Below are 72,089 nucleotides of genomic sequence, written 5' to 3'. Positions count from 1 at the left end.
CCTTTCATGTAATATTTACCCCAGTAATATCCCCGAGATGACTTTAGATTTTACTGAGTTCAGATGGCTACTTTTTCCCCTTTCTATGAAGTCCTCTTTGAAATGCTTATAAATACAACTGATTGATAATAAAGACGGAAGTTCAGAGCAGTAGGTAACAGACAGTCAGTCAGGCAATCATATTTACTGAGCGCTTACTTTGAGCAGAGCACTCTACTAACTACTTCTTAGAGCTCGGTGTAACAATAAACACATATTCCCCACCCACAGTGAGTTTACAGTCTTGAAGGGGATGCAGACATCAGTATAAATAAATAAAATGACAGATCTGTACATAAGTGCTGTGGGACCGGGAGCGGGGATGAATAAAGGGAGCAAATCGGGGTGCCACAGAAGGGAGTGGGAGAAGAAAGGAGGGCTTCATCGGGGAAGGCCTCTTGGAGGAGGCGTCCCTTCAATCAGCCTTCAGAAAGGAAAGTGAAACAGGATGGCCTACTGGCAAGAGCAAAGGTCTGGGAGTCAGAAGGACCTGGGTTCTAATCCCAGCTCCACCACTAATCAGCTGTGCGACCTCGGGTAAGTCACTTCACGTCTTTGTGCCTCATTGCCTCATCTGTAAAATGGGGATTAAGACTATGAGATTACACATATAAAAATAATTATGTTATTTATTAAGTGCTTACTCTTTGCCAGGCGCCGTTCTATATGTACCTAAGTGTCGTAGGGCTGGGATGGGGGGTGAAAAAAGGGAACAAATCGGGGGGTGCAGAAGGGAGTAGGAGAAGAGGAAATCGGGGAAGGGCTCTGGTAGGAGATGTGCCTTCAATGGGGCTTTGAAGCGGGGGAGAGCGACCGCCCGTAGGATTTGAGGAAGGAGGGCGTTCCAGGCCTCACCTAGGATGTGGGTGAGGGGTCGGCGGCAAGACAGACGCGTTTGAATGGCAGAAGAATGGCACTAGAGGAGTGAAGTTGTGCGGCCTGGGTTGTAATAGGAGAATAGCAAGTAGCGAATCAGCCACTCAACCACTGACTCTGGCTAAGCCGTGAACTACTCCGAACAAGAGAAAAAGACATGGCTCTCGGGGAGAGTGTCTGTACCCCTTCGGTGTTCCGAGAGAAGGTTGATGATGTTAATTCTGTACAGTGTCATCCATCGATCCCTTCAATCTCCCCGCCCCCTACCCGGATCTCCCAAACACAGGAGCTGATTCTGCTTGTTCCAGATGGGGAGCTATGGTCCGACAGCACCCAGAAGTGTGGAATCCTACAAAGGGTGATGACAAGGCCACCTCCCTAGTCGTGCTATCTCAGCAGTTCCTCTTAGTCCACCTGTGAATATCAGTTTAGTTATAATAATGTTGGTATTTGTTAAGCGCATACTATGTGCAGAGCACTGTTCTAACCGCTGGGGAAGATACAGGGGAATCAGGTTGTCCCACGTGAGGCCCACAGTTAATCCCCATTTTACAGATGAGGTAACTGAGGCACAGAGAAGTGAAGTGACCTGCTCACAGTCACACAGCTGACAAGTGGCAGAGCCGGGATTCGAACCCATGACCTCTGACTCCCAAGCCCCGGCTGCTTCTACTTTTACCATTACCATGAGCATCTTCCCTTTCATTCCCACCACTTGCGTACGATCTGTGTCTGCCTACCTCTCGCATTAAATCGTATTTATATTTTCTGCTTTGTTCCTACTGTAGGTAAGCCATGTATCTGCCTACCTCCCACATGACAGCCCTCTGGACTCGAAGCTCATCCTCTAGACTGTAAACTTGTTATGGGCGGGAAACGTGACCGCTAATTCTGCTGTATCGTAGTCTCCCAAGCACTGATTACAGTAGTCTGCATATAGTAAGTGCTCAGAAAATACCACTGACTGATTGATTAAACTGTATCCATGATTTCCTTTTTGTTCCCATCATATGTATGCCATCTCCATCGGCTTATCTCCCCCTTGCGATTTTAAGTTTCTTGAGGGCAGAGACTACATCTTTCATCTTTCATTGTCTTCTTCCCGGGACCCAGTACAGTCCTCTTGCACACAGAAGATGCACAATAAAGACCGACAAAGATGATGATGCTAACGATGACGATGTTCTAGCCCCGCAAGCTCCCTCTAGATGGTAAGCTCCTTGTGGTCCGGGAAAGCGTCTGCCAACTCCGTTATATTTTTCTCTTCCAAGCGCTTAATACAGTTCTCTGCACAAATTCAGCAATCAGTAAATACCATTGATTGCTGACAATCAATGATGTCCTCAATCGATCAGTTGATGACAATCCCGGCTCCGCCACTTAGCTGTGTGACTTTGGGCAAGTCACTTCACTTCTCTGTGCCTCAGTTCCCTCATCTGGAAAATGGGGATGAGGACCGTGAGCCTCACGTGGGACAACCTGATTACCCTGCATCTCCCCCAGCGCTTAGAACGGTGCTCGGCACATAGTAAGCGCTTAACAAATACCAACTTTATTATTATTATTATTATTAATGATGATAATGATAACACTTAGGCCATTTTCATGCAGGACAATATTACCTCACACAAGCTCACTGTGGGCAGGGAACGTGTCTACCAACTTGGTTAAACTGCACTCCCCCAAGCCCTTAGTTCACTGCTCTGCCCACGGTAAACGTCAGCATACGTGATTGATTGACAAATACTCTCAAACCATTGCCTAGTCTTTGGGGAGAGGATCCGATTTCAAGCAGAAACCAGTTGGGCCAGGCTGTTATCAATCCAGTGGAGATGGAAAGAATCAACGTCGCTTCGGTCCTCGATTCCCACAGAGAAAATTCTCCCGCTCTTGATCCTCAAGGGTCTAGGATGCCAAAAAGGGGTAAACCATTCCTAGCGTAATTTCTTGGAGCTGAATGCCAAATGGATTATTAGCAACCCAGGCCTGTTGTGTTGGAGGGAATTAACTAAGGGTGACGCCTTTCACTAAGAAGATTAAACTGGGAAGAAAGAAAAATAATTTGGTCCCCCATGTGCTGTTCCGCCGTCTTCTTTGAAAAGGAAAAGAAGATCTCACTAAACAGGGTAACACTTGGCATCTGTTTAATGGAGAGATTACTTATAGGTTTTCGACCTCACGGGCTTTATGCACATCACATAATTTCGTCTCATTGGCAACCAACCCTGGCTTGCCTAATGTGTCACAAATAATAGGCAGATAAGGTTCTCTCTCTCTCCCATGAACCGACGCCTTATCGAGGCAGGAGACCTCGCATACCCTGATGAAATTTGGAGCTATGCCGTATCTGGCTCCCGTCCCCTCCACTCCACCGAAACTGCCCTCTCAAAGGTCACCCGTGACCTCCTTCTTGCCGAATCCAACGGCTCCTACTCTATCCTAATCCTCCTCGACCTCTCCGCTGCCTTTGACACTGTGGACAACCCCCTTCTCCTCAACACTCTATCTAACCTTGGCTTCACGGACTCCGTCCTCTCCTGGTTCTCCTCTTATCTCTCCGGCCGTTCATTCTCGGACTCCTTCCCGGGCTCCTCCTCCCCCTCCCATCCACTAACTCTAGGGGTTCCTTAAGGGACAGTTCTTGGCCCTCTTCTGTTCTCCATCTATACTCACTCCCATAGTGAATTCATTTGCTCCCACGGCTTCAACTATCACCTCTACTCAGATGACACCCAGATCTACATCTCCTCCCCTGTTCTCTCCCCACCCCTCCAGTCTCGTATCTCCTCTTGTCTTCAGGACGTCTCCACCTGGATGTCTGCCCGCCACCTAAAACTCAACATGTCCAAGACTGAGCTCCTTATCTTCCCTCCCAAACCATGTCCTCTCCCTGACTTCCCCGTCACTGTGGACGGCACTACCAACCTTCCCGACTCACAGGCCTACAACCTTGGTGTCATCCTTGACTCTGCTCTCTTATTCACCCCACACATCCAATCCGTCACCAACACCTGCCGGTCTCACCTTCACAATGTCGCCCAGATCCACCGTTTCCTCTCCATCCAAACGGCTATCGTGCTGGTACAAGCGCTCATACTATCCCCACTGGATTACTGTGTCAGTCTCTTCTCGGATCTCCCATCCTCCCGTCTCTCACCACTCCAGTCTATTCTTCATCCCACTGCCAGGATCATCTTTCTACAGAAAGGTTCTGGGCACATCACTCCCCTCCTCAAAAACCTCCAGGGGTTGCCTATCAACCTTCAACCTTCTCATGAAACAAAAACTCCTCATTCTTGGCTTCAAAGCTCTCCATCCCCTTGCCCCCTCCTACCTCACCTCCCTTCTCTCCATCTACAGCTCACCCCGTACACTCCGCTCTTCTGACGTTAACCTCCTCGTGGTCCTTCGTTCGCACCTGTCCCGCCGTCGACCCCTGGCCCACGTCCTCCCGCTGTCCTGGAATGCCCTCCTTCCCCTCATCCACCAAACTAGCTCTCTTCTCCTGTTTAAAGCCCTACTGAGAGCTCACCTCCCCCAGGAGGCCTTCCCAGACTGAGCACTCCCTTTCATTCATTCCTTCATTCAATAGTATTTATTGAGCGCTTACTATGTGCAGAGCACTGTACTAAACACTTGGAATGTATAATTCAGCAACAGATGGAGACAATCCCTGCCCAGTGATGGGCTCACGGTCTAAAGGGGGTGAACCTTTCCCTCTGCTCCTCCTCTCCTCCTCATTCCCCCTTCTCCTGCCCTCTGATCTTCCCCCTTCCCCTTCCCATAGCACTTGTGCATATTTGTATATATTATTTATTACTCTATTTATTTTGTTAGTGATGTGTATATCTCTATGATACTATTTATCTCGATGATATTGACGCCGGACTACTTGTTTAGTTTTGTTCTGTTTTGTTTTGTTTCTGTCTCCCCCGTTGAGACTGTGTGCCCATTGTTGGGTAGGGACTGTCTCTATCTGTTGCCAAATTGTACACTCCAAGCGCTTAGTACAGTGCTCTGCACAGTCACTTAACTTCTCTGTGCCTCAGTTACCTCATCTGGAAAATGGGATTGAGACTGGGAGCCCCAAGTGGGACTAGGGACTATGTCCGATCTGATTTGCTTGTATCCATCCTACTGCTTAGTACAGTGCCTGGCATAACAAATACCATTATTATTCTTCTTATTATCCCTAATTGCTACAATTCTGTCCTCCTGAACGGCCACCTTACTCGATCGATCGATCGATCAATGGTATTTATTGGGTCCTTACTGTGTTTATAGCACTATACTAAGCATTCTGGAGAATACAATGCAAGAGGTTTGGTAGAAACATCGAGGCTTATAGTCTACAGATATTTTTTTTTAAATTGCATTTAAATGCTTATATCTGAATCCGATAATTCTTCTGTATTGTACTTTCCCAAGTGTTTTATAGAGAGTTCTGACCAAAATATGTGCTCAGTAAGTACCACTGATTGATGGAAAGCAGGGATTTCGGGTAGATTTTCATTATGAGCCCCTCGAGTGCCAGAGACCATATCTAATTCCTACCTGAGTATTATTTCCCAGTGCCGAGTACAGTGCTCTGCACACGGTAAGCACTTAATGACTACGAAGATGGATTAATTGTTTGATAGCTCTATTTTGAACTGGAATTTCTGGCGGTTTTACATTATGAGGGGTTCCCTTAGGGTCAGGACCATGTCTACTTCCCACCTATTATTTCCCAGTGCTTAGTACAGTGCTCTGCACACAGTAAGCACTTAAATACTACCAAGAGCCTTACAGGCACTGTTGAGCACAGCTCCGGAGACAGCAAAACACAGCCGAGCCTGCTACCTTACATCAAGAGAGCAGAGAGGAAGAGGCTGTCGATCTTATATTGATCTTTTCAGTCACACCCACCGACGCACTGAACTACTGTCATAACGATCATCTCCCATTGTGGATTCTATAGAGATGTATTTTGAATGAATGCATTGATACCCCAGGTTTTTGACACGTCAGAGGAATCTATTATCGTGTCGGGGATTTTCCTAGTGACTGAAATTGCAGGGGAGATGGCTTTATTTCTCATTTATGAAGTACCTTTATATATCAATAAATGGCATTTATTGAGTGATTACTGTAAGCGGGACACTACTAGGAGCTTGGGAGACGCAACGCAACAATATCGCAGATCCATTCCCTGCCCTCAGTGAGTTTATAGAGAGGTCTTTGGAGAGATCTCTATTTTGCCTGGACAGAGCTCTGCGTTTTCCCATTTGAGTGGGAGGGAAGTTTCTAGAGACCTCGGATCTCTGTCATTCCCCAACACATTGCGTCCTTTCCTCCGACGAATCCACATTTGACATCTTTGTCATCTCCAGACGATGCTCATCATCCCCATCAGCAACATCACCGACAGCTTTGAAACAGGGCAGACACCTGTACTATTCGTTCACTCAATCATATTTATTGAGTGCTCACTGTCAGCAGAACACTGTACTAAGCACTTGGGAGCGTTGGATACGACAGTAAACAGACACGTTCCCTGCCACCAAGAGTTTTCAGTCTGTGGGGGAGGGGGGGGAGATAGACATTAACAGAAAGAAATAAATTAGTATTCTCATCTAGTGGAAAGAGCTTGGGCTTGGGAGGACCTGGGTTCTAATCCTGATCCTGGCACTTGCCAGCTGTGTGACTTTAGGCAAGTCACTTCACTTCCCTATGAGCCCCATGAGGTACAACCTGATCCTTGTATCTACCCCAGAACTTAGAACAGAGCTGGACACACAGTAAGCGTTTAACAAATACCATCATTATTACTATTATTCCCCTCACCCTGAACATTAAGCGCTTGGGAAGGTATAATAGAGTTGATAGACACAATCCCTGCCCTCAAGGAGTTTACAATCTAGTGGATCTTACAGTCTAGTGGCCCCTTAGTGGTCCACTCCAGGCTCCCAAAGACCGCCCCCCACAAAAACACTCATCTATATGGAGAAATAGGGGTTCAAAGACTCGAGAAACCCAACCTTCTTGATTCCCCTTCTTAGGCCTACGTTCTAAAGGAGCTGAGGACCCTACCACAGCAAATCCAGCACTTGGAAGATCATTTTCTTTGAATAAGCATCTTAGTTCAAGCTGCGCCGCTGATTCTGTGTCCAGAAAACACAAGTTCTCCTTTTGGCTCACTTTCAAGCCCATTGGATCTTCCTGGGCAAAGAGAAGAACCATCCTGGATGCTCTCAAGCTATTCCACCCAGGCATGATGGGAGATTCCCTCCAGGGCCCACTATAAATAACTAGGCATTATTATATGTTAAATGCACGTGTAATCTTTCCTCATTAGTGGACTCCTCAAAACAAGCCAAAACCTTCAGTGCCTCCAAAACACCCAGGAGAAAAATCAATTAAAACTGATAAGTATATCTGAACAGCAGATGTCTTGGGCATCTTGCATAGAGTTACTGCACTAATTAGGACACGCGCACACACACTCACACACACAAAACCACTACACAATTCACTGCAGCTAGGAGATCCTTCCCCAGCATAAGCAAAAATTTCTAATGTGGGTCAGCAATAAAAACATATTAGGTTTTTAAAAGAAGAATATTTTTAGGATAAATTTGTTGAAGAAAGGTGAACATCTCTTTGCCAACACAGCAGATTCTCTCCCTACCAGCTGCACCGTCCAAATATATCTTTCATACTTTAAAGGATTTCTCCCCCCCAGTCTAATGAAATTCGGCTAATAACACGTCTGCCCTGAGCTCCATGGCGTAATTATGGATTTGGGAAAACAGGGAAGCTGGGGATTCTGTGGTGGGAAGATTAATGTTGGTTTATCCTTGAAGGACTGGAGTCTGGTTTGATTCAGACTCATAACTACCTTCTAACCAGGATTCTCTCAGGGGGTTTAATCAATCAATCAATCAATCAATCAATCATATTTATCGGAATGCTTACTGTGTGCTCACCACCTTAATAAGAATTTGGGGAATACAATCTAACGGGGTCGGTAGACGGGTTCCCAGCCCACAACGAGCTTACAGTTTAGAATCAATGACCTGTCCCCCCAAGACTCCCATTTTGCTTTCTCGTGAGAAGGTGGCTGTTTGCTGATGTCTGAGATTATTAATACCTGGGGAAGGAGCATGCCTAATGGGTAGAGCAAGGGCCTGGGAGTCAGAAGGACCTGGATTCTAATCCCAGCTTTGCCACTTATCTGCTATGTGACCTTGGGAAAGTCACTTCACTTTTCTCTGGGCCTCAGTTACCTCCTACGAGCCCCATGTGGGACAGGGACTCGGTCCAACCCGATTTGCTTATATCCACCCAAGCACTTAGAAGAGTGCTCAGCACATAGTAAGCACTTAACAGATACCATCATGATCAGATCCAGATGGCCCATGCATCATTTCCATGTCCTTTAGGGACCCCTGAGGGAGATTTTTGAAAAGTCTTTCAGGTCTACCCTTTCTGTCAGAATAGGATGCTGCTCCTTTCCTCTTGGAGTTGGGATTCCTGTAACGTTTTTCATCTAGACCTAGCAACACCCACCCACCGTGCCTTCTGGGTCCTGGAACTCAAGTCTGTTTTCTTTATCCACCCGGGAAAGTTATTTCCCTCTCTTTGCCTCACACTGCAAATCAATCAATCGACCAACCATATTTAGTGAGCCTTTACTATGTACAGAGCACTGGGAGAGCACAATGCATCAGAATTAGCAGACGCTTTCTCTGCCCACAGTGATACAGAATGTGATATAGATATATCACATATATCTGTGATATAGAACCATGTGCTGAAGATGACATGCAGTCACAAAACGCTTCCCACAATCAACAAAACTCCAAGGACAGATATTTAGCTTCACTGTGGTTTAGTGAATCGAACACGGGCCTTGGAATCAGAAGGACCTGTGTTCTAACCCCAGCTCTGCTCCTTGTCTGCTGTGTGACCTCTGGCAAAGCGCTTCCCTTCTCTGGGGCTTATTTACCTCATCTGTAAAACAGAGATGAAGACTGTGAGCCTCATGTGGGACATGGACTGTATCCAACCAGATTAGCTTGTACTTACCCCAGAGCTTAGAACAGCGACTGGCACATAGTAAGTGCTTAACAAACACCAAAAAAAAAAAAAGAAAAAGGAAAACTGAATTTACACTAAACAATCCCCGAAGACTTTTCTTGACCCCCCATCTCCCTCCCCTCATCCCTGTTCAAATTTTCTGACCTGAGCCTCCATCCCCCACCTTCACTTCCTCCCCACTAACTCTCTCCTTTGGTCCTCTACAATCTGTTTCTTTTTGACTTTTGTCTTCTGCGAACACACTTAACCAAGATTTCCAATATCCTCGCATGTACGTATGCGGTATGTTCTTGTCCATTAATATGAAGGTTCACCTAGGAGAGGGAGAATGTGGCCAATTTTATCATAGTCATTCAAGAAAGCCATCAGTGGCATTTACTGATGGTACTTTCCCAAGTGATGAGTACAGTGCCCTGCACACAGTAAGAGCTCAATAAATCCCATCGTTGATGATGTACTATGTGCAGAGAATTACACTAATCACTTGGGGGAGTACAAACCAACAGAATTGGTAGACCTGATTCCTTATGGAGCTTGCAATTTACCATTCGCTTCCAAACATCTAGCTTCATTCCACCAAGGACACCCTTAAAAGTCTAAAGGCATGGGGATGTAAAGCAAACAGAGTCCAGCCAGAAGCAAAATTATATCTAACAGGAGAGAAAAAGAAACTCAGAGATGGAGAAATATATATCCGCCACCGATAGAACCCTCTAAACCGTAAGCTTGCTGTTGGGCAGGGCACGTGTCTACCAACTTCATCCTATTGTACTCCCCCCAAGCACCGGATACAGTAGGCACTCGATACGTAACACTGGAAGATTGCTAGAACAGATTCTCACGGGATTAAATTAGTAGTGAATTTGTGCGCTGCCTAAGCCTGGAGATGCAGTATTGACCATGGGGCAGGAGGTAGAGGTCTGGATCGTGGCTACTGTTTTAAGGGCAAGTGGGAGCGGTAACAAGAAGCCCAGAAATTCACTCATTCAATTCTATTTATTGAGCACTTAGTGTGTGCAGAGCGCTCTACTAAGGGCTTGGGAGACTAAGACATGACAATATAACTGTTACATTCCCTGCCCACTCTCTGGCATTAGAATTGACTCTACTCCGAGTCAGTCAGGTTTAATGAATTTAATGAGGGCTTATTGCGTGCAGAGCACTGCGCTGAGCACTTGGGAGAATACACTCTAACAATAAACAGATACGTTCCCTTCCCATAAGCAGGCGATGCCATCCACCCTTGCTAAGAATGAGCTTCTTACCATCTCTGCCCATAGGGGGAATTATCATTATCAATATGCAGTCAAAAATGATTCTTTCAGGAGCGATGTTTTCGGTGTAGATGCTCCAATGAATAGACGTGTCTGCTGCTCTGTTGTGTTTTTTTTTTTTTTTTTGGTTCATTCTGTTCAGGGAAAATGTCCAGACTGAATCAGAGACAGAAACCTACTGAAATGAGGTAATGCAGCCTTGGTTGGTTACGTAAGGTCAGCCATCTTCCCTCTGCTGGAGTAGTGACTGCAGCCAGCTCCAAACCTAGCGGTGAAATCAATCATTCCGATCTGTTCGGCAGGAACAACGGAGCCCCGAAGAAGCTACGTGCCTCCCCTAGAATGCGTTTTTAGACTCTGGTTGAGGCAAATTAAAAGAAAAAGTACCTCAAACAAATATTCAAGTTGGAGAATTAATAGTGAGACTATGTAGTAAAACATGGAACATATCTGAAATGATTAGCTCACATCAGCTAATAAACAGCATACCTTTTCCCTTTGAAGAGTGATTTTCACTCTGGGACAGATCTGAAAATGATATTATTTACACCAATAACCATTTACTTGGCTTTACCTGCCGTTCTTAGAGATATTCTGTTTGAACAGTAAATTTTCCCTCGGCTTACACTTCCTGAGCCTGGAGTAAGGTCTGATGCTTTAATCTGTATTTTGTGGGGACAGCGGTGTACAGATAATAGAGAAGCAGCGTGGTCTAGTGGATAGAGCAGGTACCAGGGAGTCGGAAGGACCTCGGTTCTAATCCCGTCTCTGCCGGTTGTCGGCTGTGTGACCTTGGGCTAGTCACTTTACTTCGCCGTACCTCAGCTCCTTCAACTGTGAAATGGGGGTTACGACTCTGAACCCACTATGGGAAAGGGATTAGGTCCAACCTGGCAAATTTGTAGCTACCCTAGTGCTTAGTAGAGTGTCTGGCGCACAGCAGGTGCTCAACGGATATTATTATACAAGAGTCCTGTAGTTTCTGTCTCTTTCTTGCCAGGGACAGATCGGCTTCTCGGTATCAGTGAGTGCATGTCATCCCTCCTCCTTCGGAGAGCTTGCCTAATTGACCAGAAATGTCACAGCTATTTGTGTTATCTGAAAGCAAGGTCAGGGAGTGAAACAGGAGAAGCAAATAAGGAGAGAGCCTCACCTTCAATGAAACCGGTTTTGTTCCCCAAATCTGATGATGATGACTGTATTTGTTACGTGTCATGCACTGCTATAGTGAACTCTCCCAAGAGCTCAGTACAGTGCTCTGAACACAGTAAGCACTCAATAAATACTACCGATTGATTCATCATCATGCCAGACACGGTCCCTGGCCCACGTGGGTCTTACAGTCTAAGGGAACGGAAGAACGGGTATTTCGATCTCATTTTACAGATAAGGACCCAAAGGAACGGAGTATTTTAGCGACTTGCCCATTATCGCACGGCAGGCCAGTGGCCGAGTCAAGATTAACATTATGGTGTTTGTAAAGAGTTAACTATGCGCCAAGCACCGTTCTAGGCATTAAGGTAGTTAATCGGGTCGGACACAGTCCGACAGCCCCACATGGGGCTCGCAGCCTAAGTAGGAGGAAGAACGGGTATTGCATCCCCATTTTACAGATGAGGAAACAGAAGCACGGTGACGTTAAGTGACTTGCCGAAGGTCACACGGCAGGAAACCGGCAGAGCCGGAATTAGAACTCAGGCCTCCTGACTCTCTGTGCTCTTTCCGTTAGTCCACCCTACCTCACCCCAGGTCTCTCGAGAAGGGATCGATGGTACTGATTTAGTCCTGACTTCGTGCAGAGTACGGCTGGCTCAGTGGCTGACCAGACGAGGGAATGTTCAGGTGGCCAGATCCAGGCCCTGATGGGAAGAAGGAGACTCGGTGCTGACCAGAAGAGCTTGCCACCTGTTGCTTCTCCCGAAGAAACCGTCCTTGAAGCCAGAAAAAAGCTGTCCAGTAAGAGGATGGCTCCTATGGTCTCCGATTACATCGTGATTGGTGTTTTTCTCTTTTTCAGTGTTCAGCAGTAGGCTGGCAGACCTTTCCTAACTTTTTCTCTGCACTGGGACATGTGTCTGTCAGGAAGTAAGACTCGGAGTCTGTGTCATGAGAAAACCTCCCACACAGCAGGAAACTCACTGGAGAAGGAGCAGGAAAGCAGCTTTCTCTACTCTCTATCTCCTTTTTTTTTTTGGCTCTCCCTTCTCTTTCGGCTTCTCTGTCTCTTTGCCTCTATCTCCTCTTTCCTCTGGCTCTCCCCTCTTCCTCGACTCCCCTCTCTCTCTCTCCTTGCCCCATCTCTCTATTTCTGTCTCAGTCTTTCCCTCCTCTCTCTTACTTTCTCCCCTCTCTCACTCTCTCTCCTCTGATTTTATACCCTTTAAAACTATGCCAAGGGGCCAGGTGGCATAAAGGAAGAGGGAAATGGCGGGAGGGAGGGGGGAGGAAGGGATCGTTCTTTGATTGACAGCAGCTTTGATGAGATTATTCACAATTCATGAATATGCTTGAGGAAGAGGCCGGGGAAAGCAGGCTGGGAGAGTTCACGGGTCGGGGAGGAGGGAGAGGAGGGTGTTCACAGCCCAAGCGCCCCAAAAAGCAAATCTTCAATCACGAGGTCAGGGGTCCCCTCCTGCAGCTAAAGGGGATGACACTCCATCCTTGAATACCTCAGGAAGAAATGCAAATCCATTACTGGCTTCCAAAGAGCAGTGGGAGTTAGAACTCTGTGAAATTGCCAGACTCCACTCAGGAGGGGACTGTTTGCGTGAGGATAAAAAGAGAAGGTTTACATCTAGCCAGAGGAAAAAAAAACAAAAAGAAGTGACTCTTCATTCCCCATCTCCCCCTCAACCCTGTAGGTGAACGAATAAAGACGCCCACCTCCTCGACCCACTTCCAACGGGAGGGTCATTCGTCGGTATTTATTGTGTGCGGAGCACTGTATTAAGTCATCGGGAAAGTACAATGCAACTATGAACAGTCACATCCCCTCCCCACATGGAGCTTACGGTCTAAGGTGTGACTCCTGCCCTAAAGTTGAATTTCAGGGAGGCAGACTCGGGCCTTCCGGCAGAATACGGATCGGTGGGAAGGTGTCTCTGGAAGAACTCCCGGAATTTCGTGGAGTCGCTAAACTAGCATCGACCACCTGATTGCAGAGATCGGGGGGAACTGGGGAGAATGCAAAGACGGGAAAGAGTTGGCTTATATACTGATAGCTGGGGCTTTTTTTCCACTGGGATGCACCAGATCAGAGTCCCGGTACCACTTGTAAGAGTAGTAATAGAAGAAATAGTAGGAAGAGTCACCTCTCCGGGTCGCTCCCGGAGAGTTTCCAGGAGTCTACCGGTCTCGACAACCGGGGGGAGAGAAGCGGAGGCCTACCCGTTCCATTCCTAGCTTGGCCAGTGGCTAGCGAGCGGAAAGCCATCTGCTACGAGTCAAAACTCACCCGTGGTGGGCAAGAGCGGCACGGGAGAGAGTCGAGGGCGGAGCCTCAGGTTTACTGCGCGGAAGGCGGCCGTGGCAAACCGCTTCTGGATTTTGAGCAAGACGACTCTCTGGATCCACCTCTAGGACGGCCGCGGAGGCCGGGGGGACCTCCCGGGACAGGCCCGTCCGAGGCGTCGCTACGGGTCGGACACGACCCGACAATCACAGCAGCGGGAATAGTAGAAATAATAGTAATGGACGCGGTATTAATATTAGTAACGGTTGTAGCAGCAGTAATAATAAAAATTGTAGTAGCGCTCAGCGCATAGTGAGCGCTTTACAAATACCATCATTATTAGTAGGAACAGGCCTAGCCCCCCTTTCTCTCTGCTCTCCCTCCCACCCACCCCCTGCTCTCTCCCCTTCCCCTCAGCACTGTGCTCGTTTGCATATATTATCCATTACCCTATTTATTTTGTTAACGAGGAGTACAACTCCTCGATTCTATTCGTCTCGATGATGTCGTCTTGTTTTCGTTCCGCTTTGCTCCGCCGTCCGTCTCCCCCGTTTAGACCGTGAGCCCGTCGTCGGGCAGGGACGGTCCCCATCTGCGGCCGAAACGTCCGTTCCAAGCGCAGAGTTCTGCGCTCCGCACAGAGGAAGCGCTCATTAAAGACGACTGAATAAAAGAATGAATGATAGCATCGGAAGCAGCGGTAGAATCGATAGAGCTAGTAGTAGTGGAATCGTCATAGAGGTAATAATATTAGTAGTGGAAGTTCTGGTAATAGTAGAAATAATCGCATTACTGATCGCAGAAGTATGATTTGCATTGCGCGTCGGCACGCTCACTTCTCTTCCCTAAAACCAGCCTCCTCACTGTATCTCCATCTCGTCTAGCTCCCTGCTGACCCTTTACCCCCTCACAGTCTAAGTGGGAGAAAGACCAGGTATTGAATCCCCATTTTACAGATGAGGAAACCGAAGCACGGTGACCTTCAGTGACTTGCCGAAGGTCGCACGGCGGGAAACCGGCAGAGCGGGAATTAGAGCTCAGGCCTCCTGACTCTCTGTGCTCTTTCCGTTAGTCCACCCTACCTCACCCCAGGTCTCTCGAGAAGGGATCGATGGAATTGATTTAGTGCTGACTTCGTGCAGAGTACGGCTGGCTCAGTGGCTGACCAGACGAGGGAATGTTCAGGTGGCCAGATCCAGGCCCTGATGGTTCTCTCCCCTGAAAGCAGCCTGCTCGCCTTATCTCCATCTCGTCTATCTCCGTGCTGAGCCCTTCCCCACATCCTGTCTCCGGCCTGGATCCCGTTCCCGCTTCGAATCCCGGCTCTGCCACTTGTCGGCCGTGGGACTGCGGGCAAGTCACGTCACTTCTCTGGGCCTCAGTTGTCTCATCTGTAAAATGGGGATTAACTGCGAGCCTCATGTGGGTCAACCCGATTACCCTGTATCTCCCCCAGCGCTTAGAATAGTGCTCTGCACGTAGTAGGCGCTTAACAAATACCAACATTATTATTATAATTATTATTCATATACAGCAAACCGTCGCTCTCCCCGTCTTCAAAGCCTTATGGAAATCCTATCTCCTCCCAGAGGCCTTCCCTGAGTAAACCGTCATTTTTCCCATTCCCTCTCCTTTCTTCAGCACCCCCGCTCTGGGATTTGTATCCTTTATTCATCCCACCGTCGGCCCCACAGCACACCCAAAATTTATTTGAATGTCTACCCCCCCCCCATGCTGTAATAATAATAATGATAACGTTGGCATTTGTTAAGCGCTTACTATGTGCCGAGCACTGTTCTAAGCGCTGGGGAAGACACAGCGTAATCGGGCTGTCCCACGTGAGGCTCACAGTCTTCATGCCCATTTTACAGATGAGGTAACTGAGGCACCGAGAAGTTACGTGACTTGTCCAGAGTCACACAGCTGACAAGTGGCGGAGCTGGGATTAGAACCCATGACCTCTGACTCCTAAGCCTGTGCTCTTTCCACTGAGCCATGCTGCTTCTCAATGATAATGGCATTTGTTAAGCAGTTACTATGTGCCAAGCACTGTTCTAAGCGCTGGGGCAGACACGAGGTAGCCGGGTTGTCCCACGTGGGGCTCACAGTCTTAATCTCCATTTTACAGATGAGGGAACTGAGGGCTCAGAGAAGTTTAGTGATTTGCCCGAGGTCACACAGCTGACAAGTGGTGGAGGCCGGATTAGAACCCACCACCTCTGACTCCCAAACCCGGGCTCTTTCCACTGAGCCACGATGTGGGGGTGTAAGCTCCTTTTGGGCAGGGGACACGTCTACCAACTCTGCGGTGTTGTACTCTTCCATGTACTTAGTACAGTCCTCTGCACATAGTAAGCACTCCCTAAATATAATTAATTGTAGTAGTGATAATAATAGCAATAGAAGAGTAATAGTGGTAGAAATAGCAGCACTTGGGAGTAAGAGGTCGTGGGTTCCAAACCTGGTTCTGCCACTTATCAGCTGTGTGACTTTGGGCAAGTCACTTCACTTCTCCTCAGTTACCTCATCTGGAAAAGGGGGACGAAGACTGAGCCCCACGTGGGACCACCTGATTCCCTTGCATCTACCCAGCGCTTAGAACAGTGCTTGGCACGTAGTAAGCACTTAACAAATCCCAAATTATTGCCATTAGCAGCAGCAGCAGCAATAGGAGTCACAGTAGTAGTAATAGAGAAGCAGCCTGGCGTAGCGGAAAGAGCCCAGGCTCGGGAGTCAGAGGATGTGGGTTCTAATCTCGGCTCCGCCACCTGTCCGCCACCTTGGGCGAGCCACTTCACTTCTCTGTGCCTCAGTTACCTCATCTGTAAAATGGGGATTAAGACTGTGAGCCCCACGTGGGACAACCTGATTCCCTTGTTTCTACTCAAGTGCTTAGAACGGTGCTTGGCACATAATAAGCGCTTACCAAATACCGTAATTATTATTAGTAGTAATATTCTGTGAGTGCTCACTAGATCAGCTCCTTCAGGGCAGGGATTGTATCCACCAAATCTGTTCTACTGTACTTTCCCAAGCACTCAGTGCAATGTTCTGAACCCGGTAAGTGCTCAGTAAATACCACTGACTTATTGATCAGTGCAGTGCACTGTACTAAGAGCTTGGGGAGCGCAAAACCAGTCATGAATCACTCCCTGTCCCTAGGTAGCCTACTCTCTACTGGGGGTGATAGATTTCACAAATATATCGCTAATGTTCTTGTCTGTCCGTCTCCCCCGATTAGACCGTCAGCCCGTCAGAGGGCAGAGACTGTCTCTATCTGTTATTACATTCCAAGCGCTTAGTACAGTGGTCTGCACATAGTAAGCGCTCAATAAATACTATTGAATGAATGGATGAATAATGGAATGTACGATTGACTGAAGATATAAGATTGAGCTCTGAGGATGAATATAAATGAGATCGACGAGAAGCTTACGGAGGGTGCTCAATAAATGTCAGCAGCGGGATAGCAAACGGCTGGAGAAGCAGCGTGGCTCAGTGGAAGGAGCACGGGCTTGGGAGTCGGAGGTCATGAGTTCGAATCCCGGCTCTGCCACCTGTCAGCTGGGTGACTGTGGGCGAGTCGCTTCACTTCTCTGTGCCTCAGTTACCTCATCTGGAAAAGGGGGATTAACTGTGAGCCTCACGTGGGACATCCTGATGACCCTGTATCTACCCCAGCGCTTAGAACAGTGCTTGGCACGTAGTAAGCGCTTAACGAGTACCAACATTATTACTAAGGAACGAGAAGTGGAGGAAGGGAGCCCTCCCCTCCTCCCACTTCAATTGTTTGCTTTCCCATTTTAGACTCTCACCCCCTCACTCCGCCTCCTCACTCCATGACTGACAGCTGGAAACAGATAATTTTGGAGCCGCCTGTGTAGAGGACCACGAGAAGCTGGGCAGAAGACAAAGGAAAGGATTTGGAAAGATGGGGTAAAATTATCACTAGTAAAAATATAGCGTGAAGGAGAGAGTAAAATAGAAAAACCTTAGTAAGAATTGGGAGCAGGGGTTTCAAACGTTACTTTCCCTACCTTATTCATTTTTATTTTATTTTATGGAATTCATTCCATGCCTACTGTGTGCCGAGCAGCTTACTAAGGGAAAGTACATCACGACAGAAACGATAGATGCGGTCCCTGCTCACAAGAAGCTTGCAATCTACAAGGAGAAACGGACCGTAAAACCGCTAAGGGTAAAGATACCTGTGATATATTTTCATTCAATCATCCGTTCATTCAACCGTATTTATTGAGAGCTTATTTTAATATCCATCTGTCCCAGCTATGAGTCTGTCTCCCCTTTGCAGACTGGGATCATGTCTACCGGCTATATTGTACACTCAGCGTGGCTCAGTGGAAAGAGCCGGGCTTGGGAGTCAGAGGTCATGGGTTCGAATCCCAGCTCTGCCACTTGGCAGCTGTGTGACCGTGGGCAAGTCACTTCACTTCTCTGTGCCTCAGTCCCCTCATCTGGAAAATGGGGATTAACTGTGACCCTCCCATGGGACAACCTGATGACCCCGTATCTCCCCCAGCGCTTAGAACAGTGGTCTGCACATAGCTTACCAAATACCAAACAAACAAATACCAAACAAATCGAAACATTATTATTATTATTACACTCCTGAAGGTTTAATCCAGTGTTCTGCACAAAGTAAACAAAAATCAATCAAATGTACTTATTGAGAGCTGAGTTTGCTCCATGTTTTACTAGATGTTACATATTTTTCTAGTTGATGGGTCACATTATACCAGGACCAGAGGCTGCCAATCAAGTTTCCTATTTTCCCCGATGATCCATCCGCACTGACGTCACGTGTCTCAAGCCACGTATGTCTCATATCTTCCCCTCTATCCCTCGACTTCCCCGGTTCTCTTCCCTTTTTTGTCCTAACTCCTCCCCAATAAGCAACTTGACCCTAATAATGACAGTAACAATAACTGGTATTTGTTATGTGCTTACCGTATATCCGACGCTATACTAAACTCAGGGGTGGATACAAGGAAATCGATATGGAAGCAGTCCCTCTCCCGCATGGGATTTACAGTCTTAATCCTCACTTTACAGACGAGGGAAGTGAGGCCCAGAGAAGTGCAGTGACTTGCCCAAGGCCACCCAGCCGACGAGAAGGCGGAGCCGGAATTAGAACCCGTGACCTTCTGACTCGCAGGCCCGTGCTCCATCCGCTACACCATGCTGCTTCTTTCCATCTAACCCCTATTTGCCAGACAAAATGCAAATATGCAGGGACTGCACAGTTGCAGAAATAATGCATGATAACTAGTGGTTAGGGCAGGGCAGCTGCAGTGCATGATGTTTCACTTCTTTTCCTTCTTGACCTTCTTAATTTATTTTTTCTTTTAATATGGGATTTGTTAAGCACATATCATGTACCAGGCACTTTTCTGAGCGCTGGGGCAGATACAAGATAATCAGGTTGGACACAGTCCTCGTCCGACGTGGAGCTCAGAGTCTTAATCCCCATTCTGCGGATGAGGTGACCGAGGCCCAGAGAAGCAAAGTGGTTTGCCCAAGGACCCACAGTGGACAAGTGGCAGAGCCACGATTAGAATCCAGTTCCCCATGACTTCCAGGCCCGAGTTCCATCCACTAGGCCACACCGCTTCTTCTCGGTGAAAAAATAGGTCACGGGGAAACCTTTATCAGCAGGAGGTGGTCTTGGTCTGGGTAGGGGAGACAGGCTTGGTTTGTAGGCCTTCTGTTTAGTTTCCACTAGCTCTCCTCTCTCGCGACCCCTGCCCAAACTACTGTCGTTTTCAGAGGCGGCGATTTTCCTCCGAAGACCCCAAAGCATTTGAAAAGAGGAGCGAACCGACCGAGGCTTGGCCCCAGGAGCATGCGAGTTCCATATGACTTATGTAAGCATGTCTGAGGTAAATACATCCTTCAACAAGCAGGAGCTATTAAAATTCTTCAGGCATACACCTTGATAAATTGAAATGTATCCAGAAGGGAGTAATCAAGGGCTTTGTTTGTGGACAGGAGACACCTTCGGTAGGGCCTCAGAGAGGAAGGGAGGGGAAAAGGAATTCATGCCTTAAATTAGCTTGGAGGACTGGATGGAGGGGAATCAATTTTCCCAGGCACCATCACCTCAGGCATGGAACGGGACTGAATCTCATCAGAGATCAATATTGGCTTCTCCAAGTCCCCGTGCCTCAGCTGGACCCAGAGAGATTGGTGGAACCAGAGAAGCGGGGTTGGGGAGTGAATGAACATCTTAGGTCAAATGGAAAAGGTGTCCAATTCAGACCAAAACGACGGGGTTTTTCCACTATGAAGGAAAGTTTGCTTTTCCTTGAGATGCTCTACTTTCAAAAAGGGCCTTTTTTCTACTGAGGGAAGTTCCTAGGAGAGATTTCTGCTCCCTCTGGGGTTGTGGGAGGGGAAGAAAATGCAACAAACGTCAAAAATCAACTGGTCGACAGTCTGCTGTGTGACCTCGGGCAAGTCGCTTCATTTCTCTGTGCCTCCGTTACCTCAGCTGTAAAATGGGGATTGAGACTGTGAGCCCTATGTGGGACAGGGACCGTGTCCAACTCGATCTGCTTGTCTCTTCCCCAACGTTTAGTTCAGTGCCTGTCACATAGTAAGCGCTTAACGCATACCACAATTATCATTAACTAGGGTACAAACTCTCGGAGTGGGAAAAGCAAAGTGAAAGGGAGAAAAGGAGAGAATCGCAGTGCCCCGGAAAGAAAGAACCCTGGACTGAGAATCAGGAAACCTGAGTTCTAATCCCAGTTCCGTTACTTTCTTGCAATGTAACATTGAGCAAGTCACTTGGTCAATCGATTTATAGAGCACCTACTGTGTGCAGAAAACTGTACTAAACTCTTAAGATAAAACAGTATATCAGATTTGGTGGACACGTTTCTTGCCCCCAGTGAGCTTACAGCCTAGGGGAGAGAACTTCTCTGGACCTCAGTTTCCTCATCTGAAAATGGAAGCATCATGGCATAACGGATTGAGCACGGGCCTGAGAGTCAGAGCTCATGGGTTCTAATTCCGCCTCGGCCACTTGTCTGCTCTGTGACCTTGGGGAAGTCACTTCTCTGTGACTCCTCTCCCTCATCTGTAAACGGGGATTGAGAGTGTGAGCCCTAACTGGTACAGGGACTGGGTCCAACCCTATTTGCTTGTATCCACCTGGCGCTTAGTACAGCGCCTGCCGCCTCTTGTCTTAAGCTTTCGAGTCGACGCCCACCCAGAGCGACACCACGGACACATCTCTCCCAGAACACCCCACCTCCATCTGCAATTGTTCTGGGGGAGGATCCAGAGAGTTTTGTTGGTAAAAATGCAGAAGCGGTTTACCATTGCCACCTTCCGCGATGTAAACTTGAGTCTCCGCCCTCTACTCTCTCCCAAGCCGCTGCTGCCCAGCACAGGCGAGTTTTGCTTGTAGCAGATTGCCTTCCACACTCTAGCCACTGCCCAAGCTCGGAATGGAATGGATAGGCCTCTGCTTGACTCTCCCTCCCGTAGTCAAGACTGGTAGGGTACTGGAAACTCTCCAGGTGCGACCCCCGAGAGGGGGGGCCTGACACAGAGTAAGTGCTTTGCAAACACCATCATCATTATGATTATTATTATTATCAGATTGCAAGCCCCAGGTGGGACATGAACCGTATTTGACCTGATCGTCTTATTTGCTATTGTTCTTGTCCGTCCGTCTCCTCCGATTAGACCGTGAGCCCGTCAAAGGGCAGGGACTGTCTCTATCTGGTACCGATTTGTCCATCCCAAGCGCTTAGTACAGTGCTCCGCACATAGTAAGCGCTCCATACATACTTTTGAATGAATGAAATCGGCTTCTATCTAGAACCCCAGCACTCAGTACAGTGGTTGGTCATGGAGTAATTGCTTAAAAAAAATTACAGTTATTCTTGTTAATGAGTCTCTATGCCCCTGCCTTCAGCAAGTAACTTTTTAGAGCGTGGATCTCGGGTTTCCGGTGACATTAAAGAAAACCCTCATCCTGGTCTTCCAGTCCGGCTCGGATCCAGAGCACAACTTTCGGACGGACAAAATGCTCTTTAGTAATCCAGTGTGACAGTAATGCCATTCCATGTTGGGAGAAAGAATTTATAGAGCCTTAATGCCCCGTGCCTCAGCTGGAAGTTACGCTAGCAATCTCCCCACCACTTTCAGGAAAGGTGATCATTTGCACAATCTCAGCAACTCTGTTTGACAAGGGCCACTCAGATCAGAAGTATCAGGGATCCTCACTCTTCCTCTGGGTCATAAAGAGGTTTAGAGTAATTCCCGGGAGTGGGCGCTTCAGGTTTGGAAATCAGATGTCGTAGGATTTGAGGAGATAGATCTACTAAGGAAATGCAGCAAGCTTCTCCCTCACTCAACCCTCCTCCCTCTCCCTCTTCCCCTTAGCTTTCTTCCTCCGTGCCTTCGGCTACGAGAAGCGAGGCTGACAAAATGGCCTCCCCTTTCTTCCACTGGCCCCTGGAGGATGGTTTGCAGGGGTAATGATGATAACTGTAGTATTTAATAATTATGTTATTTGTTAAGCACTTATATGCCCAGCACTGTTCTAAGCGCTGCGGTAGATATGAGGCGATCAGATTGTCCCACATGAGGCTCGCAGTCTTAATCCACGTTTTAGAGAGGAGGTAACTGAGGCAACAGAGAAATTAAGTGGCTTGCCCGAGGCCACGGAGCCAACGAGTGGCGGAGCTGGGATTAGAACCCATGTCCTCTGACTCCCAAGCGCGGGCTCTTTCCATTAAGCCACGCTTCTTCTCATGAAGCTCGTCGCTTTCTACTAGCCGATCGCTGCATTGAGCTCTGAGGTAGATATTGAGATCCGACACAGTTTCTGTTCCACATGAACTCACAGTCTAAGTAAAAGGGAGGTAAGGTATTAAATCCCCATTTTGCAGATGAGTCAACTGCGGTACAGGGAAGTCGACTGTTGTCATTCAGGAGGCAAGTGGTACAGGCTGGATTAGAACCCAGGTCCTCTGACTCCTGGGCCCATGCTTTTTCCACTAGTCCACACTGCTGTTAGACAACAGGAAGGGTCAGACGTGATGTTCCTGGAACGCGTTTTACTATCAAGACCGGGGTGAGGCATGAAAAAAAACTCCTCAGCATCTTGGCCCACTGGAAAGAGCACGGGCCTGGGAGTTAAAGGAGCTGAGTTCTAATCCCCGCTCTGCTACAAACCTGCTAAGTGACTTTGGGCAAGTCCTCTAACTGTTCTGTGCCTCAGTTTCCTCATCCGTAAAATGGGGACTAAATTCCTGTTCTTCCTTTTACTTAGGCTCCGAGCACCATTTGGGACAGGGATGTGACCAACATGTTTATCTTGTAGCCATCCCAGCGCTTCGTACGGTGCATTCTTCAAACGACACTGAGCTGTTTCCCATCCATAGAGACTCCTTGGACACACCCTCTGCAGAAAATCCCATCTTCTGTCACAGAGTCATTCTGGTATGTGTTTCCGTAGCGTTTTCTTGGTATAGTTATGGAGGTGGTTCACCACTGCCTTCTTCCAAGCAGTAAGTCCTTGAGTCTCCACCTTTGTCTTCGATTAGTGTTTCTATCACTTGATCATCCACCTTTGACTCTTTTCCATGCTGCTGTTTTGTCTGTCGCTTGGGCTTAGACCTCTTCATTATGGGTAGCCCTATATCGCATAGCTCTACGCTGCGTCAGAGTCCTCAAACTCCCCTGCCACCATAAAGCATCGACTCACAGGAGAGACAACGCATAGTAAATGCTTAGCAAATGCTACAGTTATCACTAAATCCACTTCTCTGTGTTTCAACCCCTTTTCTTCTAATTTCCCTACTCTTCCTGAATCCGCCTTCCACAGCCTCTCTCCACACTCTTTACCCAGAACCAGTCTGTCTCTAGAGAAGGACCACGGCCCAGTGGAGAGACCAGAAGCCCGGGAGTCAGAAGGACCTGTGTTCTAATCCTGACTCTGCCACTTGTCTGCTGCGTGACCTTGGGCAGGTCACTTAACTTCTCTGTAAAAGAGAAAATCGGGATTAAGACTGTGAGCCCCGTGTAGGACAACTGATTACCTTGTATCTACCTCAGCGCTTAGAAAAGTGTTTGGCACATAGTAAGCGCACAACAAATAGCATAATTATTATTATTAGCTTGCATCAACCGGCGCTTATTTCAGTGCTGGCATAGAGTAAGCTCTTGACAAATGCCATACAAAAAAAAATCACACTGGCCCTGTTTCCCAGAGTCCAGAAATAATAATAATAATAATGTTAGAATTTGTTAAGCGCTTACTATGTGCAGAGCACTGTTCTAAGCGCTGGGGTAGATACAGGGGAATCAGGTTGTCCCACGTGGGGCTCACACTCTTAATCCCCATTTTACAGATGAGGTAACTGAGGCACAGAGAAGGTAAGTGACTCGCCCACAGTCACACAGCTGACAAGTGGCAGAGCCGGGATTCGAACCCATGACCTCTGACTCCAAAGCCCGTGCTCTTTCCACTGAGCCACGCTGCTTCTCCAGTACCTCGTTCCTCAGCAGTCTGAGGTTGGAGAAATTGGCCCAGGAAGGTCAGACAGGAGTCGGAACCTCTGAAGGAGGCTCTGACAGTACAGCCAGGCCAGGAAAACATCTCAGCGGCCTGAAGGAAAACTGAACCCTGCCCCTCTCTGGGGTACAGGTAAGAAAGTCCTCTAACGTTACACTTCGCTCCTCTAATGTCAATCTTCTCACTGTACCTCCATCTCGTCTATTTGACCGCCGACCTCTCACCCGTTGTTCAAGATCCTCCCTCCTTAAATCTTAGACAATCACCCTTCCCTGTTTCAAAGCTTTAGTGAAGGCCCATCTCCTCCAAGAGGCCTACCCTGACTAAGCCCTCCTTTCCTCTACTTCCATTCCCTTCCGCATCACCCTGACTCGCTCCCTTTATTCATCCCCCCCCCCCCGCCCCACAGCACTTACATACACATCCGTACTTTATTTATATTATATTAATGTCTGCTTCCCCCTCCAGACTCTAAGCTCACTGTGGGTGGGGAATGTGATTGTTTCTTGTTATATTGTACTCTCCCAAGCACTAAATGCAGTGTTCTGCACAGCGTGAGTGCTCAGTAAATTCGATTTGAATGAAATAAAGAACGAAAATGGGAAGGACCTCGACCCATTTCTCGAACTCCATGACTTTGCACTCCACAAAGGCCTTGTGGCTTCACCTCCCCGCCACGGGATGGAAATATACCTGTGTCCAGCACTCAGAGAGAGGAGGGGTGGGGGGTCTGATGAGATTATTCTTCCTCCGTCGTTTGTCAGACAATATCCAGGTTCCACATGCTTATTCGCGAACTGGCAATCAGTCAGGATCCCCGTGCTTTATTCCCACTGCCAAGGCGCAGCCGGCTGTAACCTGGAAAATATTTTCCCTCTCTCTCCAAATCATTTCTCCCAAAGCCTTTCTCTTCTGATCTGTTTCATCGCTTTCCTGGCCCAAATGAAAGCCGACAGCTGGCTCAGGCAGAACCTCTCTCCCACCACCTTTGAGCAGGGGTTTCAGGGTTGAGGCAGAGACGCGGAAAGAGGAGACTCTGGAAGACCCGTTCCTGCCACCTGCGAACTGTTGGATCACTTTGCCCCCTGGATTAATTACTCATTCATTCAATAGCATTTATTGAGCACTTACTATGTGCAGAGCACTGTACTAAGCGCTTGGTATGAACAAGTCGGCAACAGATAGAGACAGTCCCTGCCGTTTGACGGGCTTACAGTCTAATCGGGGGAGACGGACAGACGAGAACAATGGCAATAAATAGAGTCAAGATAATTACTCGGCCCCTTCTGGCCTCGGTTTCTCCATCTGAGAAAAGGAGCAGATAGATTCCAGCCTCCGCCCCCAGCTCTTCTGTCCCAATTGCCTTTCCTGTCCTCATGAGAAGAATGGAACCAAAGGGTTCTATCTCACCTTGGACAACCCCAAAGGGGATCCAGACGCACAATCTGTTGTGGAGCCTTATTGGCAAGCAGGAGCCACATTCGTTCTTGTCTCTAATCCATCAACCTCTTGCTCACTGGAAACTCCCTCCCTGTTCCAATCCACTAGACCTCCCCATCGGTAAGCCTCTCCTAAAATTGCATCTCCTCCAGGAGGCCTTCCCTTCTTAATCTCACATCCTCCCACTCTATTTCTCTGCCTACTGATTTTCAATCAATCCTATTCATCAATTGCCTGCTGTTTGCAAAGCATCGTACTAAGCACTTGGGAGAGTATAGTATAACAGAGTAGGTAGACAGATTTCCTATCCACAGCGAGCTTACTGTAAAATCTAGAGGGGGAGATGGACATTCATATAAATAAATGAATTGCAGATTGTACATAAGTGCTGTGGGGCGGAGGGAAGGGTGAATAAAGGGCGCAAATCCAGATGCAAGGAAGGGAGTGAGGGAAGAGGAAATGAGGGCTTAGTCGGGGAAGGTTTCTCGGAGGAGATGTTCCTTCAGTAAGGCTTTGAAGGTAGGGAGAAAGATCATCTGTCGATTATGAAGAGGGAGGGCATTCCTGGCCATAGACAGGATGTGGGTGAGAGGTTGCCCGAGAGATAGATGAGATCGAGGTACAGTGAGTAGGTGGGCATTAGAGGAGTGAAATATGCAGACTCATCTTTGTGTGTGTTGTTTAAATGATATTCATTACGTGATTATTATGTGCCATGCAGTGTTCTAAGCACTGGAGTGAATCAAGGTAATCAGGTTGGACACAGTCCCTGTCCCACAAGGGGCTCACGGTCCTAATCCCCACTTTACAATCACTGAGGCACAGAAAAGATAAGTGACTTGCCTAAGATTACGCAGCAGACTAGGGGTGGAGATGGGCTTAGAACCCATGTCCTTCTGACTCCCTGGCCTGTGCTCTGTCCACTTGGCTACGCTGCTTCTTGGGTTGCAGGTGGAAATCAGAGAAGCAAAAGAGGAGGGGAAATGATGATTGAGCCCTTTTTGGCCTATGGTAAGAAATTTCAGCTTGATGAGAGATGGATGAGCAACCCCTGGAGATTTCTGAGGAGTGGAGAAACATGGATTGAATGGTTTTCTAGAAAAAGGTTCCGGGAAGCAGAGAGAGCTCCGGACTGGAGTGGGGAAAGACAGGAGGCAGAGAGATCAGCAAGAAGGCTGATGCAGTAATCAAGCTGGGATAGGATAAGTGCTCGGATAGGCCCGTCACTGGGCAGGGATTGTCTCTATCTGTTGCCAAATTGTACATACCAAGCGCTTAGTACAGTGCTCTGCACATAGTAAGCACTCAATACATACTATTGAATGAAGACACATAGTAGCAGTTTGGAGGGAGAGGTTTCTAGCAGTGATGTGAAGGTTGACCTGATGGGATCTGGTGATCTATTGAATATGTGTGTTCAATGAGAGAGATGATTCGAGAATAACACCAAGGTTATGGACTTGTGAGTCGGGGAGGATGGGGGTGCTGTTCACAGTGATAGAAAAATGTGCTGTTCACAGTGATAGGAAAATCAGGGGGTGGACAGGGTTGGGGGGAGAAGATAAGGAGGTCTGTTTGGGCAGAGGTGTTGAGGCGTCGGCGAGACACCCAAGTAGAGGTGCCCCGGAGGCAGGAGGAAATGAGAGGCTACAGAGAAGGAGAAATCAGGGCTGGAGACAAAGATTGGAGAATCATCCACATAGAAATAGTAGTTGAAGCCATGGGAGCGAATGAGTTCTCCAAGGGAGTGGGTGTAGATGGAGAATAGAAGGGGGCCAAGAACTAAACCTTGAGAGACTCCTACAATTAGGGTGATTGTAAGTCCCCATTAGATTGCAAGGTCTACAGGGGAAAGGATTATGTCTACCAACTCTACTGTACTCTTCCACATGCTTAGTACAGTGCTCTGCACACCTTCAGCAATCACTAAATGTCACTGACTACCACTGCAGTACTTCCATGTCCTCTAAGCATCTGTAAACTCACTCCTGTCCCTATAGTAGAAGTTGCGAATATACATATATATAATCTCCGTTGAGGCGATTCTCCTTACTTGTAATTCAGTTTATTGCTCATTATCCTCCACTATATTGTAAGCTCCTCGAGGGCAGGCTTCAGGTCTTCCAAATCTCTTGCATTCTACCAAGCGCTTAGTTCAATGTTCCATTCAGAATAAATGACCGTTCAATAAATATGATGGATCGATCGACTGATGGATTTACTGAACTCCTTCACCGTATGGAGCAGGAAATCAACCTTGTGGGAAATGGAGGAGCAAAGAAAAACGCCTGGTTTTAGGAGCTTACCTCCAGCTTATGAGGGAGCCAGGACAGATTCGAAACACAGCCTACCATTAGAGGAAAAAGACAAATGACAGAGTCACAAAACGAGAGCCCAAACCACAGACATATGTACACATGAGGTAGCCAGAAAGCATGGCGAGACCAGGTTCTGGATGGACGGAGGAATAGTTAATCTAGGAAGGGTTCCTGGAGGAGGTGGAGCTTTAGCAGAACTGAAAGAAGAGGGAGGGGATTTGGCCGAAGGGAAGGGAAAGAGGCAGTTCTGATGGGAGATGGATGCAGGGGACAGGTTTTTTCGCCTCTCTTGTACAGCTTAGTCCACTGAGGAGACGTTAGCTTTTGCAGAAAGGAAAACATTGGAAGTCGGAAAAGGTGGATGGAGCCTTGACCTCTGCGCCGCGCAGAGTAGAAAGCAATATTGGAAAGAGCACAGCCCTTGGAATGAGACGACCTAGATTCTAATCCCAGCTCCACCTCATCCTATTGTGTAACCTTGGTCAAGTCACATAACTTCTTTATGCCTCAGTCTCCCCCTCTGCAAAATGGGGCTTCAATACCACTTCTCCCTCCTACTTAGGCTGTGAGCCCCATGCGGAACTTGGTTATCTTATATCTACTTCAGTGCTCAGAACAGTGATTGGCACATAGTAAGAGCATAACAAATATCATAATTATTATTACTGTCGGGCAATTGAACCGTATGATTGGCAACTGAAGGCCCTAAAGAAACGGGGAAAGGGCGGAAACAGAATCCATCCTGCTGGGTACAGAAAGCGAGGCTGGAGGCTGGAAGCTGGAGGCTGGTGGGGTTGTTGGAGTCAATCAGTCAGTCGGTCAATTGTATTTATAGAGCGATAACCTTGTGCAGAGCAGAATAAAATGGAACGATAGACATTTCCTGCCCACGGGGAGCTTACAATCTAGAAAGGGAGACCAGATACTAATATGAATAAATCAATTATGAACACGTACATAAGTGCTGTGGGCCTCAGAGGGGGAATGAATAAAAGGAGCAAGTCAGGATGATGTAGAACGGAGTGGGAGAAGAGGAAAGAGGTCAAAGGCTGTGGCAGCATAAGAGACACAGAAAAGCAGGAAAATCCAGGAAATGGTCTTGAGAAAGACCCGTCGGGTCTTAGGCATTAGATGACCCTGGACTGGGAAAAGGAGAGTGGAATCGAAGATGACCAACGTGGTTTTGACCAGGTAAGGGAGACTGGATATCGTCTCGATGATGGGGGGTTGGGGATTGGGTGGAGAATACTATAGAACCGTTTGGGAAGCTGAAGATATTGTACTCCCTACCCACCCAGACCACCTCCAACTTGATCTTTGGTCCAAATAATCCCCGTCTCCTTAGCGCGAGAGCTATTTAATAATAGTAATTGCAATCTTTATTAAGTGCTGTACTAAACGCTGGGATAGACACAAAGAATTTCGCACCGTCTCTGCCCCACAGGGAGGGCAAACAGGTATTTAAACCCCATTTTATAGAAGAGGAAACTGAGGCACAGAGAAGCGAAGTCACCTAGCAGGCAAGTGGCACAATCCTGACTCCGCCACTGTGTCTGCTGTGTGGCCTTGGGCAAGTCACTTTACTTTTCTATGCTTCGGTTACCTCATTTGTAAAATGGGGATTAAGACTGTGAATCCCACATGGGGCATGGACTGTGTAAGCTTACATCTACCCCAGAGCTTAGTACAGTGCCTGGCACGTATAAGCGCTTAACAGATACCATTAAAAAAGGGGGGAAGGAGCTGTGCTGAGAACCCAGGTCCTGTAACACCAAGCTTTTTCCACTGGGACACACTGCTTCTCTTTCCCCTTTTTCTTGAGGAGAGTGGCAGATTTAAGCAATAAGGCTTTATTACCACATGACTGGACTGGGATCTTGCCCAACATAGACAGATGGCAACAAGGTCCAGACCAGTGGATGCCACCGATGCCCAAAGCAGCAGGGATAATCCTTCCATTAAACTGACTGTTCTTAGAGCTGGCGGAGCGAGAGAACACGCAGGAGAGAAAAGGGAAACTAGAGAACAGGGCATTCCAAAGAGGGAGAGCTGTTGGAGAAGGGGAGGGCGACCAGGAAGAAGAATTTATTCAGATTAATATCTGTCTCCCTCTTTGGACTGTAAGTTCCTTGTGGGCAGGGAATGTGTCGGTTTATTTTTCCATTTGTAGCCTCCCAAGCACTTATTACAGTGCTCTGCACACAGTAAGCCCTCATTAAATAAGATTGACGGATTGAATGAGGGAACAACCTGGAAGATGGGAGATGAGGGACAGAGAGAGTGAGGGGGACAAAGAAGAGACGAGGGAGAGGAAATTTCCACTTCAGAGATCGTGATCCCTTTGAAGGTCAGAGACGTTATCTAATTCTCCACCCTTGTGTACCATCCCAGTCCACGGTAAGGTGCTCGGCACAAAGTAGGCACTTAAAAAATAGCATTACTCTTACTAGACGTCTCATGCTGTCGAGCGAGTCGTCTCCGACCCATAGCGACGCCATGGACACATCTCTCCGGGAACACCCCATCTCCAGTTGCAATCGTTCTGGTAGCGGATCCGTAGAGTTTCCTTGGTAAAAAGTACAGAAATGGTTTCCCGTTGCCTCACTCCATGAAATAAACTTGAATCTCTGCCCTCAACTCTCCCCACGTCGCTGCTGCCCAGCACTGGTTTTGACTTGTAGCCGATTGCCTTCCACTGGTTAGCCACTGGCCAAGCTAAGAATAAAGGGGTAGGCCTCTGCTTGACTCTCCCTCTCACAGTCGAGACTGGTGGAGTACTGGAAACTCCTCAAGTGAGACTCTGAGAAGGGTCTTACTAGAGGATGGATCATGAAAGATGGTGGGGTGGTGAGGAAGAGACTGACAGAAAAGTCGATGAAGGGCGAACCATGGTACGATAGACTCATGTAATGATTGCGGAATTTGTTAAGCGCTTATTATGTTCCAGGAACTGTATTAAGCACTAAGGAGGATGCAAGCTATTCAAGTTAGACACAGTCCTTGCCAATCAATCAATAAATGCTATATATTAAGGTCTGGGATGGGTATGAGAAAAGCAAGTCCCACATGGAGCTTAGAATCTAAGTAGGAAGGTGAACAGGTATTTTATCCCCATGCTGCAGATGAGGGAACTGAGGCACGGAGACGTTAAGTGACTTGCCCGAGGTCACACAGCATACGTAGAGAGGAGGAAGGGAGAGAAAGACAGGCAGAATTCAGAGGGACTGGGCAAGAGTGAGAAATAAAGAAAAAAGGAGTCAATCAATCCATCATATTTTTTGAATGCTTACTGTGTGGGGGTCACAGGACAGAGCACTTGGGAGAGTACAATAGAACAGAGCTGGAGAGACGAGGAACGTGTCAGTGAGAGTGAGAGAGGAAGAGAATCCAACGGACGGCAACAAATAGGGAAGGCAAGAGATGTTGGGCGGGGAGGGGAGAGAACTCAAACGTTAGGGAGGCTTCCCGGGGATCAGCCAGATTGTCCGGACGTCTCCAGGCCCCCTGCGAGGCTCTGCACAAAATGGCCTCCGTCGATGGGGTCGAGGGTGGGGCGGGAGGGATGATGCGGATGGAAAATGCTCGCTAAGCGGGAATGCGGAAGAAGAGGGCAGACTGAGTCAGAGCCTTAGATACGTCGAAGGCCCAGTTATCGTTTCCCGTGATCGGTGTAAGGCGTCACTTTGGTGAGCGACAAGAAGCCTGTTCCAGTGAAATTATGAAATCCGCTAGAACAACTCTCCCCTCTCTCGCCCCATCCGCAAACATCATCCCTCCTCTGAATACGTACCGCCTGCTTCTTAAAGCGGATGGTTTGAAATATGGAAAGGATAATGAACTTTTAATACTCCACTGAATCGAAACATAGATACCGTTCAGCCGGGTGTGGATGTCCGTGGGAGCCGTGAAGTACACCGTCAGTGTATCTTCACCGGGTATTTTTGGCATATTGTACTTGGGAATTCGTTATTGAGGGGAATATTATCTCCAATGATTCCGGAATGGGTGAGCGGCACGTTTGGAAATTTCAGCCTGTCAGGTTGTTGTGTTCGTCAAAAGAAGGCAGCAGTGAGGAATTTCCCCACGGTCTCCCGCCGCAGGGATAACTGAAGGTATGTAAAGGAGGTCAGTTCGGCTGCACTGCTGGAGTCCGATCAGTCATATTTTTTGAACACTTACTTTGTGCAGAGCACTGTTCTATACGCCTAAGTGAGTACAATATAAGAGAGTTGGTAGACATGTTCCCTGTCCACAGTGAGCTTGCAGTCTAGATGGGGAGACAGACATTAATATAGACAAATAAATTATGGATACGTACATAAGTGCCCGGGGGGCCGAGGGAAGGATGAATAAAGGGAGCAAAACTATGTGTAAGGGTGATTCGGGGAGTGGGATAAGAGGAAATGAGCCCTTAGTCGGGGAAGGCCTCTTGGAGGAGATGCACTTTTAAAAAGGCTTCGAAGATGGGGAGAATGATCCTCCGTCAGATATGAAGAGGCAGGACCAGACACAGGATGTGGGCGAGAGGTCAAGAGATCGACCAGAGTTTCTGAACTCGGCCCAGCAGGGTGGAAAAAGGAGTCTTAATACTTAACGCTCTCCCTGAGCACTGATTTGATTAACCAATACCGTCAGGGTCTATTTTTCACCAACCCGTAATTTTTTTTTCCCTCGGGTTTTATAAATTCCGTGGATGGTAGGATTTATCTTCAAAATTATTTCAGGTCATTAGAAAAAATTCTAGAAGAATCCAAGTCCCTGGCCTGGGGATTTCTCCCAAAATAGCGATTTGTCATCCTTTTTGTGATTTTGCAAAGTTCACTTAGTACAGTGCCCGGAACACTCGATCAATACTACTGACTGTTTGATTGATTGAAAGTTTATATTCCAGAGGCAAAAAGAGTACGAGGAGAACCATAGAACTTCCTCTTGGTATTGTAGTTTGACTTTCAGCGGATTTCTTTCCGCTACGCTTCATCGAATCGGTAGAATTAGTGATAGTATTTACTCTGCGCTAAGCACTGTATTAAGCGCTGAGAAAGCAATACGTGGGTGGAATATAGACAGTGAGAGAAAGGATGGAGGATGGGGGTCTCTGTGGGGAAAGAACTGGAATAGGTTAGCCAGTTGTCCAGTTTTAAACTGGACAGTCTGTTTCTCAGATGGCCCGTCCCCCATCCTGTTTGGATGTGGAGTCGGATGCTATTGAGTCAAAACCATATGATAAATTACTTATTCATTCATATTCATTTATTTATTCCTACTGTATTTATTTATTCATTTCCAAATATAATTTATTCATTCATTGTATTCATTATTCATATTCACGTTGATTTATTCACATCGATGTCTGTCTCCCTCGTAGACTGCAAACTCGCTATGGGCAGGGAACGTGCCTGCTAGTTCTGTTGTAGTGTACTCTCCCAAGCGCTTAGCACAGTGCTCTGCACATAATAAGCGCTCGATAATAAAAGTAATAACCGTACTATTTGTTAATCGCTTACTATGTGCCGGGCACTGTACTAAATGCTGGGGCCGAAACAGGCCAACTGGGTGGGACAGAGTCCCTATCCCACGTGGGGTTCACAATCTCAATTCCCATTTTCCAGATGAGGGAAATGAGGCACAGAGAAGTTATTGGCCCAAGGTCACACAGCAGGCAAGCGTCAGAGCCGGGATTAGAACCCCTGACCTTCCGACCCCCCAGGCCCAATCACTACCATCGATGGATCAATTCTAATTTTCAGTGTCCCATCTCCCTCCACCACAGTTCCCGTGGTTGAGTTCCACAGCTCAAAATGGCACCCACGTCTTCGTGTCGCTCTGGGAAGGGAAGCTCAATGGCTCTGGAGCAGCTGGGGGGATTCGGGGGGGGGGGGTCTCCCTGGAGGAATGCTTTGAGATCTCGCAAAACTTGCAGACTTCCGGGGAATGGTCCCTATGACATCATCACACTACACTGTGTGCCCGGGGCAATGTAAAGGATGCCACACGTAACTCCTTTTATGAGATACAGGAGGGACGACAATGGCCATTTTAGTCAGAAGATGAGTGTAGGTCATGGGCCTCCTTGCTCAACTCGTCGGCAAATCTCTTACTATTATTATTACTACATATCATTATAGTAGAAGCAGCGTTGCTCAGTGGAAAGGGTCCGAGCTTGGGAGTCAGAAGTCGTGGGTTCTAATCCCAGCTCCGCCCCTTGTCTGCTTTGTGACTTCGGGCAAATCATTTAACTTCTCCGTGCCTCAGTTACCTTCCTCTGTAAAATGGGGATGAAGACTGGGAGCCCCACGTGGGACAACCTCATTACCCTGTATCTACCCCAGCGCTTGGAACAGTACTTGGCACATAGTAAGCGCTTAACAAATACCATCATTATTATTATCACTACTACTACTAATAAAGACAGTGATGTTCATTCCTTAAGTGCTGTGAGCCTCATGTAGGGCAGGGACTGTCTCCGGCCTGTTTTTCTTCCCCTCCTTCAAAGCTTTACTGAAGGCACCTCTCCTCCAAGAGGCCTTCCCTGACTGAGTCCTCCTTTCCTCTTCTCCCAATCCCTTCTGCGTCACCCTGACTTGCTCTCTTTATTCATCCCCCTTCCCAGCCCCACAGGACTTACATACATATCTGTCATTTCTTTACTTATTTATATTAATAGCTGTTTACGTATATATATTAATAACAGTCTCCCCGCCTGAACCGTAAGCTTGTTGTGGGGAGGGAATGCATACGCTTCTTGTCGTACTGTACTCTCCCCAGCGCTCGGTACAGTGCTCGGCACGCAGTACGTGCTCAGTAGATACAATTGAATGAATCAATGAATGAATGACTATCTTCTATCTACTCCAGCACTTAATAGAAACTCTGGGGTCCACCCGATTTTCATTTGTTCATCTTTAAAACCGGCCATTGATCTGACACTTCATTCTTTCCAGTGTCATGATTATTGAATTTTTTATTAAGTCTGTAGTGTGGAACCTTGTCAGAGACCTTGGAAAATCTAACATGGCCTAGTGGATAAAGCAAAAGCCTGGGAATCAGAGGACCTGGGCTCTAATTCCACCCACCACTTGCCTGCCGTATGACCTTGGGCATGTCACTTCACTTCTCGATGCCTCATTTTCCTCAACCGCAAAATGGGAATTCAATATATCTGTTCTCCCTCCAACTTAACAGATATTAAAGTCACCACTCCTCCAAGAGGCTTTTCCTGATTTAGCCCTCAGGCTTGCTTTCCCTTCTGCCTCATCTATGCACTTGGATCTGTGACCTTTAGACATTTTATATTAAAAGAATACAATAGAACAGAATTAGAGGACACACTCCCTGCCTATAAGGAGTTTGCAGTCCAGACGGGTAGACGTATTAAAATAATAAAACAGGAATTTATAATATATAATGTAATGATATGTACATAAGAGCTTTGGAGTTGGGGGTGGGTGGAGAGAATATCAAATGTCCAAAGGACAGCATCGTTTCTTTTGAGTTAAGTAGCTGAAATGGTTCATTCATTCAGTTGTGTTTATCGAGCGCTAACTGTGTGCGGAGCACTGAACCAAATGCTTGGAAAGTACAATTCGGCAGCAAATAGAGACAAACCCTACCCAACAACCGGCTCACAGTCTAGAAGATTTCAAACACTCAGCACAATTCACAGCGCTGCCTGGGAAAATACGACAGCTCATTCGTTCGCTCATTCGGTCCTATTAATTGAGAGCTTACCGTGTACTGAGCACTGTACTAAGCACTCGGGAGAGTACAAGACAACAATAAACAGACACATTCCCTGCCCACGACGAGCTTATAGTCTAGAGGGGGTAACAGTTGAAACCCTGTTCCCCAGCTCAGTTCCCGCTAGACCGAAAGCTCCCTGAAGGCAGGAATTGTGTCTACCACTATATTGTTACATTAGTGTACTCTCCCAAGTACTTAGTACAGTGCTCTGCACACGATAAGTGCTCAATATAGACCACTGTTCAATTGATTGATTAATTTGCCTGCTCTATGGCCGACACCCCGGGCATCCTCAGTCCAAACCGATTGATGGGGTAGAGAGACACAAATTCACCCAACCTGCTCTTCAGGCCTCCGGTAGCGGAGGGAGTTGGGGGAGGAGGGAGGAGGAACTCCACCTCGGAAGCATTTTTAAATGGTTCAAAAGGTTTACGGCATTTGTCGTTCAGCTCAGGAAGACGAGTAAGTTGCAGAACTTAAGGGATCATATCATAAATCAGAAGCTCTCAGATGAAATTTCTGATGAATTTTATATTGGCTCGGGGAAAAAAAAACGAAGGCGAAAACTGCCTGGCAGACTGTTTTACCAGACTGAAAATGATCATAAAATATCTTGAGATGATCCTTGGATTCCCCCAAGGTCTGGGCTGACACATTCTTAGACAAAATAGATAAGATGGGAGCAGAAGGATAAATTATCCAGTAGCGTGAACCTGATCTCGTCTGTATACACTGGATCACCTGGGACGCCAGTTCTTCCTAATACATTAACTGCTATTCAGCTGGTGTCGAATTCTGATACGGCAGTGGACGCTTTCGTGAGCCTCGCTTTTATTTTAAACGACCAGCCTCCGTCTCAACTCCTACACCTGAGTTCCGGGACCCAGAAGGGATCCAGGTGTCCAGGCGTCCAGAGACCGGGGAGGGAAACGCGATGGCTCTTGAGTATAGGGTTTGATCTCCTGGAGAAGGAGAGGGGGTCACATTCTAGGTTCATGCTGTGCCAGTGGCGAGACGCGTGTAATGTAAAGAATGTCTGCTATTTCCAGGTAAGCAGAGCCGTGACTGGGATTGGGCAACGGCCCACTGTTTGGAAAAGCCATAATGATAATAATAATAATAATAATTGTGGTATCTGTTAAGTGCTTACTATGTGTCAAGCACCGTACTAAGCGCTGGGGTGGATACAAGCAAATGGGGTGGACAGAGTCCCTGTCCCAGGTGGGGCTCACCGTCTCAACCCCCGTTTTACAGATGAGGTGACTGAGGCCCAGAGACGTGAAGTGACTCACCCAAGACCACACAGCAGACAAGTGACATAGGTGGGATTAGAACACATGATCTTTGGACCCCCAGGTCCGTGCTCTATCCCCTAGACCGCGCTATTCTCCACCATCCAGGGTTCCACGAGTGAGCTGGATCTCGGTGGCCCTAGATCTTTATTAAAGTTCTGGACCTCTCATTATTACTTGTTCTAGAGAAGCAGCGTGGCTCAGTGGAAAGAGCAAGGGCTTAGGAGTCAGAGGTCATGGGTTCTAATCCCAGCTCCGCCACCTGTCAGCTGTGTGACTTTGGGCAAGTCACTTCGCTTCTCGGTGCCTCAGTGACCTCATCTGTAAAATGGGCATTAAGACTGTGAGCCTCACGTGGGACAACCTGATTACCCTGTGTCTCCCCCAGCGCTTAGAACAGCGGTCGGCACAAGGTAAGTGCTTAACAAATACCGACATTATTATTATGATGTCTCTGTTGGGGGGAGAATTCTGATTTTTCTAGATTATCTCCTTGCGAGCAGGGATTGTGTTTACCGACTATGTTATACCGTACTCTCCCAAGGGATAAGAAAAGCGCTCTGCACACAATAAGCGCTCAGTAAATATGATTGCTTGATTGATGGAGTTCTCCTGTGGGTATTGGTCTGGGAACTTGGGAGGATCTAACCCTCTCCCAGCAGCTTCCTTTCCCTTCTCACTCCTCTCACATCTTGGGGAAATTTAGCACTACTCGAACCTCCATCCAGTAATAATAGTAATAGCATTTAACGACTTCCTATGAGCCAGGCACCGTACTAACCTCTGGGGTGAATACCAGCAAATCGAGTTGGACAAAATCCAAAATCCACGTGGAGCTCACAGCCTCAAATCCCTTTTTACAGATGAGGTAACTGAGCCCCAGAGAAGGGAAGTGACTTGCCCAAAGTCGCACAGCAGACAAATGGTGGAGCTGGGATTTGAACGCATGACTCGAAGGGCCGTGCTCCATCCCCTAGAAGCAGTTTCTTCCCTGCCCTCCAGTTCCAGGGCTCTCCTTCCCCTCTCCAAGCTCGCTGTGGGAAGGGAATATATCTGTTTATTGTATTTTACTCTCCCAAGTACTTAGTACAGTGCTCTGCACACAATAAACACTTAATAAATGGATTTTAATGAATATCACTGTTTGAATGGCAGTTCCTCCCTACTGGGGCCTAGAACCCAAGATCAGTCGCCATTTGGGTTTCTGATTCCCACTCCCGGTTGTTCTTCTAACGTCAGAGACATGGTCAGTTCTTTGTCCAAGAATGGATACTTCTGATTTTGGAGAACTTAGGGCTCTGCATATGGAGAAGCAGCGTATCCTAGTGCATAGGGCATGGGCCTGGGAGTCAAAAGGACCTAATCCCTGCTCTGCCACATCTCTCCTCTGTGTCTTTGGTATACGTTAAGCGCTTATTATGTGCACAGCACCGTTCTAAGCGCTGGGGTAGATACAGGGTAATCGGGTTGTCCCACGTGAGGCTCGCCGTCTTAATCCTCATTTTACAGATGAGGTAACTGAGGCACAGAGAAGTTAAGAGACTTGCCACAGTCACACAGCTGACAAGTGGCGGAGCTGGGATTCGAACCCACGACCTCCGACTCCCAAGCCCGGGCTCTTTCCACTGAGCCGCGCTGCTTGGGCGAAGTACCTAACTTTTCTGAGCCACAGTTACCTCATCTGTAAAATGGAGATTAAGACTCTGAGGCCCATGTGGGACGGGGACTATGTCCAAGCTGATTATCTTTTATCTTCACCGATACATAGTACAGTCCTGGCACATAGTAAATGCCTAACAAATACCACACAAATGGCAAATGCCCCTGCCCCACCTCCGACATTTCTCCGACCCTCGCGATAACAGTTCTGGAAGGGAAACAGCAAGTCATTTCTAAGTAGAAGGCTCCCAAAATAAATGAACAAAAAAGAATCTCACATTCCTCCGGTCTGCTAGGGACTCAGAATCACCCATCTCGGTTCAAGGAAGAACGTGGTGATGATGGTATTCGTTAAGCGCTCGCTGTTTGTCGAACAGTGTTCTAAATGCTGAGGTAGATACACCCTTATCAGGTTAAACACAGTCCCTGCCCCATATGAGGCTCACAGTCTTAATTCCCATTTTACAGATGAGGCTCAGGGTACTTAAGTCACTTGACCAAGGCCTCACAACAGACAAGTGGCGGAGCCGGAATTAGAACCCAGGTCCTTCTGACTCCGAGGCCCGTGCTCTCATAATAATAATAGTATTGGTATTTATTAAGCGCTTACTATGTGCCAAGCACTGTTCTAAGCGCTGGGGCAGGTACAGGGTAATCAGGTTGGCCCACGTGAGACTCACGGTCTTCATCCTCATTTTACAGATGAGGGAACTGAGGCCCAGAGAAGTGAAGTGACTCGCCCACAGTCCCACAGCTGACAAGCGGCACTATCCACCAGACCATGCTGCTTCGCAACTTGTTAAAATGTCCAGGTGGAGAACACTGTCAGTGCAAACAATAATCTCCTGCCCGTCTTTTCAGAGAAATGACGCGGAATCTCCCCTGTAATTACGATGAATAGGTAGCCCCGATACAATCCAGCTCGCCCGCTCAACGCTCTGCCCGTTTGTCCCAAAAATGAGATTCGAAGGCACATTTATCATGGCAATTATATCAGCCGCTATTTACCATCATTATTTTAGCATTAACCTTCCTCACCTAATATCTACCATCAGCAGATGCTTCAGATAGGCCAGAAAAGAGGCAAAATATCTTCTTTCAGTGCTTGCAGCTGTTCCATTTTAACATACCGTTCCAAGCCGGGCCAGGGGAAAAATACAGCCAGAGGCTAGAGGGTATGTTACTCCAGCCAAAGACTGAAAGTCTAGGAACTGATTTGTAACCTCACCCAATTTTTCTTTTTTTTTTTGCTTGTGCGTATTTGTGTGTGTGCGTGTGGAAGAGAGAAATACATTCCCTGCAAAATGAAATGGGACTTCTCCTGCCAGTGATAAACTCCAGGATTATCAATCAATCGATAATATTTGTTGAGTGCTTACTGTGTGCAGAGCACTGTACTCAGCGCTTGGGAGGGTACAGTGTATCAATATAATAATGTTGGTATTTGTTAAGCGCTTACTATGTGCCGAGCACTGTTCTAAGCGCTGGGGTAGACACAGGGGAATCAGGATGTCCCACGTGGGGCTCACAGTCTTAATCCCCATTTTACAGATGAGGTAACTGAGGCACAGAGAAGTTAAGTGACTCGCCCACAGTCACACAGCTGGCGGGAGGCAGAGCTGCGATTTGAACTCATGACCTCTGACTCCAAAGCCCGGGCTCTTTCCACTGAGCCACGCTGCTCCTCATATATCATATATATATAATATAACAGACACATTCCCTGCCCACCATGAGCTTATTGTCTAGAGGGGAAGACAGACATTAACTGTGAGCCCGTCACTGGGCAGGGATGGTCTCTATCTGTTGCTGAATTGTACATTCCAAGCGCTTCGTACAGTGCTCTGCACATAGTAAGCGCTCAATGGATACTAGTGAATGAATGAATGAATGAATATACCTAAAATTACAGATATAACAACAATAATAATAATGATGGCATTTGTAAAGCGCTTACTATGTGCCAAGCACTGTTCTAAGAGATATGGATGTAAGTGTTGTGAGATTGAGGAAGGGGTGAATAAAGGTGGCAAATCCAAGTGATTCTGACTAGAGACTTTCACCTCCCACTCAACCAGTCTCGTTCTGGTCATATTGCCAAACTTACTGAGACTCCATTTTCCCTTCTGCCCCATCTAAGCTTCCATCCAGGCTTTTAAAATTATTATTACGACGACTACTATTAATAATATTGGTATTTTTTAAGCACCTACTATTTGCCAAGCACTGTTCTAAGCGCCGCGGTAATACAAGGTAAGCAGGTTGCACCACGTGGAGCTCCCGGTCTTAATCTCCAATTTACAGATGAGGTAACTGAGGCCCGGAGAAGTTAAGTGGCTTGCCCAAGGTCACACAGCAGACAAGTAGCAAAGCTGGGATTAGAACCCAGGTCCTTCTGACTCCCAGACCCAGGCTGTATCCAGTAGGCCGTGCTGTTTCGACCTCATCTTGTTCTTCTTGATGACGCAGGGCAAGGCCCCGTGGATGATGCCAAAGTGCCAGAGTTCACATTCAGATGGAGGGAAAGTCCAGGAAGCGACCAAATGGGATCTTTGGGGTCAATGTTACGACTTTCTGTTAAAGCCGTCTCCCTGGGCCTGGGTCATTTTAATAATAATAATAATAATGTTGGTATTTGTTAAGCGCTTACTATGTGCAGAGCACCGTTCTAAGCGCTGGGGTAGACACAGGGGAATCAGGTTGTCCCACGTGGGGCTCACAGTCTTCATCCCCATTTTACAGATGAGGGAACTGAGGCCCAGAGAAGTGAAGTGACTCGCCCACGGTCACCCAGCTGACAAGTGGCAGAGCTGGGATTGGAACTCATGACCTCTGACTCCAAAGCCCTTGCTCTTTCCACTGAGCCATGCTGCTTCTTGACTGAGCCCTGATCCATTATCCAAAGAGTTTAATTATCTCTCCCCTTCTCTCTCACGGCCTTCTCTTCTCCCTGCTAGACCGTAAGCTCGTTGAGGGCAGGGACTGTGTCTGTTACATCGTTATATTGTACTATCCCAAGCCCTTAGCACAGTGCTCTGATTGACTGACTGACTGACTTACTGTCTGACTGACTCCCCTTCCATCTCTCCCTGGCAGAGAAGTTCTGGATTTTTCCCACAAAGACTTGTCTGGTCTTCTCACCTTCTCAAGCAATCTATTGTACATTATTGAATGCTTACTGTGTGCAGAGCACTGTATTAAACAACCGGGAGAGTATGATACAATATTGTTGGTATCCTGCTCTCAGTGAGCTTCCAGTCGGGACGGGGAGATAGATATTAAAAGAAATAAGCTCCAGACATGTACACGAATGCTGTGGGGTTGAGGGGTGGGGTGACTAGCAGAGTGCCCGAAGTTTACAACTTAAAGTGTCCGGGTGATGCAGATGGGAGAGGGAGCTGGAGAAAAAGGGGGCTTAATCAGGGAAGGCCTCTTGGAGGAGGCGTGGCCTATTAAGGTTTTTAAGATGGGCCAGTTCATGTGGTTGAAAAATGAGCACGTTTTAATGCCACTGGCACATGAAAACACCTTGACCTGCTGTTTTATGCAACCAATTCCCATCCCATTCCCATCCCGGTCCCAGGGCCCTGGAAGATCCGGGGTGTGTAGGGGTGGACCCAATCCGACGATTGATTAAAAATGGGAAATTATGTGGAGGATCTCACGTTTCAACCACATGGGCAGGGATCGTGTCTCCCAGCTCTGTTGCAGAGTTTCTCTCTCACAGTGCTTAGTACAGTGCTCTGAACACAGTAAGTGCTCAGTACAATACCATTGGATTGATTTGTTGATGTGGTTCTTCCCTACGATCAGGATATCACTTCAGCTCCCTATACTCGTTGCCCCTCAAGGGAGGAAGAGATTTGCTTTAGCTGGGGAGGGGTGATATCCTCAAGACGGAAAAGTCAGGGTTGGGGGGGGGTTGTATTTTGGGGTTGCTTTTTTTTTCTTTTGAAGTCCTACCAGCATTTCTAGAAGAGTAGGAAGGCTGGTAAACTAAGCAACAGATTCAAAACTCTAAATAATGCCATCTTGGTTAGCCGGTCTGAGCACACACTGATCAACTCCTCCCGCCCTCACTAAAGGTCACTACAAATACGCCGATGAGTACTCAAGTCATCGTTAATGCTCAAGACACTTGTCAGCCACCCCTAATTTTGAGATAAGCGACATTTGCTGACGAGGGCAGTTGGGAAATCTGGGGGCTTTCACGGCTACACAGAGTACATTATGGAGAGCTTGAAGAGAAAAACTATCTCCATTAAAACTGTATCTCCCGGAAGCCTTTGCTCTCATTTCACAATATAAAGTTCTCATTGCTCCTTCTTGCCCTCTGCCATTACAATGGAAATTCCTCTATGATCCCAGGAGTCAGATGCTCCCTTGGAATGCCAGTGAAGGCGGGGGTTTCAAAATAGTGGGCAGATTCCAAAGATCTAACGTCAGACTACCATCCTTGGCTTTACAACTCTATTTCTATTTAGATAAGTGAGAGAATAATTCTTAAAAAGATCAAAAAAACAAAGAGCGTCCTCCCCCTCTAGACTACAAGCTCACTGTGAGCTGGGAATGGGTCCGTTTATTCTCATATTGTACTCTCCCAAGTGCTTAGTACAGTGTCCTGCACACAGTAAGCGCTCGATAAATAAAATTGACTGACTGATGCTTGGATTTCCGCCCATTTCTGGTTTGAAACTGAAAAGACAATCACTCAGGATTTCATCCTGGTGCGAGTCACTTATGTTACGAAGGAAAGGACATCACAAGGAAGCCTACAATAGGGTTCCTTGTGGAAATCCCCACAATCGATATAGTTGCTTGGCGTGTTCCTGGTTGGTTCTCCGATGCCCCCAGGTCTCCAGACCTGAGGCGTTCTCCTCTCGGGTACCTACACAAGTACTGTTTTGCTGAGGCAGAGCGTGGACATTTAGAGTTGAAGAGTAGAAAGGCCTGGACTTTTTTTCTTCCTACCAAGAAATAACACCGATTTTTTGACCAATCTGTACTAGAATGGAGTATTGATCTAATGGAGATTCTTCATACTGAGGACTGATCAAGTGACCGAGCCCAGAACTGTCCTAGGCTCTCTGTTATTCCCGGGTGAACGGAAACCCAGCTTTGATTTCACTTGGAGTGATCATTATTCCCGCAACAGGGTCCAGTCCCTAGTGAGGTCAACCTGAGGCCCAAATGCTGAACCGGAATGTAGTGCGACGGGATGATGTTTTAGGAATAGACTGTAAGCTCGTCACTGGGCAGGGATTGTCTCTACCTGTTGCTGAATTGTCCATTCCAAGCGCTTAGTACAGTGCTCTGCACATAGTAAGTGCTCACTAAATACTACTGAATGAATGGGAATAAAAATCCCAGACATAAAGACAGCTGGTGCCAAATCAGTACAGAGCAGGGACCAGACCATCTGAAAAACAGACTGTATGATCTGAAACCAGATCAATGGTCACCCCTGCTCGTGGATCAGAAACACCCAGTTAGAAACTCTTAGCCCTTTGGCAACCTTGCCCCAAAACTCTTTGATCTCGTTGAAAACTTGAGGTACTCCATCTGGGAGCCTAGCCCAAAATTCTGTGAGAGCCAAAGCCGTGACGTCACCAAAAACCGGCAACCCGGGGGAGGCAGAGCGGTACCTCTACCCCGACTGACATCCTTCTTCTACCAAAAGTTTGTAATCTTCCCTCGGAGAAGCACGCTCCTTCTGCAAAACCGGCAGGCAACCGGGACCTTTCTCTAAGAAAGGAAACTATTAACAAGGATCCCCAGAGACAGTCTTAATGCTGGAGGAGCAATCAGCCCTTCTCCAAAAAACGTAGAATTTAATTTTGCTTTGCCTCTAAAGAACCGCTCCCTTTCTTTGTCTAAGCAAAGTGTACTAGAATGAAGGCTCGATCTAATGGAGATTCTTCCTATTAAGTACCGATCAATTGATCAAGCACAGAACTGTCTTAGGCTGTGGTCTGTTATTTCTGGATAAACAGAAGCCTAACTTTGATCGGTCCAGATTTTCACTGGACAGCCCGGTCTTCCGTGTCTGTCTCCCGTCTGGTCCGTATTTGGTACCGGAACCTTTATGGTCATTATTTTCACTTTGGGCTTCCAGTCTCCCTCTGCCACTGCCCAGGCTCCCCGATTGACTGGCAAAAATGGTGGTCATACGACATCATTCCGTCACACTCCATTCCGGTCCAGCATTTGCGACATCACCTATGCCTCAGGTTGACCTCGCCGGGGCCCGGACTCTGCGGCTGAACGCGTTGGGGCCGCACAGGGAACTGACCAGCTAGTAACGGAATGATAGGCTTTATTTCCTGCCAGGAAGAAAAGGAGTCCAAGTCTTCTCACTCTTTAACTCTTCCGCAATTTGCACTGAATCTGAAAAGAAATGAAATAAATCAACCAACCTTTTTTTTTAATGAAGACAACATCACTTTGGAGTGTTAACTAGCTCTGGGAGTTTAAAAAACTGATTAGCTAGATAGATCTGGTTTCAGACAGTTTCATGACTTTTTTTTTTCCCCCACTCCTCCAGCTCATTTAAAATTAACTTACATTCTCACCTAAACTTAAGCAGCAACGGTTACCGTGGCAACCATCTAAATGTGGCTTACACTGTGCAAACAGCTGAACCAAACTCTGGATAAAAACGAAAACTCAGCTGAAATGAAAACTTTCCTGCCTCGTCCAAGGCCCCAGGTCAAGCAGGAATTCTTCCCGCAGGTTTGAGGGAGTCTTTGACAACGTCTCCGTCATAGATAGGTCAGAGATCGTAGATAGTAACAGTGAAGGATGTTTGATGGATGGAGTGTGATGATTGTCCTCCCTACTTAAGGGTAAGGATGGACCTGGTAGCTTTACTAATTTTTCCCTCTGGTAATCCAGGCCTTTTAATTAGTGAAACCCTGTTTGAACCATTGATAATCATGTTGGTATTTGTTTAAGCGCTTACTACGTGCAGAGCACTGTTCTACAGCGCGTGGGTAGATACAGGGTCATCAGGTTGTCCCACGTGAGGCTCTCAGTTAATCGCCCATTTTACAGATGAGGTCACTGAGGCCCAGATGAAGTGAGGTGACTTGCCCACCAGTCACACAGCTGACAAGTGGCAGGAGCTGGGATTCGAACCCATGACCTCTGACTCTACAGGCCCGGGCGCTTTCCACTGAGCCACGCTGCTTCTCTGATGTTTTCTACCTGAATAATCTACAGTAGTGACAAACCCCCACAGCTACTTGACCACATTCTTCATTTGTAAAAATGGCATACAGCCATGAGCCAAGAAATTCATTGCGTCCAATCAGTGTTTCTTCATCTTGAGAAAAAGTGTGACCCTTCATGGATACAAACACGGGCCTGGGAGTCAGGGGGCCTGGGTTCTGATCCTGGATCTGCCCCTTGTCTGCTCAGTGACCTTAGGCAAGTCCACTTTACTCTCTCTGGCCTCAGTTACCTCATCTGTAAAATAAGAGTGCCTGGCACCTAGTAAGCGCTTGACAGAATACCATTAAAAGAGAGACCAGGAGGGGAGGCTGTACTAAATCATCTGTGGATGAGAGGCAGCGTGATTTAGTGAAAAGAGCCCGGGCTTGGGAGTCAGAGGTCGTGGGTTCTAATCCGGGCTCCGCCACTTGTCAGCTGTGTGACTTTGGGCAACTCACTTTACTTTTCTGTGCTTCAGTTACCTCATCTGTAAAATGAGGATTGAGACTCTGAGCCCCACGTGGGACATCCTGATTACCTCGTATCTACCCCAGTGCTTATAACAGCGCTTGGCACATAGTAAGCGCTTAACAAATACCATCATTATCACTATCATCGGAGCCCTGTCATCAATAGTGACATTGAAGGACGCTTCGTGGACTATATGTAATTGTTGCGCTTCTACTGTAGGGTATGGATGGACCCGTTAACTAATTTTTCCCTCTAGTAACCCAGGCCTTGAAATTAGTGAAAACCTGTTCGAACCCTTTATCATTTCTACCTGAATAATCTCCACTGCTGACTAAATTCCATTCGGTTACCTCCAGTTGAGTGACTAAGTTCTTCATTTTAATAATAATGTTGGTATTTGTTAAGCGCTTACTATGTGCCGAGCACCGTTCTAAGCGCTGGGGTAGACATAGGGGAATCAGGTTGTCCCACGTGGGGCTCACAGTCTTAAGCCCCATTTTACAGATGAGGGAACTGAGGCACGGAGAAGTTAAGTGACTCGCCCACAGTCACACAGCCGACAAGTGGCGGAGCTGGGATTCGAACTCACGAGCCCTGACTCCAAAAGCCCGTGCTCCTTTTCCACTGAGCCACGCTGCTTTGTTAAAATGGAAGACTTTAAATCCACAAACTGAGACATTCACTGGGTCCAACCAGTGGTTAGTTCATCCACAGTCATATCCTTATTAATAATAATAATGTGGGTATTGGTTAAGCGCTTACTATGTGCCAAGCACTGTTCTAAGCACTGGGGTAGACACAGGGGAATCAGGATGTCCCACGTGGGGGCTCACAGTCTTCATCCCCATTTTACAGATGGGGGAACTGAGGCCCAGAGAAGTGAAGTGACTTGCCCACAGTCCCACAGCTGACAAGTGGCAGAGCTGGGATTCAAACTCATGACCTCTGACTCCAAAGCCTGTGCTCTTTCCACTGAGCCACGCTGTTGGTATTTGTTAAGCGCTTACTAGGTGCCGAGCACTGTTCTAAGCGCTGGGGTAGATACAGGGTCATCGGCTTGTCCCACGAGAGGCTCCCAGTTAATCCCCATTTTCCAGGTGAGGGAACTGAGGCACAGAGAAGTGAAGTGACTTGCCCACAGTCACACGGCTGACAAGTGGCAGAGCTGGGATTTGAACTCATGACCTCTGACTCCCAAGCCCGGGCTCTTTCCACTCAGCGACGCTGCTTCTGACCTGGTCTTCTTGAAGCCAGCCTAGCTTCTAGTACAGTGCACATCATAAGAATGTCACAGCTAATAATAATGTTGGTATTTGTTAAGCCCTTACTATGTGCAGAGCACTGTTCTAAGCGCTGGGGTAGACACAGGGGAATCAGATACTATTATGATTAATATTGTCATTATTATTACTAGCATTATTAACACTATGAATTTAATGAATGGCCACCCTGCTCCGGATGAAATATTGGCAGTTACGCATACACTGTTACACACAGAGAGACACAAAACACGCAAGTGCACGTGTACGTCTCCATATACCCACACCCCGAAATTCAGATTCTCACACACGCACTCCACACGCACTTCAATTCTTCCGCTCAGACTAAGTAGAGGTGTAAACCGCATCACTGCCTTATCCCCACTTTAGGAATCTAGCTCAAATCTGTAAATACAGATACGCATTTAAAGCAAAGAGATTTAGCAAGAAGACAATAAGGAAACAAAATGAGAACCTAATCTTGCTCGTCTTTATTTCTCCCGATCGGAGAAACGTTCATTTAATTTGGAAGGATTGCTTCGGATTGAAAGCGGGCAGGTAGGGCAGGTGTTAATTCACGTAAATATAGTAGGACTTGCGATTAACGGTTGTTATTCTGGCTATTTGCCTCAACTATTTGAGGAGAATTTCTTTGGCATCAAAGAAAAAACATTATGGCAGTCACGAGGACTGAATTTCCTGTGTCAGAAGCCAAGGTTATGCCGTGTAGACTATCTGGGGCGTGTCTTATGAAGGTTATATTTATTCTGCCTATGGAGATGAAAACTGTAATAATAAAACTGTTGGAAAGGGGAAAAAAAAAAAACCGCAGCATTGTCCCGAGCCGCATTATGAACTAACGCCGAGTGAAAAGCCGTCCTTACTTTCTTCGACGATTGACGGCATCCCAATCCCTAATCGAGGTCTCTGAGGAGCACCTAGCGAGTATTTCAGGCGGGAGATGACTTCGGCTTCATTTTGGTTTCTTTTCAACTTCGGTTTTGTTTCCAATTCCGGTGAATCAAATTACTTCCCTTCTGAGATTTCAAGATGAGGAAATCGGGGAGGAAACGTGGAACTATCCGAAGAAGAAGCGGTGTGGCCTAGCGGACGGAGCACGGACGGACCTAGGTTCCTCATTCATTCATTCGGTCAATCATTCATCGAGAGCTTACTGCACGCAGAGCACTGTACTAAGCACTTGGCAGAGTACAGCGATTAACGGGCACATTCCCTGCCCACGATGAACTTACATAGAAGGAGTGAGTTCTAATTGCGTCTCCACCATAGGTCGGCTGTGTGACCTAAGGCAGTTCACCTAACTTCTCTGTGCCTCAGTTACTTCATCTGTAAAATGGGGATTAAGATAGTGAGCCCTATGTCAGAAAGGGACTGTGTCGGGTCCAATCTGATTTACTCGTATCTGTCCCAGCGCTTAGTACAGTCTCTTAGTTCAGTAATGCATAGTAAGTGCTTAACAAATATCATTAAAAATAATATCCCCCCTCACCCTGTTAACACATCCTGCCCCTATGAAGGATCCACGTCCAATTCTTGGGTTTCTTTCTCCAGCCGCCGATATCTGCCCCCGTGCCCCTCGCTCAAATGGACCCAGAGGTCAGGTCGAGTCTGAAGGCCACTGGAGGTGGAAAAATCTGCAATTAGACACGATAAGTGCCGGGAAAGGACTTGCCAGATGATGGGCGAGTGCTTAGATTCTGAGCCCTATGTGGGACAGGGATTATATCCGAATGGATAACCTTGGAGATACCCCAGTGCTTAGAACAGTGTTTGGCACATAGTAAATGCTTAACAAATATAATGATAAGAAGCAAAACCCTTAGCCAGAACTTGGCAACTGCACTGGCCACCCAGCAACCCAAGTTGAGAAGCGGCGTGGCTCAGTGGAAAGAGCCCGGGCTTGGGGGAGTCAGAAGTCATGGGTGCGAATCCCAGCTCTGCCACCTGTCAGCTGTGTGACTGTGGGCAAGTCACTTCACTTCCTCTGTGCCTCAGTTACCTCATCTGTCAGGCTCCCTAAGGCCCGGCTGGCGGGGAGAGACGGTGGTGGATTTCTGGATGACCCTAAGACCGCCGCGTGCATTATCATTATTATCCTGGTGGTCCTTGTTAGACAAAAATCCCCATTCTGCAGATTGGGGAACTGAGGCGCAGAGAAGTGAAGTGACTCGTCCAAGGTCACAGAGCAGACGGGTGGCAAAGGCGGGATTAGAATTTCGGTGCTCTGACTCCCAGGCCCGGGCTCCTGCGTGAGAAGCAGCGTGGCTCAGTGGAAAGAGCCCGGGCTTGGGAGGCAGAGGTCATGAGTTCGAATCCCAGCTCTGCCACTTGGCAGCTGTGTGACTGTGGACGAGTCACTTCACCTCTCTGGGCCTCAGTTCCCTCATCTGGAAAATGGGGATTAACTGGGAGCCTCAGTAGATACGGGGTCATCAGGTTGTCCCCCTCAAGGGGTTTACAAGCCAACGGGGGAAACGGACTTTAAAATAAATTTACAAGTTGAGGAAACAGCATGGCCTAGTGCTAGTCCCAGTGGATGTGGAAGTCAGAAAGACCTGGGTTCTAATTGCAGCTCCACCACTTGTCCGCTGTGTGACCTTGGCCAAGTCACTTCACTTCTCTGGGCCTCAGTTACCTCATTTGTACAATGGGGATTAAGACTTTGAGCCCTATGTGGGATATGGACTGTCCCACCTGATTAGCCGATTCAGTATAGAGTCTGGCGCATGGTAAGTGCTAAAGAAATGCCAAATACCGCAACAAGCAACTGAGTATCTAGACTTTAAGCTCACTGTTGGCAGGGAATGTGTCTATTTACTCTTCCAAGCACTCAGTACAGTGTTCCGCACACAGTAAGCGCTCAATAAATATGAATCTGACCGAACTGATGTGTGGGTAGGGGATGGGATGAGTGTCGTAAGGGTGAAACTGGTGACACAGAGAAATATTTTTCACCCTCCCAACTCACCACCTGAAATCTGTCCTTCCTCTTTCTCTTCCAACTCTCTCTTTCCCCTAAATTTGCATCCGCTTCGCATCGCTGACAATCCCCTTTTCCCTCTCTCCCCACCTCAGCTGAACGCTTCAGGTATGGTTTGATGCAATTTTCTTCTCCAGTGAATTTATACTTTGAGATGTGATACGGGAGCATATGTGCAGATGGTGAAGGGCAGCAGATGAAATAGGAGAGAACCCATCTCAAGTCGCCCTATAAACTGTAGTCAAATCTCGTGAATGCAGAATAATGCAGGAGGAAGCGGTTCCAATTAGAGGAATGTCCAAAATGCCAAAAATATTTGAATAATAATGATGGTGTTCATTAATGGCTTGGTACACAAAGAGAAGTTTGCAAAATGCCGAGGCAGATCCAAGATAATCAGATCTGACACAGGCCCTTAATAATGTTGGCATTTGTTAAGCGCTTACTGTGTGCCGAGCACCGTTCTAAGCGCCGGGGTAGATACAGGGTCATGGGGTTGTCCCACGTGAGGCTCACAGACTTAATCCCCATTTTCCAGATGAGGTAACTGAGGCACAGAGAAGTGAAGTGACTCGCCCACAGTCACACAGCTGACAAGTGGCCGAGCCTGGATTCGAACCCATGATCTCTGATTCCAAAGCCCGTGCTCCTTCCACTGAGCCACGATTAAGGCTGTGAGCCCCACGTTGGACGCGGACTGCGTCCGACCCGATTAGCTTGTAACTATCACAGTGGTTACTCCAGTGCCTGCCACCTAGTAAGCGCTTAACAAATACCAAAAAAATAGCTACAAACATTTCAAAATCCAGAAACAAACACCAACCTTGAATTCTTCTACCGTCGACGCACATAAGGCAAGGAAATAGAAAAATGAACCTCAAAAGCCAGTGGAACGTGAGGGAATCAAGCTTCAGAGTTGATGCTCTTAAATCTACCCCAGCACTTAGAACAGTGCTTGACACAAATACCATAATAATAATAATAATGTTAGTATTTGTTAAGCGCTTACTATGTGCAGAGCACTGTTCTAAGCGCTGGGGGAGATACAGGGTGATCAGGTCGTCCCACGTGAGGCTCACCGTTAATCCCCATTTTACAGCTGAGGTAACTGAGGCCCAGAGATGTGAAGTGACTTGCCCACAGTCACACAGCTGACAAGTGGCAGAGGCGGGATTCAAACTCACGACCTCTGACTCCCAAGCCCGGCCTCTTTCCACTGAGCCAAGCTGCTTCTCTATAATCATAACGATATACCATAATCATCCTGACTAAGGTTCCTCACCTGCAAATTGGGGATTAAATTCTACTCCCTCCCCACTTAGACTACCTGCCCCATGCGGGACACGGACTGTGTTCGACCTCGTATCGAACCTTTCGTAATTAACAGATCTCATGATGGTCATTATCATTATTAACTACAAAACAGTGATAACGTCAAACTGGATCGGTGACTACAAGCCTCGGATCTATCACGGAAACACATTTGACTGCTAGGGTTTTTTCGTCAGCATCACTTTCCCCGAGACTCACCGTCAAATGAGGAGACCGAATTATCAACACTGGGGTTCTGGCTGCGGTAAATTGAACCGGCACCGAGGCAGTTTCTCTCTGCAGTGTGTATAAAGGGAATGAATTATAGCAGGTGGCCAAGCAACTGCTCTAGCTTGGCTTTGAACTCACATGCATCTCATTCTGATGTTAAATCTGATCGGAGACAGATTTGAGCCTGAAGTTCTGAAAGTGAGATACCCTGGATGGGATTTTTTGCAACAGAGTGGAAGGAAGCTGGTGGGGGCGGGGAGAGGGGACCGAGGGTTGCGTATCTGAGAGCGCACGTGCGGACGCGTGGGTCCGCGGAGGTGGACTTCAATCTGGTGACGTTAATCCTTCTTCGAAAAGACACCTGATTCTGAAGAATCTTCGGCAATTTGTGAGCAAGATTTGAAATTCCCAGGGAAAGGAAGACTTTGGTTTCAGGCCTCTACCAACGTTCGATTCACTTATTCATTCACAGTCACCTTGGTCCTCGGCATATCCTGTTACACGGTTAAAAATAGGACCTCCCCGGCCCCTCCGGACAAATCCCACGGAGTCACTGGTTTTGACTCATTCGTTCTTAGCAGAGAGTTGAACAGCACTTGTATCCCTTCCGCAATTACGTCCCTCGTTCACCTTGGCCTAGTTTAGCTTGCCAGACGATAATCGAGCCGGATTTAGAGCCTGCAAGGTAATTAATTTTTCACTCACAATGTGTTTTAGGCAGCGGCTCCTATAGGCCGCGCGTGTTCCAAAATCCTGTGTCATGCTATGTCCTTAGGTGTCCATTAGCAGAACGTGTGATTGAAAAACGGATCTGGAGAGATTCAGGCCGGTAGATCTAATAGCGTTGCTGGCAGAAGATGTGCATATCTTATTAGGCGTCTGTGTGAATGCTTTCTACAAGGATGATTTAAAGGAGTGAGCGTGATGGGGAATAATTAATCCTCCACCGAAAGAAAAATAAATGCAGATAGATTCCATGGTATTTCAGTAAAAAGGCCGGAGGTGACTTTTCCGCATTCTGGGGAAAGAAATTCACTCCCGAGAAAACTCCACCTGATGGTCTGGATTCCATCTACGCTGGAGGAAAAGCGGCGCTGGCTGAGGGTGGCAAATGATTCTGAAATCCTGAAGGACGGAAAAAGTTTGGCTGGGTTTTTCTTTGTTCTCTGCGAATATTCTGTTTTGTAGAAGGCTGCGATGAAGACTCTTTCAACCACAAGGAGAACTTCCAAAACAGAATGTTGAAATCGTTTGACATTTTCCTGGCCCTTTTGATGGACCCAGTGCTTTGTGGAGATTTCTTATTTAAGACATTGTTTCGCATGAGAAATGATTCCAGTGTCCTTGTCGCCAAGGCAGGGCGAGAAGCAACTTTCTACCCCTCCGGCAGCACGGCCTAGTGGATAGAGCCCGGGTCTGGGAGTCAGAAGGACCTGGGTTCTAATCACATCTCTACCACTTGTCTGCTGTGGGACCTTGGGGAAGTCACTTCCTTTCTCTGGGCCTAAGTCACCTCATCTGTAAAACAGGGATTAAGCTGCGAGCCCCACGTGGGCAGGGACTATGTCCGATCTGATTAACTCGTATCCACCCCAGCGCTTAGTACAGTGCCCGGCACGTAGTAAGGGCTTAACAAATACCCTTAAAAGAAGAGCACATTCACAAACTCAGTTTAACGTGTTCAATGTGGCACTCAATGGATGTCAGGGGCAAGGATCAGGTGAGGGGGGTGATTGAAGGATACTGAGCTGACTGAGGCTTCTCATCAGCAAATCTTACTTGCTTACATTGCAAAAATGTGAAAATATCCCTTCGAAAGGTTCTCTGTTTCCAGGTTTACCATCCTCCCTCAGACCGAGGGATCCTTCAAGGCCAGGCTTGTATGTAATTCATTTTCTATGGATTCCTCCTAGATTCCAGTAGGCCCAAGGAAGACAATCAACCATTCTGAACGGCACATAACATCATCAGGAGACAGATTGCATAAAGCTGCTCCGTGATTGATTCCTACAGTCAATATATCCCATCCAGTCACCGAGACATTCCTTGGAGAGATCCCTCCGGTCAACAGTAAGGTCAAGGCGGAACTTGTCCAGCAGGTCAACAGGGCACATCCCGAGCTGGGAAAGAAAGCTTATCCCTTACTTGTTATATGGTACTCTCCCAAGTGCTTAGTACAGTGCTCTGCACACAGTAACCACTCAATAAATACAACTGAATGGTTGAAGGAATGAATTCATTCCAGCCCACATTTCCTTTGCAACTTGGTCTGCCAGTTGGTTCTCCACAAAGCTGCGATGGCCTCTCTAGAGAAGCAGCGTGATTTAGTGTATCGAGCATAGGATGGGAATCAAAAAGACCTGGGTTCTAATCTCTTCTTTGCCACTTGTCGCCTGTTCACAGTTGTCTCTTGGGCAAGTCACTTCACTTCTCTGTGCCTCAGTTACCTCATCTGTCAAATGTGTACTGAGACTGTGAGCTCCATGTGGGACAAGGACTGTGTCCATCCCAATTAACTAGTAACTAGCCCAGCATTTAATATAATGCCTGGCATATAGTACACGCTTAACAAATACCAAAAAAAAAAAAAAATTTGATCAGTCTGTAATTACCAGGATCGCCTCTTCTCTCCCCTCTTAGAGTGGACGGAGCATTCGGCCTTTTTTAATTCTCAGGAATTTATCTTTTCTCCCATGAGTTCCTAGAAATGCGAGTCTAAGTACTGAGATGAATTCCCTGGGTTGAGTTCCGACTATGCAAAACACAGAGTTCCTTAGATGATCGTTAACTACTTCTTCCTCCGCTGTAGTTCAACTTTCCTACCTTCCAACTCAAGTGGAACTTATACTTGAATTACAAGGATATTAAAAACCTCTTCCAATTTTCCATTTGCAGAATTTCCTTCCTGACTGCACGGGTGAGGAGGAGAGGAAAGGAGGGGTGGGGTATGACCCTTTTTCTTTCCCCTAATAAAACTGAAAACATTTACAGTTTCTCATCCTAGCTCTATCTTCTTTCTAATTTACATTCTTTCATTTAATGATATTGAGCGCTTACTATGCGCAGAGCACTGGACTAAGCGCTTGGAATGTACAATTCGGCAGCAGCGAGAGACAATCCCTGCCCACCGACGGGCTCACAGTCTAATCGGGGGAGACAGACGGACAAGAACAAGACAACTTAAACATGATAAATAGAATCAAGGGGATGTACACCTCATTAACAAAATAAATAGGGTAATAAAAATATATAGAAATGAGCATAGTGCTGAGGGGAGGGGAAGGGAGAGGGAGAGGAGCAGAGGGAAAGCGGGGAGAGGGGGCTTAGCTGAGGGGAGGTGAAGGGGGGGCCGAGAGGGAGCAGAGGGAAAGGGGGAAGCTCAGTGTGGGAAGGCCTCTTGGAGGAGGTGAGCTCTCAGTAGGGCTTTGAAGAGGGGAAGAGAGTTAGTTTGGCGGAGGTGAGGAGGGAGGGCGTTCCGGGCCAGCGGGAGGACGTGGGCCAGAGGTGGACGGCGGGATAGGCGTGAACTATCCTTGACTCTCCCAAACCTTGTAAGTTCCTTATATTCCTCTGTAGTGACATGATTTAGCAGCAATTCGAAATGGGACAACTATCTTGGATCAGAAACTTTGGGAAGAATGAGACATCAAGAGGGAGAAATGAAAACGGAGCCAGGCACTGTGAGTGACACACGTAACGGGTCAACAGAAAGCAATTATCACATCATTTTAGGTAGGGAACATTTCGGCCGACTCTGTTGTATTGTACTCTCCCAAGCGCGTAGTACAGTGCTCTGCACACGAGAAGCACTGGTTATATATCGCTGATTGCAGCAGCATGGCCTAGTTGATAGAGCACGGGCTTGGGAGTCGGAAGGACCTGGGCTCTAATCCCGGCTCTGCCACTTGTCTGCTGTGTGACCTTGGGAGAGTTACCTAAATTCTCTGTGCCTCCATTATGTCAGGTGTAAAATGGGGATTAGTAGTAATAACGATGATGGTATTTGTTAAGTGGTTACTATGTGCCAAGCGCTGTTCTAAGTGCTGGAGTAATAATAATGATGTTGGTATTTGTTAAGTGCTTACTATGTGCAGAGCACTATTCTGAGCACTGGGATAGATACAGGGTAATCAGGTTGTCCCACGTGAGGCTCACAGTTTTCATCCCCATTTTATAGATGAGGGAACTGAGGCATAGAGAAGCTAAGTGACTTGCCCACAGTCACACAGCTGACAAGTGGCAGAGGGGGGATTCAAACCAGTGACCTTTGACTCCCAAGCCCGGGCTCATTCCACTGAGCCTCGCTGCTCAAGGTAATCAGGTTGTCCCAAGTGGGGCTCCCCGTCTTAATCCCCATTATCCAGATGAGGTAACTGAGGCACAGAGAAGTGAAGTGACTTGCCCCAAGTCACACAGCGGATAAGCTGAGAAGCAGCGTGGCTCAGCGGAAAGAGCACGGGCTTTGGAGTCAGGGCTCCTGAGTTCGAATCCCGGCTCTGCCACCTGTCGGCTGTGTGACTGTGGGCGAGTCACGTCACTTCTCTGCGCCTCAGTTCCCTCATCTGTAAAATGGGGATTAAGACTGTGAGCCCCACGTGGGACAACCTGATTCCCCTATGTCTACCCCAGCGCTTAGAACGGTGCTCGGCACCTAGTAAGCGCTTAACAAATACCAACAATGTTATAAGCGGCGGAGCCGGGATTAGAACCCACGATCTCTGACTCCCAAGCCCGGGCTCTTTCCACTGAGCCACGCTACATTAGTCCCACGTGGAACACGGACTGTGTCCAACACGATTAGCTTGTACCTACCCCAGTGTTTAGAACAGTGCCTGGCACGTAATAAGCACTTAACAAATACCATTAGAAAAGTCCTCTTCAGTCCTTAATTGGTGCTGGGAGCCCCACCAACACTCACTGATAAAATCTGCCTGGGCAGTATTAACGAAGAGGCTCTAGGATCTTAATTGAAAGGGAAACCATCTCAAAATGAACCCCCCAATGGTTAAGAGACCAGAACTCCTATCCGGGGCCACCCCCTAAAATCTAATAGTGTCTGTACCTCAGGAGAATTAGTCCATCGCTGCTCGCTGTCAGAAATACCACCGGTGAACCAGAAGGGCGACCGTGCCTATAATTTCCATGATCTGTAGTTTTCCCATTTGCCCTTTATTGTTGACCATCCTTTTATTTTAATGGTATTTATTGAGAGCTTACCAAGGGGCAAAGTCAAATTAACCAGGTCGACCACAGTCCTTGTCCCACAGGGGGCTCAGAGTCTTAATCCCCATTTACAGATGAGGGCACTGAGGCCCAGAGAAGTTAAGTGATTTGCCCAGTGACACATAGCAGACAAGTGGCTGAACCAGGATTAAAACCCAGGTCTTTCTGACTTGCATTCGTTAAGCACCTACAGTGGGCCAAACACTGTTCTAAGAGCTGGCGTAGATAAATAAATATAAATAAATGGGGGTATTTAAGCGCTTACTATGTGCAAAGCACTGTTCTAAGTGCTGGGGGATACAAGGTGATCAGGTTGGCCCACGTGGGGCTCACAGTTTTAATCCCCATTTGACAGATGAGGGAACTGAGGCACAGAGAAGTGAAGTGACTTGCCCAAAGTCACACAGCTGGCAAGCGGCGGATCCGGCATTAGAACCCACGACCTCTGACTCCCGAGCCCGGGCTCTTTCCACTGAGCCACGCTGAAGGTTGGACACAGTCCCTGTCCCGCATGGGGCTCCCGGTCTTCATCCTCATTTTACGGATGAGATAACTGAGCCAGAGAAACGACTTGCCCAAGGTCACACAGCAGATAGGAGGCAGAGCCGGGATCAAAACCCACATCCTCTGACTTCCAGGCCCAAGCCCGTGCTCTATCCCCTGGACCACCCTGCTTCTCACTCAATTTCCACTCACCTCGCTGGTCCCCAAGCCCGCGGAACGACCGGAAAACTAGCCGGCTTTCTCGGACTCTTCTTTCGGGCTCTCTGGGTGTCCTCTTCCTGAGAAACGTCTGCCAAGGCCTCCGCGCCAGGGTGGCAGGGAAGGAAGAGAAAAGTTGCCACAGAGCAGCAGAGGCGGGGACCTGGGTTTCCTCTTCAGTAGATCTTGGCATGACCCTTGATTGCGGCTGCCTGCAATGCCACCTGCTAGTCCTCCCCGGTGAATGCCTCTCTACCTCCGTATTCCACGCCACGCGGATGTGCTTCGTTGACGCTGCTCATTTTCGAATCACGGCACTAGCCGATCCGTGGCGGCGGCCTTTAAGGGCCCCTCGTCCCGGGAAGAGGCAGTTCCCCGAGGCGGCTCGACGGGTTCTCTTGTGGGGCTCCTCTGAAATTGATTTTAAATGAGCAAATGTTGCCGGTAATTATTACCGTGATAAACAGCAACAAAGATGCACCTGGTCATGGTGACATACCCTCCTTCCTCCCCCCGCCCTTTCCCCAACTCCATCTCGTTCTTCGTTTAACTGTTCCAGGTTTAGGGACTCGATGCCGGGGTTTTAACACCGTTGCGGGGCAGCCTCAGTGGGTTTTCCAAGAGGACGACCGCAGAGTCCACCTGAGTTTACGGATTTAAATTTATCGAATAATGACAGCCGGGTTTTCCCTATAGATCAAGACATCAGCAAGGCCAGGACGGAGACCTTGATTGGCGCCCCGGGGATGTAATGATGGCGTGAATCCGCCGGTAGGGATAGAGGTCAGCTCCTTTTTTTTGAGGAAGTTCCGTCTCTTGCCAACGTCCAACGCTGCCTCGTGGATAGAGCGTGGGCCTTGGAGTCGGAAGGACCCGGGTTCTAATCCCCGCTCCGCCACTTGTCTGATGTGTGACTTTGGTCAAGTCACTTCTCTGTGCCTCAGTTACCTCAGCTGTAAAATGGGGATTAGGGCATTGAGCCCTATGTGGGACAGGGACTGTGTCCAACCCTATTTGCTTGTGTCCACCCCAGCGCTTAGTACGGTACTTGGCACCTAATCAGCTCTTAATGAATGTCACAGTTATCATCCAGAATCGGATCGACCGGGAACCGTCACGCAACAGGAGAAGATACGGACGTCCGGAGACGGAGTCGAACTCATTTCCCAGCATCGAGTGGAAATTTCCAGCTCAATTAAGAGATGGACAAAATTGGCATCTGACCTAGAATGACTGGATATGAAATAAACCAAATTGGGCCATCTTTAAGATCTCTAAGGCGGGGCATTCTAGGCCTGAAAGTTAAGCAAGGAACGGGAACCTCATTAGGCAGAATTCTCCTTTGGTGTCTCAGAGTTCTGACCCCGCTAGGTGAATGGCACTCCTCGTTCAAATTCAGTCTTCAGTCGTATTTATTGAGCACTTACTGTGTGCAGAGCACTGTATTAAGTGCTTGGGAGAGGACATAATAATAATAAACAGACATATTTCCTGCCTACGACGAAATTGAGTCATCTGGGGGCCGGGGACGTTGTCTGGTGTAGCAGTCAGGAGACTGTAGAAATAGTACTTGGGGATGTTCTTAAGAATGTCAGCCCCATGTGGGACAGGGACTGGGTCCACCCTGATTGCCTTGTATCCACCCCAGCACTTAGAACAGTGTTTGGCACATAATAGGTGCTTAACAAATATCAGTTATCATTTTTATTCTAACCAAAATGTATCCACCATAGGCCAATCCAATTCCTTCCCTCATCTTGGCCTTCTGGGAACCTCCTGGAAGCCTGAAGGCCCAACTGCTCCAAAAGGTCTTCCCAAACTAAGCTCAACTTTTTCTTCATCTCCCACTCCTTTCTGCGTCTCCCGGACTTGCTCCCTTTTCCCCACCCTGCCTTCCCAGCCCCACAGCACCTGTGTTTACGTGTAATTTTACTTATCTGTACTGCTGCCTGTCTCCCCCCGACCATCTAAGACGGTGAGCTCGTTGCGGGCGGGGAATGTCACCGTTTATTGTCGTATTGTGCTTTTCCAAACGCTTAGTACAGCGCTCTGCACAGAGTAAGTCCTTAATCAATATGATTGTATGACAAAATGAGAACCAGATGGAGGTGGGAACGTTCTAAAATGAGGGATGACTCTTGGAAAGAGGGGCTCAACCCCTCCCTTCAGGAGTGAACCATTCCCTTGCTTCTTACAACAGTGCGGCAGGTCTTTGGGAGTAGGGAATGCGTGTGTTATATAGTTGTGTTGTCCTCTCCCAAGTGTTTAGTACAGTGCTCCGCACACAGTAGGCCCGCAATAAATAAGATCGATTGACTGATGCTGAAGCCAGAATGTGGGGGAAAGAAAAGATTTTACAGAGTTGCAAAGGACAGTAATAATAACAGTTGTGGTTTTTAAGTGCTTATTATGTGCCAGACACCGTTCCGAGCGCCGGGGCACATACAAGATAATCGGGTTGGACACGGTCCCTGTCCCACGTGGGGCTCACAGTCTTAATCCCCATTTTACAGATGAGGGAGCTGAGGCCCAGAGAAGCGAAGTGGTCACGCAGCGGATGAGTGGCGGAGCCGGGATTAGAACCCAAGTCCTCGGGACTCTCAGAGCCGTGCTTTATCCGCTACACTGCTCTTCGATAGTGTATAGAGGCCAGTGTATCTTTGGTGAATTCTTAAAGCCTAGGGATAGAAGCAGCGTGGCTCAGTGGAAAGAACCCGGGCTTCGGAGTCAGAGGTCATGGGTTCGAACCCGGCTCTGCCCCTTGTCAGCTGGGTGACCGTGGGCAAGTCGCTTCGCTTCTCCGGGCCTCAGTGACCTCATCTGTAAAATGGGGATGAAGACCGTGAGCCCCACGTGGGACGACCTGATTCCCTTGTGTCTCCCCCCAGCGCTTAGAACGGTGCTCTGCACATAGTAAGCGCTTAACGAATGCCCACATTATTATTATCCTCTCTTTGCCATCTTTTGGGGAATTTCTAGGTACACCGGGGGTTGGAATGGAGGCACAGAAGCCTAAACCCTGCCGCATCCTGAACCCTCAGGACAGCTCACTTGGGAAGAGGAAAAGTTAGCCATTGGAATGTTTGGAAATATTCTGCCTCTACTCCCTCATCCCACAGTTTACCAGAACCTTTAAGGAGGGAGGAGGATGGTGCGAGATGCTAACGTGTACCTATTTCCTGCTGCTCTGAGAAGCCCAGGTCCTGGGCCATCGGCATGAAGCCCCATCAGATTCCCTAGGAAGGCACGATGAAAAAAGAGATACTATTTAATAACAATAATATTTTTGACATTCGTTAAGTTCTTCTGTGGCTCACTGGAAAGAGCACGGTCTGGGGTGTCAGAGGTCCTGGGGTTCAAATCCCTGCTCCGCCGCTTGCCAGCTGTGTGACTGTGGGCAAGTCACTTCACTTCTCCGGGCCTCAGTTCTCTCATCGTAAAATGAGGATTAAGACTGTGAGCCTCACGTGGGACGACCTGATTACGCTGTATCTCCCCCAGTGCTTAGAACAGTGCTCTGCCCATAGTAAGTGCTTCACAAATACCAACATTATGGGAATTAAGACTGTGAGCCTCGCGTGGGACGACCTGATTACCCTGCGTCTGCCCCAGTGCTTAGAACAGTGCTCTGCCCATAGTAAGTGCTTAACAAATACCGATATCATTATTATTACTAGGTGCCAGGCACTACTAAGTCCTGGGTTGGAGACAATCAGTGGACACAGTCCCCGTCCCACCTGAGGCTCATAGTCTTAATCCCATTTTACAGATGAGGGAACTGAGGCCCAGAAGAGTGAAGAGACCTGCCCAAGGTCACACAGCAGAGAAGAGGCGGAGCCGGGAATAAAAGCGAGGACCTTCTGACTCCCAGGCCCGTGTCTATTCTCTACGCCAGGCTGTTTCTCTGCTTCTACCCTGTTTGGCCTGAATATCCATCAGTCTCCCGGGCACCAGAGAATTGGTACAAAGACAATAGCACCGTTGTGCCGGACTTCTCGCCCCTGTGGATTGACAGCTGGCGAGTAATAATAATAATAATGTTGGTATTTGTTAAGCGCTTACTATGTGCCGAGCACTGTTCTAAGCGCTGGGGTAGACACAGGGGAATCAGGTTGCCCCACGTGGGGCTCACGGTCTTAATCCCCATTTTACGGATGAGGTAACTGAGGCGCAGAGAAGTCAAGTGACTTGCCCACAGTCACACAGCTGACAAGTGGCAGAGCCGGGATACCTGGTGGGACTTGGGATGGAAAATTACGATTGTTTATAATGACTCCTAAACAATCTGGGACCCCTTTTTACTCTCTCTCCATCTCCAAAGGAAAAGAAATATCTTCGTTTATTTCCACGTACGGCCTCTATTATAACACCTGCAGTCATCCATCGTGCTGACAACTAGTAAGCCGTTGGCTAAACCAGGGATGCTAGGATCCAAATTACCCGTTCTACTATTGGTCTGAGAAAATGGACAAGCTGCTACGGCATCCGTTTTCCCAGCTCTGATCTTCGGAACTTTATTGCTAATTAAAATATGGGGATCTCACCTCTAGGAAATTGCCGTCGGACGGTTAGAAGGGGAGTGGGGATGAACCGCAAACTCTACAGTTATCTATAATCCCTAAGGTAGGGATACACCAGAAGAGCATTTTGGACAATATCTTCACCCATAACAAAACTCACTCAACCTTGGTGGCTTGAGCACAGGATGACAAGCGGCGTGACCTAGAGGTTAGGCGTACGGACCTGGGAGTCAGAAGAACCTGGGTTCTAAACCGGCTCCGCCACTGATACAGCAGTAGGACGTTGGACTAGTAGCTTCACTTCTCTGTGGCTCAGTTATCTCATCTGTAAAATGGGGATTGAGACCGTGAGCCCCACGTCGGACTTCATTACCTTGTATCTACCCCGGCGCTCAGAATAGTGCCTGGTACATAGTAAGCACTTGACAAATACCATAAAAAAAGCTCTCTGGACAGCACCTTCACCCACTGCAAAACTCGCTTAGCCTTGGTGACTCGAGCACAATAAGAGACGTTGTTGGATTGAGAAAAATCTAATGAGTGTCACCTACTTGTCTGGCCTTCGGGCCTTCAGCCATAAAGATCTACAAGACCAGCCTTCCCGCCCAAACCTCGGCCGGGGGACAAGAGGAAACCTGGATCCCACACTCACTCATCGACTGACTCATTACGCTATGCCTAAGGCAGCTCACTTAGTCTTTCTAGGCCTTAGCATCCTCATTTGCAAAGTCAGAAACATGGTGCCACGTTTATGGCCCCGTTCCTTCTGAACACCAAGGGGAAATGGAATAGAGATGGGATCGCGGGATACCTCTCTGCTCTAAAAATAGATCCGACCGCAGGTGCAGGGCCAAGATCGAAGATTCCGATTCTTATGAAGACTGCCCTAATAAAAGACTTCCATATGACATTAAAGACCGCTTAAGGACCAGCAGGGTGCAGTGGATAGAGCACGGGCCTAGGAGTCAGTAGGTCATGGGTTCTAATCCTGATTCCGCCACTCGTCTGGTCTGTGACCTTGGGCAAGTCACTTCACTTCTCTGTACCTCAGTCACCTCACCTGTAAAATAGGTATCGAGACTGCCAACCCCACTTGGGACAGGGACTCTGTCCAACCCAATTTGCTTGTCTCCAGCCCAACACTTAGTACACTACCTGGAGCATAGTAAGTGCTTAACAAATACCATAAATTAAAAAAAAAATTTTTTAAGGATAACCCTTATCGCCGTCTCCAAGCCTGAAGGCCAGTAATGGCCCCTCCCCATCCTTATAGGAAGGAGAGTCTGCCCCTTTTTTGTAGATCAGGATTAAGTCCGGATGAGGATGCTCATTGGAGGCTATCAATCAGTAAATCAGTTGTATCTACTGATGGCTTAATAAGCACTTACATGAGTACAATACAGTAGGTAGTACATGGGTAGAAACGTTCCCTGCTCACAATGAGCCAAAAGGCCATCTCTGATGAAAATCCAGTGTTCTGGCAGGGGGATGAAGAACCGAAATTCCCAGGTCCCTCCTAGGAGACCCACTGAGATTTTCAAGTAAGTGTGAGACAAGAGATGTTTTGTTTTGGGGTTTTTTTTTTTTGGCCGGGGGGGGGGGGGGGGGGGGGAGGGTTTGTTTTATTTTTTTCAGATTTCTGCGAGAATTCTGCCCCTAGGTCCTGAGCCACGCCTCCCAGTGTGATTGGAAGCCACTGTTGGTCTGCCCGCCTCCCCCATTCAAATTGTAACCCAATCATCCAGGGGCTTTAATCCTCCTTTGATTCCCCTTCTAGATGGTCAGCTCAATGTGGGAAGGGAATGTTTATCTTTATATTCTCCTTCCCCGAGCTCTTAGTATAGTGCTCTGCACACAGTAAGCACTCAATAAATATGATTGACTGACATTATTTGCCAGAGGTGATATTTGAAACCAATCTCCAGTCCCTAAACCCGTTTGTCAGAAGAGGTCCCATTTACTGTGTCAGAAAATTGCTCGACATTCCCAGATGCTAACAATGCACAACAACAACAAAAATAAATAAATAAATAAATAAATAAATAAATAAATAAATAAATAAATAAATAAATGGGGGAGCAATGAAAATGTTCAGGGGGATGGGGAGGTGGGAGCAGAGAATTCGGGGAAGTTGTCGAAACAAGTAGGATGTTAACGGTTGAAGAGATTTACTCAACAGCTGCAGTGTTGGACTGCTTCAGTCCTTCTGCCAGGGGAGGCCTTGGTGGACGTATCTTTTTTCAATAAAGACCTCCCACTAGAGCCTGCACTTGAGTCTGACACATCTCACTTACATTTGGCATCTTTTAAATGTTGAAATAACAGATAAATAGGAACCCGTTACAGAGCACGGGTACTATTGCGGGCTGACCGTGCGCACCGGTAGGTTGTATCAAATTAGTCGCCCGTGTGCCGGGGCTGATCAGAGCTTCGGGGATTGCAGGACGGTGCCTCTAATTCTGAGGTTCAAGGTGTGTCCGTGCTCTGACTGGACGATGCCAGATCCCTGGAGCAACTTAGAGAGCGGAGCTAACTCCTCAGTCGATAACCGTGGTAAGATTTAAGTGTTTACTTTGTGCCGAGCACTGGGAGAGATACAAGTTAATCAGGTGGGACACGGTTCCTCTCCCATTGGCTTGCCCAAGGTCACACGGCAGACAAGTGGCGGCCCTGGGATTAGAACCCAGATCCTCTGACTTTCGGGCACAAGCTCCTTCCACTAGGTCAAGCTGCATTTGGATCTGTGACCTTTGGACGTTCGATATTTGTCCACCTCCAACCCACAGCATTTATGTTCATAGCTTTAAATTATATAGTATAATAGCCTAATGGATAGAGCATGGGCCTGGGAGGCAGAAGGACCTGGATTCCAATCCCGGCTCTACCACTCGTCCGCTGTGTGGCTTTGGGCAAATCGCTTAACTTCCCCGTGCCTGTTACCGCATCTGTAAAATGGGGATTAAGACTGTGAGCCCCATGTGGGACATGGCCGTGTCCCGCCTTATTTGCTTGTATCCACCCAGCACATAGTACAGTGTCTGGCACATAATAAAGACTTAAATAGCACAATTGTCCTTATGATTATTAATGTCTGTCTCCCCATCTAGACTGTAAGATTGCTGTGCAACTCTGTTGCACTGTACTCTCCCAAGTGCTTAGAACCGCGCTGTACACGTAATAAATGCTCAATAAATACCACCGATGATGCTTATACGGCCTCTCCGGAGAATGGTTTTGGAGAAACTGGGGCATTTCAGTTTGCATCCTCCCCCTTAAGAGAACTTCCATTAAATCACTGACCTTTGTTAAAACCCAACAGGGATCCTAAACCTTCCGAGGTTCAGTATCCAGTAAGTCGCCTGCCCCTCTCTGTAGGTGAATTGAGAAGTGCTGACATCTAGGGCGGTTCAGAAACTGTTGACACAGCATTCAAAATGAGACCTGCTCCCCAAAGCTTTGAAAAAGGTGGAAATAAAGACATTTAAAAGAAGAAAACACACACACACACAAAAGCACATTGCAATAGAGATTTCCCTGTGGCTTTGAAAATGTTGTGGAGCCGGAAAGCCTTCTATTAAAAAAAAAAAAATCACCTGTCCCCCTTCCACGTTAGAATTGCCAGAGAAGTTGGTCAACTCCAGAAGCATTAGATATCCCCCGAGTCAGATTCAAAGAAACTTTATTTTACAGGTTTTGAAAGGATCTATGGATTTGGGTCATAGTTACTGATTTTAATTGCCTTTTGACCTTTCAAATAATGAGTTCTTATTGGTGGCAGATGTTATGTTGTCTGGATGTATAATATTTGGACGTAGATCAGAAGGAACGTGGGCTTAGCCCTAAAGAAATCAGTCAAAGAACAGCCAGGGATTTGAATTAAAATATAGATGTGACCCTCATCCTGGCATTATAGACGCTTCATCTTAAAGGTTCGATGAGATCGGTAACAATAATAATAATAATAGAATTTATTAGGTACTTACTATTTGCCAAGCACTGTACTGAGCACTGGAATTATTACCACATAAGTGGCTCTTGTCTCACTCAGGCCTTACATTCTAAGTGGCAAATGAAACGTACTTTATTTCCATTTTACAGATGAGGTAAGTGACTCGCCCAAGGTCGCAAAGCAGGGACATGTCAAAGTCAGGATTAGAACCCAGATCCTGTGACTCCCGCTGTTTCATCATGGCTGGTGAAATCTGTAAGGGCTGATGAAGTTCTTTTCAAACTATTCTGCAAGATTGCATTTACGCAAATGGACAGAGTATCAATAGGAAAATCAAAAATTAATGAGACTATTATTATTAACATCTAGAAGGTAATAGCATTTAGAAAATCGGTTACGCTGGTCCTCTGGGAGACTGCTTGAAAGTCTCTAAGCTGTAAACTCGTATGGGCAGGGAATATGTCTGCTTATCATTATGTTCTACTCTCCCAAGGGCTTAGTACAGGGCTTTGCACACGGAAAGCGCTCAATGAATACGACTGAATGAAGTGACAGAGTGAGACTCCAACAGAGTATTTCAAAGCGATCTGAAGCTTTCTAGGGCAACTGTAGTGTCCAACATCCTTTAGGGCTATGAAACTGGAATGTGCCACCAATTTCCCAGAAAATACCCAAGGAGCCTTTGTTTTTTTTAGGGAAACTGAGATCCAGTCCCGGAAAGGTGATTGGCATTTCCCCTCGAGACCGTAAACCTGTTGCGGGCAGGGAGCGTGTCTACCAATTCTGCTACAGCGCATTCTCCCCAGTGCTTAGTGCAGTGTTCCTCACACAGCAAGCACTCAATAACTGTAATTCATTGATGGATTTCAATAAAACTTAGTCAAAGCATCTGGACAAACCAAGCCGAAGGTCAAGACCCAAGGAGTAAATCCCATCCACTGTTTAGATAAAGGAGAACAGAGCCGTCATCATTTTTCTGAGCAGAGATAATAATAATAATAATAATAATGTTGGTATTTGTTAAGCGCTTACTAGGTGCCGAGCACTGTTCTAAGCGCTGGGGTAGACATAGGGGAATCAGGTTGTCCCACATGGGGCTCACAGTCTTAATCCCCATTTTACAGATGAGGGAACTGGGGCATGGAGAAGTTAAGTGACTCGCCCACAGTCACACAGCCGACAAGTGACAGAGCTGGGATTCGAACTCATGAGCCCTGACTCCAAAGCCCGTGCTCTTTCCACTGAGCCACGCTGCTTCTCTATATTATCCAGTATCTCTAGATATTATCCAATTCTTCAGGGACTGGTGTGTGGGAGGATAAGAGGGCTGTTAGAAAAGGAGAATCCAATGTTTTTTTAAATTTATTTAATGGTATTTGTTAAGTGCTTACTATGTGTCAAGCACTATTCTAAGCCCTGGGGTAAATGCAAGTTAATCAGGCCAGTTTAGGTCACTGTCCCACATGGGGCAACTAGGGATTCAATACTTGTTCTCCCTCCTGGTTAGACTGTGAGCCCCAGGTGGGATAGGGACTGTGTCAGATCTGATTATCTTGCATCTACCCCTGGGTTTTGGAAGAGTCTTTTGCACATAATCAGCATTTAACCAATACCACGATTATCATTATCATAATAAACTCCGATTCTGACACCTTAAGGCAACAAATGCATTAAATCTTCCTCCAGGGTCCAAATTGGGGAAGCTGACGTCTTCAACCCTGACCGCTCCTTCTGACTTCACGGAGGGGTTTCCCCAGATCCTGTAGGTGGCTATTTTCAACTGAGACTCATATGTCTCTCTGACCTCTGGGCTGATCGAGTCAAAGGGCAGGGTTTTCGCTTCACAAGGGCAGATGAAACGCGGAAGACTTTGTGAACTGTGCTACCGAGCAAAGGAGGCAGAGCGATTGACTTCCGAGGAGCTGCGGTGCCATCGTTTCATTCACGTTGAACAGCAGCTGTCGCTCGTGATAAATGTTTTACATGTTTTATCGAAATGTGCCTGGGGGCATTTTCAAGCAGTGGCCAGAGTTTTACAACTGGAAGAAATTAGCCACCCAGAACATACGGCAACACTCCCAAATCCCGATTGGTTTACGGTATAACTTTAGAACAGAAAGTGCTATTAATTGAGCACTCACTGTAATGCAGAACACCGTACTGAGTACTTGGGAGAATACAATAATAAACAGACATATTCCCTGCCCACAGTGAGCTTACGGTCTAGAGGGGGAGACAGATATGAATATAAATAATTAAATTACAGATATGCACATGAGTCTGTGGACCTGTAGATATTTTGACGTTTGTCTCCCCTCGGTAGGATATAAGCACTTTATGAGCAGAAAACATGTCACTTGGGTATTCTTAATCCCCCCTTTTACCGATGAGCCCAGTCTGAAGCCCAGAGAAGTGAAGGGACCTGCCCAGTCTCACGCGGCAGACAAATAGAAGGACCCGGGTTCTAATCCCGGCCCCGCCGACTCCCAGGCCCGTGCCCGAGCCATTAGGCCCCGCCGCTCGTTGACCTAAACATGGGCCCAAACCCTTCAGTTTAGTTCCTGCGCAGGATGGAGGTTATTTTGTCAATGAGCTGTAATCTCTCCTTGATTCTATTTATCTTGACGATCTTGTTTTTGTTTCGTTCTGTTTTGCTTTGCCATCTGTCTCCCCCGTTTAGACCGTGAGCCCGTCACTGGGCAGGGATTGTCTCTATCTGCTGCCGAATTGTCCATTCCAAGAGCTTAGTACAGCGCTCTGCACGTAGTAAGCGCTCAATAAATACTATTGAATGAAGGAATGCATCGGGGGATGGGGGTGGGGACGGGAGATGAATCAAGGCCGCAAATCAGAGCTACGTAGACTGGAAAGGAGGGTTTAGTCAGAAAAGTGAAGGCCATCTTTGAATTGCTCTTTGAGGGCAGGGATCATTTCTATTTACTCTATTGTCCTCTCCCAAGAGCTTAGTACAGCGCTCTGTATAGAAGGGCTGCCATGGGAATGACAAAAGTGGCCGTACAGAAGCCAGAATGACTGCATCTTGGAGATGTCTATTGTGTGACCTTGGGCAAGTCACTTAACTTCTCTGGGCTTCAGTCTCCTCATCTGTAAATTGGAGATAAAAACATGAGCCTCGTGTGGGAAGGGACCGTGTCCAACCTAATTAACTCGGATATATCCCAGCGCTTACAACAGTGCTTGTCACATAGTTAATGCTTAACGCATATCCCATGTATTATTACTATTATTATGGAGATGTGGAGAAAAGAAATGGAGGTAAAGAGGGAGAATGTGAACTGGAAAGAGGGGATGAAGGGAATGAAAATCAGTGAATGAGTGCTTGTCTGGGAAGCAGAGCGACCTAACGGATAGAGAACAGGCCTGGGAGTCGGAAGGACCTGAGTTCTAATCCCAGCTCTGCCACTCGTCTCCTCTGTGACCTTGGGCAAGCACCTTGGCTTTGTTGTGCCTCAGTTTACTCCTCTGAAAAATGGGGATTAAGAAGGTGAGCCCCAAGTGGGACATGAACTGTGTCCAGCTATTTTATATCGACCCCAGCTCATAGCATATAGTAAGTGCTAAGCAAAACATGATTTAACAATTTTATTGATTTTATGTGCCTATGTGCCTCAGTTTGGCTCTCTCTCTCTTCTGGATGTTTCTCTGGGAGAGTGACATGAGGGAGAACGTGAAAGGATGAGAGGTACCTGAAAAACATTGGGGAGAGTAGCTTTGGCTTCAGGGTCCATAATGAAGACCTCTTTAATGATTGATTACATGAAATACTCTCCACTGATGATGTTCCTTCATATAAATATCAAAGGAAAAGACATTTGCAACAATTAGTACCTTTTATAATTGTAATCATCCACTCTGAAGCTACGGGGGGGTCGGTCGGTCTGACGGTCAATCGTATTTATGAGCTCTTCCTATGTGCTCAGGAGAGCACAATACAACAGAGAACAAGACACATTCCTTGCCCACAAAGGGAGAGAGACTAGAAAACCAGGGAAGCAGATCATCCACATCCCTTCGTAAGTAAGAGTTGCTCTCTAAAGTGACTCAGTTCGAATCTTTTAGTGTTCCAGAGTCCATTTAATGCAGAAATGATCCATACGTGGTCAGGAGGAATCAGTGCAGTCTACTGCTTTGCCAGAATAATAATAACTGGGGTAGTTGGTAACGGCTTACTTCCCATCAAAACTCTTCTAAGAGATGGGGCAGATACAAGATAATCAGATCCCAAATGGTGCTCCCAGTCTAAGCAGGAAAGAGAACTGGTGTTAAATCCCCATTTTGCAGGTGAGGAAACTGAGGCACAGAGAAGTTAAGTGATTTGCCCAAGGTCACACCACAGACAAGTGGTAGAGCCAGGATTAGAAGCCAGTTCCTCAGATTCCCAGGTCCCAGCTATTTCCATTAGGCCATGTTTTATGAACTCTTTAATCCAATAGGTTTATTAAACTGTAACACCTCCTGGTAAAAGTGGATAATAATTATTATACCGATAATAAGTTCTTACTAAGTGCTAAAAACTACAGTAACCTCTGGGATAGATACAAAGGAATTAGGTTGGAAATAGCACCTGTCCCACACGTGGCTCACAATCTAGGTAGGGAGGCGAACAAGTATTGAATCCCCATTTTGCAGGTAAAGAAACGGAGGCAGAGAGAAGTCAATTGACTTACCCGAAGTCACGAAGCAGAAAAGCAGCGAAGCCAGGAATGGAGCCCAGGTCCTCTGACTCCCAAGGCCGTGCTCTTTCTACTAGACTTCTATTGGTAATTATGTATTGATTCAGAGCAAGGCCATTGGGTAGGAAGAGGCAGGTTTTGTATCAGCAACCAATTAAGAGTTTAACCTTTACTAACTGGGTTTGATGCCAGAAGGCGATGTCCTTTTCCATCTGCAGACTGTTGACTTGACTTGGTCTTCGTTTGCCTCCTTGGCCTTTTTTCCTCAGAGAGCAGTGTTTTTCTTTTAAAACAAGGTTAATATCAAAGGGTACAGGGCAATCGAGTGTCGAGCGACTTCAACAACTGCTAGCAAATAGCATCCTCCTCTTAGTAAACTGCCATTGGGGAAGGGTGAAACCCATCTAAACTACTTGTAAGAGGCAGGTGCAATAATGATTAAACACCTGCCTGGAATGTCCTGATTTGGAAAGGCGACTGTACGAGTTATTTTCACAGTTTGGATGCGGATCTCGCTGCTATTATGGCCAACAGTTTTTGATTGGGATGGGTAGGGACTGAAGAACAGCCCTCAGGGGGTGAACTGATTAACAGTGTCTTGATAGGATGATTAAAGATAGAGAAGCAATGTGACCCTAGTGGAAAGAGCTTGGCCTCGGAAGTCAGAAGTCCTGGGTTCCAATCCTACCCTTTCTGTAGACTCCTGTGAGACCGTGGGCAAATCAATCTGTGGCTCGGTTTCTTCACCTGTAAAATGGGAATTTAATATCTAGTCTCCCTCCAGCATGGA

At 47.3% G+C, this 72,089-nt stretch overlaps 1 long non-coding RNA gene and 2 other non-coding genes across 3 annotated transcripts in view; 1 reads left to right on the top strand and 2 right to left on the bottom strand.

The window, feature by feature from the left end:
• The window catches only part of LOC114806207, a 138-nt gene extending 137 nt beyond the window's left edge, over position 1 (bottom strand). The window contains exon 1 of the small nucleolar RNA XR_003754243.1: position 1. This exon is cut by the window's left edge and continues 137 nt beyond it. This is a non-coding gene — a small nucleolar RNA (small nucleolar RNA SNORA7).
• A 21,148-nt stretch (positions 2 to 21,149) lies between these two features.
• LOC114806231 lies at positions 21,150 to 21,288 on the bottom strand. The gene has a single exon (XR_003754267.1). It is a non-coding gene; the product is annotated as a small nucleolar RNA SNORA7 (small nucleolar RNA).
• A 15,393-nt stretch (positions 21,289 to 36,681) lies between these two features.
• On the top strand, positions 36,682 to 59,402 carry LOC114806004. Its single transcript, XR_003754132.2, has 4 exons — positions 36,682 to 36,824; positions 54,125 to 54,281; positions 55,788 to 55,891; positions 59,219 to 59,402. It is a non-coding gene; the product is annotated as an uncharacterized LOC114806004 (long non-coding RNA).
• The last annotated feature ends 12,687 nt before the right edge of the window (positions 59,403 to 72,089 follow it).

This window comes from Ornithorhynchus anatinus, chromosome 21 (assembly GCF_004115215.2).
Source record: "Ornithorhynchus anatinus isolate Pmale09 chromosome 21, mOrnAna1.pri.v4, whole genome shotgun sequence".
Classification (NCBI taxonomy): domain Eukaryota; kingdom Metazoa; phylum Chordata; class Mammalia; order Monotremata; family Ornithorhynchidae; genus Ornithorhynchus; species Ornithorhynchus anatinus.
This window is presented reverse-complemented; position numbering and strand designations above follow the sequence as displayed.